This window comes from Salvia miltiorrhiza, chromosome 3 (assembly GCF_028751815.1).
Source record: "Salvia miltiorrhiza cultivar Shanhuang (shh) chromosome 3, IMPLAD_Smil_shh, whole genome shotgun sequence".
NCBI lineage: Eukaryota > Viridiplantae > Streptophyta > Magnoliopsida > Lamiales > Lamiaceae > Salvia > Salvia miltiorrhiza.
Window position 1 is genome coordinate 13,837,395 of NC_080389.1, and position 67,496 is coordinate 13,904,890.

Genomic DNA, 67,496 nt, shown 5'->3' on the forward strand with positions numbered 1-67,496 from the left:
TAGTAGTAGCTAGATAATTCCTCCATTATCTAGAATTCTCTCAACTATTACATTCTCTAGAACTCTCTATACACTCTAGATTTCTCTAAATCTAGCTATTTCTTCTTAATTCTAACTTATTCTCAATCATTCTAGAATGCTCTTCTTTTTCTATCTCATTCTCAACTATTCTAGAATACTCTTTAGAAAATATCTATACAAATCATGTTTATATTCCAACAATTCAATCACTCAATTTGTTACCTCTAAGAATAGAGGGGAACAAAAGAAATGGAATGGCTTATCAATGATTCATTTCCGTTGTTAAATCGAACTTTCAATAAAAGTAATATTTATTATTACAATTTCACCATTTTATTTGATTCTATTCCATTTCCATTCTTCTACTCGAACCAAAAGAGCACTTAACACTACAAAAAAGCGCCGATTTACCGGCAGGATTTACCGGCGGCAGTTTCGCCGCCGGCGATCACCGGCGGCTTTCCGACGGCGGTGCTGCCGACCCGTATTTTTTGAATATATGGCGTTGATACCGGCGGCAACGTCACCGCCGGTGATCACCGGCGGCATAGCGGCCGGTAAATATTCAGGCCGCCGGGAATTTTATTTTTTAATATTTAGCAATTAGCGGCGGCATCTGCCGCCGGTGATTAGCGGCGGTAAGTTGCCGCCGGTAAAAAGAGTGCGGGTCGGGCTTTAGCGGCGGTAATGGGCCACCGCTAATTTTAAAGCCCAAAATCGGGTGCCCTAACCCTCTCTCCTCCAGAACAGATCCCCCCCCTCGCGCCTCCAGCCCCCCTGCCCCCCCCCCCCCCTGCCCTGCTGCTGCCGCCGCCTGTCGCCGTCGCCGTCGCCGGTCGCCGCCGTCGCCTCTGTCAAGGTAAGCCCCTCCTTTCCTTCTCTCTCTCCGTCTCTCTCTCTCTCTCACCCTCTCATCCTCTCTTCATCTTTCTCCTCCTAATTGCAGGCCAATCCTGCCGTCTCACCGCTCCTGCCACCGCACGGTTCCGCCGTCAACTCCTACGGTACACTTTCGTTTTTAATAGACTTTTATTTATTTGTTTATTTATTTATTATTTATTTGTTTGATTAAAATTAACATAATTCTAATTACTTTATAGGATGTTTAAAGTATGATTAATTGAAATTAATTTGGTAATTAGATACTTTATAGGATGTTTAAAGTATGATTAATTGAAATTAATTTGGTAATTAGATTAATTATGAATTGATTTAACTATAGTTACTTTATAGGATGTTTAAAGTATGATTAATTGAAATTAATTTGTTAATTAGATTAATTGAAATTAATTTGTTAATTAGATTAATTTTAAATTGATTTTCTGTTTTGGATGAAATGATATGTTATCTTAATCAATTTCTGTGATATGAGTGTTATTTTGATCACTGTATACAGGTTGTGTCTATACTTATTTGAATCAATTTGAAATAGGTACCATGTCTCATCGTAGAGGATTGTTGGGGTTTGGTAGTCGGTCTTCTGGGCCTGAGGCACAGTCCTCCTCAGGCTCTGGGCCGTATATTTCCGCTACTCCAGAGTCTGGTTCCTCTCCACAGAGCGCTGCTGCATCTGGGTCTAGAAGGCCCAAAGGCAAATCAGTGGCGCAGATTAGGGCTGAGTGTGTTAGGCGCGACGGGAGGATCCTCTTTCAGAGGAATACTGTTGGGTGAGTATTTTTATTTAAATCATTATTTGTCTATATCAAGTAATTCTTTAAATTATTTTGATATATTGGTACAGTAAGTTGATCGAGCCCCCGGGGATCTCCACCTGCTGCACGAACTCGTTTAAGAGGATTCCGAACCCAGGCGGGTACACGTGGAAGTTAACTCCGCCAACGGTGCAGGAGTTGTATTTTGAGGAATTCAAGGTAAATGAATTTCTACTATATATAAATTTAGCATTATATATTGTTAAAATGTTATATTAATTTCACCAATATATTCAACAGAAAGAGTTTACTTGGAACCCTGAGGATGAGGCTGATGTGAAAAAAATGTGGTTAGAAAAGGCCCGCAAAAGGTACAGTGACAACATGAGCGAGTATAAGAGACTGCTCAAGCAGAAGACCGAGGCAGGGGAGATGATGGAGACACCGCTGGGCATGTCCGACACCTTTTGGACGGGACTCAAGGCATACTGGGATCAAGATGAGGTTAAGGCCGTTTCTAGGCGCGCACGTGAGAACCGATACTCTGAGCCAGATGGAGTTGGTACAGGGATCAGTCGGCACGTTGGAGGGTCTCAGTCGAGTCGTATTCTGCAGCAGAGTCTGGTTAGTAATTATCGATTAAGTATATTTATCTAATAAATATAAATATTAATATATATATATATATATTACCTTATTTTTCTTATATAAATGCATGAACAGCTCGTGGATGGTGAAGTCCCCCCAACTGCATCTAACTACAGCACTTTCCTCCGCCTACACATGTACGCAGATGGAACTTTTGTGTCAGAAAAGGATGCCAACCTTGATGTAAATGTTTAAGTTTGAACAAATATTAGTAATACATAGTAAAATGTATTTATTTTATAATAATTGTGTATTGTTATGTATGAATTAGGCGGAGATTCATCGTGTTGCTGCTGAGACAGGACGAGAGGACCGACTCGATGAGGTCTACTTGGAGCTCGTACGTCCCGGTAGGTCACGACTGTACGGCACTGGAAGTGCTGGTGTGAGCCAGTTCAGTAGGGGGTCTACCAACAGTACATGCTCTTCCCAGATGTCTCAGCGGATGTATGAGACTCGGATCTCCACACTGGAGGAGCGTCTCCAAAAGGCTGAGGAGGATAGGGCGGCCCAAGAAGCAGCACGTGAGGCCCTTGAGCAGCGGATGAGTCAGTTCGAGGAGATACTGAGGCGGTCGGGTCAGCTACCTTGAGCATCACTTCTATGTATCTATATCATGTTGAACTTTTTTTTTATGTTATGTTTCTGAACAAACACAATTACACTTGAACTTTGTTTAACATTTGTGTTTTGTTGAACAATTTAATTGTTTTATGTTTTCAAATCGTTCTATTTATTGTGAGTGAATTCAAGGTATGCAAATGAATTCAAAATACATTATAATTACAAAATGAAAATACTTATATTCTATAACGTAGATTGATAAAAAAAAATTAATAACATATTGATTAATAAATAGATATATTGTTTCGACATAAAAATAAAGACATATATGCAAATGAATTCAAAAATACATTAAAACTATCAAATTAAAATACTTATGATTAATAAACTATATTGATAAAAAAAATTAAAAAAAAATTAAAAAAAATTAAAAAAAATTTAAAAAATAAATTAAAAAATAAATATTTATTTGCCATAAAAATACGGGCGGCACGAGACTGGTCCGTAATTAACATTACTTGGATATAATCTCCTCATATTGAAATGTTATGAATATATGATATATATTGTATATTGAAATAGCCTTTAAATGATTTAATAGGCAATAGATATATCAATTATACGAGTGTTCTCTACTGGGGACAATTCAAAAGGAACTTCAAGGTTAAGCGTGCTTGACTTAGAGCACAACTAAGATGGGTGACCCACTGGGAAGTTCGCCTAAGGTTTGAAATATTGTATAAATACGAAAATATTAGTGGAGATAAATAAAATAAATAAAATAAATAAAATAAATAAAATAAATAATTTAAATAAATAAATAATTTAAATAATTAATTCATTACCGGCGGCAATATTGGCGGCGGCAACGGGCCGCCGGTAATCCCCAAACATCGACGACCATCGGTGTAGTGGTCACTACAAAAAAAGCGTTGATTACCGACGGCTAAATGCCGTCGGTAACAAAAGACGGCCGCCGGTAAATAGTGTTACCGGCGGCGATAACGGCGGCAAGCTCCCGCCGCTAAAAGGTTCGTCGGCAACGACAATAACGGCGGCGAACATTCGCCGTCGGCAGTTAACGGCGGCATCGCCGCCGGAATTGTCGCCGTTAAACGGCGGAGCCTAGCTGGAGAATTAGCGGCGGCATACACCGCCGCTAGTTACCGAGGGCTATTTTGCCGTCGGTAGAGAGCCACCGGAGTCCGGCTGACCTTGCCGGAAAACTAGCGACGGCGATTACCGCCGCTAAATAGCGGCGGCGAAACGCCGTCGGTAACAAGCTACCGCCGGCCGGTGGGTCATGCCGGAGGATGGCCGTGTATTTACCGAGGGCAAATTGCCGTCGGTAACTACCGACGGCGTTTTGCCCACGGTAATGTTTTTTATTTTATTTATTTATTTTATTTTATTTTATTTTATTTATTTATTTATTTATTTATTTATTTTATTGTATATTGTATATCCACAATTTATTTCCGTATTTATACGGTATTGCATACTTTAGACGAACTTCCCAGTCGGCGACCCGACTTCCCAGCGGGTCACCCATCTTGCTTGTGCTCTGTGTCAAGCACGCTTAACTTTGAAATTCTTTTCGAGTGATCACCAGTACAGAACACTCGTATTATTGATATATCTACATCTATTAATTCATTTAAATGCTATATACTCACTCATATAATTATAATCTTTGAATATGTGGAGATAATACCTGAAATATGTTGTTAATTAGTGAGCGAGTTCGTTTCGGTCCTTATTTTTATCGTCGGTAAAATATTTAATTAATATTTAATAATTAATTAATTATTATTTTTTTTTAACATTAATACACCAAAAGTGTTTTAATTTGGTTATTATAATGTGATTTGAATTTATTTGTTTATGTTAAATGCAATCATCATCATCATTGCCATAAATATATAAAACATATATAGTTTTAATAATTAAAGCACTTGAAATATATAGTTCAATAAAACATAAATTTGAAAAGAAAGTGCAAATGTAATTTTGTTTGAAAACATAAATATATAGTTTTAATAATTCTAAGCATCATCATCATCATCATCGGCATCAGGCCCTGGAGGTGGCTGAGCATTATACATCCTCATAAACGCCTCCATTTGAGCTATGCGGTCCTCCATCTATTGGCGTTGTGCTTGCTCTGCCGCCATGCGGTCCTCCATCTGTTGGCATTGTGCTTGCTCTGCCGCCAATCGCTCCTCCAGCGTGGAGATCCGTGTCTCATAAAGCTGCTGAGACACCGCAGAACTGCCCGTGCTGCGGATAGACCCCCTACTAGCCTGACTCTGCCCGGCACTCCCGACGCCGTAGATCCGTGACCTATCAATTTGCACCACCTCCAAATACACCTCGTCTAGCCGCTCCTGTCATCCTGTGGCAGCGGCCAGTCGATGAACCTCGGCCTAATACATACATAACAATGCATAATTGTTAGAAAATAAATACATTCACTAAATATTTGAATAAACTTAAACACTTACGTCAATTCTAGCATCTCTCTCCGACGTATAACTTCCGTCGGCGTACGTGTGGAGGCGGAGGAAGGTGGCATAGTTCGGTGCATCCTGGGAAGTACCAGGATCCAAGCTCTGTAGATGCATTTATATAAGATAAATAAGTTATATTAGTCAATATATTAGCTCTGTAGATACCATATACTGCTGCAGGATACGAGTCGATTGGGACCCGCCCACGTGCCTACTGATCCCTGTACCCTCCCCATCGGGCTCGGACATCCGGTTGGCACGTGCTCGATTTGAAACAGCCTCAACCTCGGGCTGATGCCAGTAATCCCGGAGTCCAGTCCAAAAATCGGGAGTCATCCAGACGGGCCTAGACATCTCTCTCCCTTGGCGGATACACTGCTTGAGATCTGTCTTGTAGTCGCTCATCATGTCGGAGTACCTTTTGCGGGCTTTTGTCTCCCACATTTTCCTCACGTCACGCTCATCATCGGGCTGCCACATAAACTCTTTCTGTTGAAAGAAAGAGAATTAATTTAATATCAAATATTTTAACAATTTAATATGATATATTTATATGTATTATAAATTTAATTGTACCTGTAATTCATCAAAAAATTTATCCTTCATCGCCGGGGGCGTCAACTTCCATGTGTACCCGCCTGGGTTTTCAAACATCTTAAATGTGCTCGTGCAAGCTTTGGACAGGCCAGTGGGCTCCAACAAAACACTGTGTACAAGTAATTTTGTCACTTAATCATGGTGTACGAGAAACAGTAATTTTAACTAAAATACTTACCCAGTCGTAGGATGCCTCTGAAATACCGTCCTCCCATCAGGTGTCTTAACCTCTCTCTCTCTGATAGCGGCAGCTATAGGGCCCCTAGGCCTTCTAGCCCGTGAACTACTAGAAGCCTGGGGAGTCTCGGGAGTCCCAGAAATATGCGTCCCAGACCCATCAGATGTATCTGCTGTAGCTTCTGGCGCATTAACGCCAGATTGGCTCCCAAATCCCAAGAAACCTCGAGAGGTAGACATGATGCCTGTTGCATACAATTAAATTAACAAATATATAGCGAAACATAACATTAACAGTAACTAACAAACATAACAAATTTGCAATCAAATTCAACGTCATCTGTGCATTTACATTTATTCATAAGCATCACTACTATCATCATCACTATCGTTAGATGTCAACGGGGAATCATCGTCTTCTGCTTCATCGTCATCTTCAATCTCAACGACTCCACCGAGGGGATGAAGGAGAAGTGGTTGTTCAATGCCTACACTTGTGTGAGTAGGCATAATAGTAACCACTTCTTCTTGAAATGGTTGATCTAATGTTGATGTAGATGCTGCAGTAGACACTTCAACCTTTGATCTTGCGTTGACTTTGCATGCTGACCACCAATTTTTCTTTGATTGGTTCGTACTGGGATAGGGACAGTAAAACACTTGAACTACTTGACTCGCCAAAACAAAGGGATCATACTTCTTATATCTTCGTGTGTGGTTCAGTGAAACTAACTTGAAGTCTGTATCAATAGAAGTTCCCTGAGCCGACAAGTCAAACCATTCACAGTTGAACAAGACTGTCTGCTTAATTGGATACCCCGGATACTCCAGCACGCAAACCTCTTGCAGACGCCCATAAAAGTCTAGCACATCTCTATCACTACCATAGACCGAGCCTTTTATGCAAACGCCACTGTTCACAGTCGCACTCTCTCTATCATGATCAGTTGTGTGAAACCTGTAGCCATTCACGAAATAGCCGGAGTATGTTTCAATCTCCCTTAATGGTCCAGCTGCAAGCGACCTAATATAAGGGTTCAACTCGTCGTTACAAGGACGACAAACCTGTTTCACACAAATATCATTTAAGTTTGCTAGTGAGAATAGTGAGAAAGACTTTTCAAAATTAGATCAAATCGATCGAGAATCTCATCATCAATTTTAGAGTAAGTAAATGTATATTTAACATAAATTTATCGTCTCTTACGTAATGGTTAAACCACACAATAAACTCGTTGTGAAACGCGACTTCAAACTCTGCATCAGTCATGTAAGGATTTGCATATCGTTTTTCCTCCTTGAAGATCCTTGGATACAAAGAATCAAACAAATATGTTAACACCTATATATGATGAACACTTCTTATACGTAAATTGAACGAGAATACTCACTTGCTATATGTCTCTGCAACCTCTGCACAATTGCTCAAAATATACATGTGTGCAGCAAGCCATTCGCGCTCATCCATGTATCTCTTCGTCCCTCGGCCAAGTGAACGCCCAATAGGTTTGAATATGGCGAGACAAAGAGGATCATCATTTTCAGCAACGGGCATCTCAATATTGCGAGGCAAAGTTGTCCACTTTGTAGATATTTGATCTTCAAAGTAAAACGAAGAGAAGGTTGACATTTCTGCAAGTAAGTATGCATTGGCGATGGACGCCTCAACCTTGGCTTTGTTTTTTATATGATTTTTTAATGTCCTCAAATATCTTTCAAAAGGATACATCCACCGATATTGCACTGGACCAGCCAATCGTGCCTCATCTGCCAAATGAACTGGTAGGTGCTCCATTGAATCAAATAAACTAGGAGGGAAGATACGCTCAAGTTTGCAAAGAGTAACAGCTATCTTCTCACTCAGTATTCTCATGTCATATATGGCCACGTTGCGGGATGTTAATTCTCTGAAGAAAAAACTTAACTCTGTAATTCCCTCCCAAACATTCTTAGGAAGAAGTTCTTTAAATGCAACAGGCAAAAGGATTTGCATGAACACGTGACAGTCGTGACTTTTCATGTTGTGCATCTTCAGGGCGTTCATGTCAACGCATCTACTAATATTTGACACGTACCCATCGGGAAACTTAAGACTCTTGATCCATTGAAGTAAGATCTTCTTCTCTTCCCCGTCAAGCGTATAACATGCTTTCGGATACCCTCGAGTTCCATCCACTTTCTTCAACTCTTTCCGCTTGCAGAAGGTGTTCAATTCTTCTCTAGATTTTTCTGTATCTTTTGTCTTCCCCTTCACATTCAGGACAATATTAAACACGTTATCAAACACATTTTTCTCAATGTGCATGACATCCAGATTATGTCGAATCAAAAGATGTCTCCAATAAGGTAGATCCCAAAATATGCTTTTCTTTTTCCACCCTACATCTTGATATTTGGCGAGTTGAGCGTTCCTGCCATCGAAGTCTTCGGTAACCTTCACGAAGCCTAACCCGTCGATTTGATTCAAGATTTGTATTCCTGATCTTTGTTCTGGTGGACCAACATTGCATGTCTTATTCCTCAAGAATGAAGTTTTGTTTCTCCTAAACACATGGTTAGGAGGTAAGAACTTCCGATGATTATCAAACCACGATTGTTTTCCACTCATCGGCAAAGTGAATGCTTCTGTATTCTCCATGCAATGTGGACATGCCAATTTCCCAGCTGTACCCCACCCAGACAACATAGCGTACGCTGGAAAATCACTGATAGTCCATATCAGAGCTGCTCGCATCTGGAAATTTTGCTTCAACGATATGTCGTAAGTGTTCACACCAACCTCCCACAGAGATTTTAACTCGTGTATCAATGGCTGTAAGAATACGTCCAACTTCATCTTTGGGTTTGATGGGCCATGCACGAGGACTGTGAGGAACATGAATTGTTCTTTCATGCACAACCACGGAGGCAGGTTATACGGCGTGACAATAACTGGCCAAGAAGAATATTGACGCCCTGATTGTGCAAATGGGGCAAAACCATCTGTAGAGAGGCCCAATCTCACATTTCAGATCTCATCGGTGAATCCAGGAAAGACTGAATTCAAATGTTTCCATGCCGGAGAGTCGGCCGGGTGGCGCATTATCCCATCGTCTGTGGAGGTCGCATGCCACCGCATATGTTCAGCAGTTGCAGGAGATGCAAACAATCTCTGCAATCGGGGCGTTAAGGGAAAATAGTGCATCTGTTTGGCGGGCACTTGTTTCTTTCTGCGACTCCCATATGCACGCAAGCTGTCCTTATATCGTGATTGGTCACAGAACATACAACTATGTAGCTCACTAGTTTCCCCCCAATACAACATGCAGTTATTAACACAGCAATCGATCTTCTCTACTGGCAAACCCAAACCACGTAGATTTCTTTTCGTACTATAGAAGTCTTCTGGACAGTTGTTACCCTCTGGTAAAGCAGCTTTCATCATCGAAGACATCTGATTGTAAGTCCTCTCTGACATGTGGCTTTCAGTCTTTATGCTCATGAATTGAGCCATCCAACTTAATTGTGTGTACGTGTCACATCCTGCGTACAATGGAGTATCCGCTGCATCCAACATGTTATAAATCTGTTGAGCGTCATTATTGGGCGGCTGCTCCAGATTTGGAGGATCTTGATAATTACTAGGTCCAGCATGGTCATGCACCATCCTTTCGTAGTTATTGTATAATCCATCATCCTCATTCATTATAGCATGTTCTCTCGGCATAGACAGCGGTGCTTCCCCGTGACAAACCCAAACTTTGTAATTCAGCACAAATCCACGCCTACTAACATGTTCTCTGACCGTAGGTACATCTAAATACGCTTGATTCTTGCACTTCTTACACGGGCACCTAATGTTACCTTGTCCATCTGTGTACGCCGTTTGATTGAACGCCCACTCAAGGAAAAACTCAAGCCCCGTTTCAAATGCGGTACGATCATTGTATCTCGCGTACATCCACGTACGATTATCACTCATTCTTGCAAATTCTAATTGAAAAAAACAAATAAAATATAATAAATTACTTGAAATCTAACAAAATTTCGACAGCATAACCCCACTATCCTAACTACCAAGTGCTCGACTCTACCAACAACTATAGTGACCATAGTGGTCCTAATTTACTAAGCCTATACTAGGTCTACCCGGCCCCCCAATGTCGAAGCAATAATACAATACAAATAAAAGCAATAAAAATCATGGTAATTAAATTAAAAACAATCATTTGTAGGGAGAAGATCCTTAAGAAATAATCAATTTCTATCCCAAAGGGAGAAGATCCTTAAGAAATTGATTAAATCTATCCCACAATATATATATATATATATATATATATATATATATATATATATATAATAATATAACATTTCATAAACACATAGCACATAACATTTAATTTAACAAAATTATCCAACATATATAAATTATTCTAACAAACAATTCTTAAACTAATTGATTAAAATTAATATAATTTAAAATTAATCATGCTTCATAATTTAAAATTAAACTAACATATATTAAATAGATTAATATAATTTAAAATTAATCATGCTTCATATAATTTAGTTATAAACAAAATCAATTATAAATTAATTAACTATATATAACAAATAAATCTATTTAATTAATATATAATTAAATACATAAATAAATTCATAATTAAATAAATAAATAAATAAGAGAGCGTACGGTGGTGGTTTCCGGTGGGTGTCGTGAAGAAGGCGGTGAAACGAGGTCGTCGAACTACAATAAATAATATAAGTGAAAATTATATAATTATATATATATAATTAAAATTAATGATATATATATATATATATATATAGATCTAGAGAGAGAGAGAGAGATACCTGCTAGGGCGGCGGCGGTCGGCGGCGGCGGCGAAGCAGCAGCAGGCAGGGGAGGGGGGGGTGGAATTTCGTGTGTGTGTGCGGCGCAGAAACTGAAAAAAGAAGGAACCCGCTGCCCTATATTTAAACGGTTACCGACGGCAAATGCCGCCGCTAGCTTGCCGCCGTTAATTCTATAAAATAAATTATTTAATGCGTATTTTAATATTAACGGCGGCGTCGCCGCCGCTAGCTAACGGCGGGGAATTTGCCGTCGGTAGATGGCCGGTAAATTCGAAAGTTCGGGTCGCCTGGACTGCCGCCGCCGTGCCGCCGTTAGCTACCGACGGCAATATTGCCGTCGGTAGTTTTCGCCGGTAAAAACGCGTTTTTTTGTAGTGGGTGGTTATCACCGGCGGCAATGCTACCGCCGCTGCTTACCGGCGGCATATAGCCGCCGCTGATTACCGGCGGCAATGACCGCCGGTAAATGTTCGGGAGACCACCTGAGCTTGCCGAGAAGCTCCACCGGCGGTTGGGCCGCCGCAAATCTCCGGCGGCTGAGCTTCGCCGCCGGGATTCACATCTCCGACGAGATGAATACCGGCGGTAGATTGCCGCCGGTAATGCCGCCGGTAATTGAATCGCCGGCGGCCGTCCCTTTTTTACCGGCGGGAAATGCCGCCGGTAATCACTTATTTTTTTGTAGTGTAATCATTATCACCTAACATTTTATGCTGAAAAAAAGTAGATATTTGTTATGGGGCGAAGGGATTAATAGTTCAGGTCAATTTATTCGAGAAGTTTACAAGGGAATAATCACTCGGTAAATTTGAATATAATTTGTCCAGGGATTTTCCTGTCGGTAATAGAAAATTATTGATTTATATTTCAATTTAATTAAAATAAAATTATAATTAAAATTTATCGAGAGAAATCTAGAGAATTATAATCACTTGATATGTACTCGGTAAATTGGTCAATTGATTCCAATTTCTTAATTAATCATTCAATAAGAAAATAAATAACTTAAATTTAGAGAATTAATAAAAACATGAATGGTAAAATTTAGGCGATAAAACATTTTTTTTTAATTATCACATCAAATTTAGGATTAAAGTGGTATGTATTGTGTTTTGCTATTATATAATTAATTAATCAATTAATTGATAGATTCTAGATATTTCTATTGTAACACAAAAATAATCCGAAACATTAATGAGGAAAAAATAAACATAGCTGTCACATGGGCCACGATAAGAAAATTTAAAGTTGAATTGAGGATTTTTTTTTTTGGTCTTTGAGGTCAATTAGGAACCTATGAATTCTTCCAACTAGAATATATAAATAGGGCTGGAAAAATATACCGAAAACTTGGTATACTGGTCATACCGTACTGTAAAATACCGAATTTAAGGTATACCGGTTTTTTTGGTAAGGTATGATACCGTACCGAAGATTTACGGTAAGGTAAAGGTATGAATTTTCCAGATACCGGTGTATACCGATACCGCGGTATATACCGAAAAAATCAATAAATACCGTATTAAAGGTATATATCGAAACACGGTATGATACCATATTACTGGTATACCGAATATTACTGTATATACCGGTGATGCGGTATCATACCTTAATATTCGGTATATACCGGTAATAAGGTACAATACCTTATTCTGATATACCGCAGTTGTCCGTATATATTGGTATACCGAAAATCGCGGTATATATCGTATCAAAATCTATAATTTTAAAATATATATATATTTATGTTTATATTTTTAAAAATATTTATAAATTTTATAAAATGATGTATATAATCTATATTATGTCAATATATACAATTGTACATGAATTTATAAATATCATCAAATGATACAAAAACAAATAAAATATAAGTATAAGTCATAAAATAAAATAAAATTGTTTATTTTGATATTATAGTATAGTTATAATATATAACTAAAATTATTGTTTTACGATAGATTATACATCTAACTTATAATAGTTACATATATAATAGCATAGTTATAATATTAGTATTATATTATAAATAGTATTACGTCTAACATATAAAAGTTATACTATATTAAATTATATAACTTACATACTATATTATATTTTATTCACTTTTATATCATTTGATGATATTTATATTCTCATACTTGTATGCATTCATTTAATATTACAGTAAATTATATAGATGTTATAAGTTACATATAATTTATAATTTAATATAATTGAATTATTTATATTGATATTGTAACACAATTATAATATAATATTTGAATTTGCTTTTGTTGAAGTTTAATTGATGAGACTTGAGATGTATACAATGTTAATTTTGTTATTTTGTATAGTATATGAATAATTTTCTTAAACAAATTACATCTAACTTACAACATTAATACAACTTATTATATAATATATGAATATGTAAGTACGAGATTATAGATATAATCAAATAATATAAGTATCTTATAATTATATGATAGTGTTGTTTATATATATAATAACATAGTTTTATTATCATAATCATGTGACGTGAGTTACATAGTTATATTGTATAGTATATATAATTATGATTATTTTTCTAAACTAAATTATATCCAACTTTTATATATATATATATATATATATATATATATATAATAACATAGTTTTATTATCATAATCATGTGACGTGAGTTACATAGTTATATTGTATAAGTATATATAATTATGATTATTTTTCTAAACTAAATTACATCCAACTTATAACATAAATATAATTTATTATATAATTTATGAATATATAAGTATGAGACTATAAATATGATAAAATTATATACTTCTATGAGTTATACAATTTGATATAACTATATGATAGTATTGTTTATATTAATATAATAACATAGTTATATTATAACAATGATTATTTTTCTTTATAGTTATATTGTATAGTATATAACAATGATTATTTTTCTTGAATAAATTATCTAATTATTATATTCTTTATATTAATATCATAAGTCTAATTATTTTATTTGATAAGTATATATATTACTATTATTAAAAAAAACCTTAAATTACATTATACCGCCTATTAGTCTATTACTCATTTACACGAAACACGCGGCGGCGCTGCATCCTCCAACATTCCGGCGTCCTTCAACACGTAGATGTGTGAATTCTTCCTCGAGGCGACAGTGGCGAAAATCAGCGAAGCAAATTAAAAAGCCTTGATTGTAGAGTAAGTATTTATTCACTTTTCTTGTAAATTACTTATTGCTGAGCATGTCTTTGACTCTTTAGACCAACTTTCTTTATTAATGTGAATCAACTATCATTATTTATCTATTAATGATGATTGTCTGTCGAATTTTGCATTATTTTCAAGATTGATGAACCTATCAAATCAATAAATAAAGATATATATATCGTGATGGTGAAAGATGGAATTTGTAATTTATTAAATTTAAATATGTTATTGTATGTGGAATTTATAAGCACTAAATAAATAATCTAAATTGTCATATTGTCTTTGGAATTTGTAATTTATTAAATATAGGACTTTTTTTTAATTTGGATGGATTTTTACTGCATTGTTGAATTTATTCGATTTCGGTAATACCGATTATTTTGATATACCGTTAAAGTGCGGTATACCGTGAAAATACGGTATACCGAAATTCGGTAAGATATACCGAAATAAAGGTTCAGTAAAGGTTTTGTATATTCTTCATACCGTACTTAAGGTATACCGAACTAAGGTATACCGTAGATAAAGGTAAGGTAAATGTATGAATTTTCTCCATACCGGAGGTAAAGATAAGGTATAAAGGTATGGTCGATTTAATAAGGTATACCGTACCGTCGCACCCCTATATATAAATAATAGACACTCACCAAAACCCTATTGACAGATCTGTAAACCACCGCCGCTGCTGCTGCAGATGGATCGGGAAAACGCTCCTCCTCCGAGCTCGAAACTCCGCCATCTTCCCGAAGAATTAATCGAAGAAATACTGTCAAGACTTGCGGTGAAATCACTGCTGAGATTCAGGTGTGTTTCGAAATCATGGCGTTGTTTAATGAGTAGCGAGAGATTCATCAGAACCCAACTCGAGAAATCAAGCAATGACCCAACTGCTGCCCATTGGAAAGTTATGGTCAACTGTGAGTCAAAAAATTCAGTATTTGGATTGAAGCAATGCTCTGTGCGCTCCTACTTGGATGACCCCGACGTCGATCCTTTCCCTATCAACGGTCCAACCAATCATCATCTGACGACAGATGCTTATGTCGTCGGCAACTGCGACGGGCTGATTTGCATTCTCAAGAAACCAGGGAGCCTTTTCTTGTGGAACCCAGCCACTAGAATCTCCATCGAATTACCCAAATTAGACCTTGAAATTAAAAAATATGGGTTCGGCCGCGACGAACAATGTGGTGCATACAAGGTGTTTGTTGTTGGGTCGAGGTATGAAGAGGAAGAGGAAGAGGAAGAGGAAGAGGAAGAGTATGAGTATGAGTATGAGTATGAGTATGAGGATGAGGATGAGGATGAGGATGATGATGAAGAAGAAGAAGAAGAAGAAGAAGAAGAAGAAGAAGAAGATGAGTTTGAGTATGAGTATGAAGAAGAAGAAGAAGAAGAAGAAGAAGAAGAAGAAGAAGATGAGTTTGAGTTTGAGTATGAGTATGAAGAAGAAGAGGAAGAGGAAGAGGAAGAGGAAGAGGAAGAGGAAGAGGAAGATGATGATGATGATGATGATGATGATGATGATGATGATGAAGAAGAAGAAGAAGAAGAAGAAGAAGAAGAAGAAGAGGAAGAATATTGATGAAGTGTTGGCTGCTCAAGAATATTGAAAACAAGATAAGGATGTTTTGGCCGCAGAAGAATATTGAAAGTTTAGTATCGCCAGATCCTCACAAGAACCTTTGAGCACCTTTTGTGAGATGTTTCAGTACTTTTACGATTTCTTCTTATTGATATGTCTTTATTATTATGAATTAGTCATCCTTCCACATCAACTGCTTAGAGAAGCTACAGATCAGATCTTATGTATTTATTTTAGTTGGTCTTTATACGATTTTTTTAGTTTATCTAGCTAGAGGAGTGATTCTTATACAAACAACACTTAACTATAAAATGCGTTCATAAAAAAATTATGATCTCACTACAGAAAAAAACAAATCAAAACAATAGAATCGTTGCCATCCACAACACAGACAAAAAAAAAAATACAATCCATTAGCGTCAGAAAATTTTGTAGTTTCAAATCTAAAATCATGATTTGTTAAAAGATTTAACGACGAAAATATTTATTTCTGTCGTTAGCTTTAGTCACCGACGAACGACAAAAAGTTATGTCCCAAAACCCTGGTTGTCATTTGGTTGTGATAGTGCCAACGAGAGAATAATTTGGTTGTGTTAGGGCTTGATATCTTACTTCCGTTGTAGTTCCGTCGCTATATGTGTTTTTCAAGAAGAAGAAAAGATAATTTTAAAAGAACTATATTAACATCAATAATACCAACACTACAAAATATCAAATAATTCAATCTTCCTCAAAATCCAATAATAGTTTAATATTCCTCGAAATCTAACAACATCTAATTATTTAAGAAATCCATCACTAATGTAGAGACAATGCTGGCGGTCCAATCATCTCCTTGGGAAGCATCTGGCTCATCATCTACGACATCTCCTGCCACATCATCAACAAGAGCCACCTCAATAGGAACATCTCTTTCTCCTTTGATCTCCTCACTGGTCAAACTTATTCGAGCAATTTTTGAGATATCTGAAAATCAAATAAGGATATTCAGTAATGAACAGATCATGATTCTTGATCAAGAAACAAAAGTTTCCTTTTCACAATGGAAGGAGATATCGAAATGCCACATTGAATCTAGGATTAAGGTGATGTCACTAATGTGTGCCCATTGGTGCTAAATCAATAAACCAGTAATATATGAATTATTCATATAGTAAAACATAAATAGGAGTGATGAAATTTATTGGTGCTAAATCAATAAGCCACATTTTCATAATTGGGGACTGAATTATTTAGGGGCGCTAATATAGTAAAACATAAATAGGAGTAATGAAATCCATGACAGCCAAATTGTTAGCGATGGACACGAGTCCGTAGTTGATAAATCATTTTATTTAAGAGGTGATCTTGTGTACACCCAGGTGTATACACCCGGGTCAAGTTTTCGCATTTTTAAACAATAGCATAGGTGGCGCAATTGGTCTGAACCTGCGCCTCACAGTTGAAGGTCGCGGGTTCGATTCTTGTTGCAGCCGTTATTTTTTGTTCTTTCAAGCTAATTTACCTTTTCTTTGGTTGTTTTTTTTTCTTCTCTTTTTTGTTCTTTTCCGTTCTTTTCCTTATTTCTCCGGTGAAATTTTTCATTTTCTGTTTTTTTTGCATTTTCTTCTTGTTTTGTTTTCGTTTTTTTTCATCTTTTTTTTTAATTGTCTTTTCGATTTAAATTTTTTCTTTTTTTGATAAATCACACTATTTCTATTATTAAATTACACATTTACTATATTTAAATGACACTATTTTTATTAGTAAATAACACTTAATAACTAACATTATATACATTAATAAATGATATCACATAATATTTAAATGACACTAGCATATTATATAAATAACACTATATAGTTCTATAAATGACACTATATGAAAATGACACTAACACCGTCATGTTATATAAATAATACTATCGTATTCTACAAATAACACTATATAGGAATGACACTAACACTATTATAAAGAACATTTTTATATTCTACAAATGACAATAACATTATATGCAAATGACACTAACACATCATGTTATATGAATCATACTATCATATTCTACAAATGACACTATATAGTTCTACAAATGGCACTATCATGTTAAAAAAATAACACTATTATGTTCTACAAATGACACTATATGGAAATGGCACTAACGCCATTATAAATAACACTTTTATGTTTTACAAATGACACTAACACTATATTGAAATGACACTAACATTATCATGTTATATAAATAATATTATCGTGTTCTACAAATAACACTATATAAAAAAGGACACTAACATTATTATAAAGAACACTTTTCTATTCTACAAATGACACTACTCCGATATTCAAATGACACTACAAGATTTCAAAAGACACTATGATATTTCGAATGATACTACAAGAATTCAAATGACACTACAAGATTTCGAAATGAAACTTTAAAATTTCAAATGACACTACTCCTATATACAAATGACACTATAACATTTCAAATAACACTACTCCGATATACAAATGACACTTTAACATTTCGAATGACACTACAATATTTTAAATGACACTTTAATATCTCAAATGACACTTTAGTATTTCAAATGACACTACTCCGACATACAAATGACACTACAAGATTTGGAACGACACTATAACATTTCGAATGATACTATGATGTTTCAAATGACACTATGAGATTTTGAATGACACTATAATATTTGAAATGACACTATAACATTTTGAAAGATACTTTAACATTTCGAATGACACTTTAAGATTTCGAATGAAACTTTAACATTTGAAATGACACTTTAACATTTCAAAATGATACTTTAAGATTTTGAAATAACACTATGAGATTTCGAATGACATTACATGATTTCGAATGACACTATAACATTTTGAAAGACACTTTAAGATTTCGCATGAAACTTTAACATTTGAAATGACACTTTAAGATTTTGAAATAACACTATTAGATTTCGATGAGTTTGCAAATCGTATAGTGCTATCTGTGGAACATAATAGTATTAGTATCATTTTCATATAGTGTTAATGTTATTTGTAAAATATAAATTTTTTTTTTATAATAATATTAGTATCATTTCTATATAGTGTTTTTTATAGAACAATATAGTGTTATTTGTAGAACATGACAATTTTAATGTCATTTCCATATAATGTTAGCGTCATTTATAAAACATAAAAGTGTTCTTTATAATAATGATAGTGTTATTTTCCTACAGTATTATTTGTGGAACAATATATTAGTAGTGTTATTAGTAGAACAATATAGTGTTATTTGTGGAACATGATAGTTTGTGTCATTTTTATATAGTATTAGTGTCATTTGTAAAATAGAAAAGTGTTATTTATAAATAGTTTTAGTGTTATTTCCATATAATGTTATTTATAGAATAGTATAGTGTTATTTGTGGAACATGACAGTGAATAGATTTCAACAAACAATCCGGAGTCTAAGGTCGGAAATATTAACTTAATATTTTGGTGTTTTTCAACCTTTTTTTTTTAAAGAAATGGTTAGGGCATCTTCCAATCACCCACCAGCAAATATATCCAACTTTGTCTAAAATCCCAATTTCGCAACCTCGGTCATGACTAGCTGAATCACATAGCTTCTCTTTCTCTTAGAAATCACATCAACAGTAGTGAGGGAGAGAGAATGGCGATATGGGTGCTTCTCCTCTCATTTGCAACATTGACGGAATTATCCATGAATGCGGCATTGACGCCTGGCCCAGCGCTCTGTAGCATCCATCTTCAGCAATCAAGGCAGAGGCCCAGCGCTCTGTAGCATCCAAAGGCAACAAACTCTACAAAGAAGAGTTCTTCACCCAAATCCTCGATCATTTCAACTACAATCCACAGAGCTACCACACATTCCAGCAACGCTATCTCATCAATAGCAAACACCGGGGCGGCACAACTGACAACTCCCCGATCTTCGTCTACACCGGCAACGAAGGCGACATCAAATGGTTCGCTCAGAACACCGGCGCCATCTCAGACTCCCGCCGAGAGCCTCTCCCTCACGAAATGGCAAGATCCATGAATCCAGATTTTTGATATCGCTGCAACACACTCTCCTTGCAATCCATCAACCGAGACCTCCTTCCCCTTTTTCCCCAATTTGATTTCAACGGCGGCCTAGGCTGACTTCAGAAACGCCTCTCTAATGGAATCCGGCGGCAGTGCGCAGTCCTCGAGGAAAGCGTCTCCCAGCCGCGGCGGCATGATCTTGCCGATGACAGTGGAGAATCGGAGGGGCTGGGGGCAGCGGAGGGGGAGTGAGAGCGAGAACGAAGAGAAAGTAAATAGGGTTTCAATATTTTTTAATTTAAGAGGATTTGGACTTTTGGAGCAGATATGATGCGGTTTCATATTTTAATTTTCTTTTTAATATAAACGGGTCAGGGGATTTGGGCAGGGTATAACCCGGGTGTACGGTACACCCGGGTGTACACAAGATTTTGCCTTTATTTAAAGGGTAAATATCATATTAAACCTTGAACTATATCCGTTTTATCAAAAATACCCTGAAACTTTTGAAATGCTCTCTAAACCCTCAAACTATCAGGGTTTTATCAAATATATCCCGTATCTATTTTCCGGCCACCAGAAATGTGACGTGGCTTGCCGGATGCCACAGTATAATTTAAATTCTATTTTTTTTAATCCATGTCATTTTCTTATTCTCTTTTCTTTAATCCATGTCATTCTTTTATTCTGAAAATTAAAATACATGATTGTCTCACGGTTTTCTTTTATTCTCTTTTACCAAATTCACGCACACACCCAGTACGGAGCTCATCTTCTTCCCTTCTCTCGGTTCTGCCGCCGCCGCCTGAGGCCAGCGAATGCTCGATCGGCGCGAACCGGCGCCGTCCGCCTCCACGCCGACGTCTCTCTGCTTGAGCCAACGCCCCTTCTTCTTCTCCATCGCTGAAACACACCCACACACATCCCTCGTCTCTCTCGCTCTCGATCGTTGTCGCGCCGCACTACCACGCCTGGAACCACCGTCACCCCCACGTCGCCGCTTCTGAAGCAACGCCGCCGCCCGGAGCCACGTCATATTTCTGGTGAGCCACGTCATATTTCTGGTGGTCGGAAAAGAGATGCGGGATATATTTGATAAAACTCTGATACTTTAAGGGTTTAGAGAGCATTTTGAAAGTTTCAGGGTATTTTTGATAAAACGGGTATAATTCAAGGTTTAATATGATATTTACCCTTATTTAAATTATGAAATGTGAGTTCTAAATTTACACTTAATATGGGAATTCGGGAATCTATCTGTTATATAAATTGAAGAACCTATTTATTTTAAATGCATTTCAAAGTTATTCTTTTATTTACGTATTTTTCATGCTGAAGTTCAATAAAGATCAATGCGGAAATGATAACTTAATTGAAATTATTTTTTATAACCAAAAATTAAATTGGAGAACCTATTTATTTAAATTACATTATTTATTTTATATGACCAAATTCAATTGCATAACTTATTTATTTCAAAACATCTACAATTTTATTTAGATTTGCAAATATTGAAATTTAATTACAATTCTTTTAGATTTTAAATTATGAAGTTTAATGGAGTATAAATTTAATATGAAAAGATATTTAAATTATAAAAAAATGTAGGAAACTATTTATTTGAAATACATATTATAAGTATTTTTTTTATCTAGATTTACCCATGATTAAATTAAATTTAATAGAATATTAATGTGGGAAAGATAAATGAGCTAATGTATGCATGAAGAATGAACCTTTTATTTAGATTATAAATTGATAAAATTTAGTATAAATTCTATGTGGGATAGATGAAGAAAAAAAATATAAAAATACCATATAGAGTAGAATTGATAATGAAGCAAATACTAAATCGTGATAGTGCAACATAGGATAGAAAATAGTGGAGAGCTCTCCAATGTGTAGCTCTTTATATAATAGATAGATCATGAGTCCCTCAGACTTCACAAAATTTGTGATTCGATTTCAAAGGAGACAGTTCCCTCTGATCAGTCTTTATTTTGCAATGACAATAAACAAAATTGTGAGGTAATTTTGAATATCATTTTTAATTTTATTTTTTATGTCATGCTATAGAGATTTAATAAACTTCTTATGATTATTATTGATATAAATTATTATTAAATATTTAAAAATATTGTTTATTTTTATGATTTTTTTTGCAAGTAAAATAGCTAGGTGGAATAAAAAGGGTGGATGGAAGTCCTTTTTAAGAAACTTTTATATTTTAGGTTTACATGTATGTAAAACTTTTTTATTATAATAGTTTGACATGACATATTAACATTGTCTTTAGTGAATAATCTCCGTACTTTATAAATATATTATGAAATAATTTCTATGTCTTTATTTTTTATATAAATTATAACATCAAATGATACCCAAAAACATAAAACCTAGCTACCTTAATTATGGAATTATAACTAGTCCCAATAATGAATTATTAATAAAAAAAATTGAGACCAGTTATTAACGGATGAGATCCTTTGTCCCACTATTTAGTGTGTACCACCGTGTACCACTTTTAATTTATCTATTTTATAATTATTTTTATAAAAATAAAAAATATTATTATATTATGAACTCTAATTAATATTTAGAGTTCGAGGGTTTTTTAGGACAGTAACTTAGATTGATTTGGAAATTAGGACAATAACTTTCGAACTTGTAAAAATAGGACACTAATTTTTTTTTAGAGTAAAATAGGACACTAATTAATAAGTATTGCATCCGCAGGACATTTTTTAGCCAATTATGGGCTGAGAAATGTCCTATTTTTACGACGCTTATTAATTAGTGTCCTATTTTACTCTAAAAAAATAATTAGTGTCCTATTTTTACAATTCCGAAAGTTATTGTCCTAATTTTCAAATTAATCTAAGTTAATGTCCTAAAAAATCCCCTGACTCTAATATTTATCACTAAAAATTAAAATTTAAAAAAAATTATATACCCTAATTTTGAATTAATGAACCCAAATAATTAATTATTAATTCAAATGAATATAAAAAAATAATTATAAACCCTGATTAGATGAGTGAACCCTTGTTATCTTTTTATTATATTAAAGCATAATAAATTAAAGGGTTAATTCTCTCTAAATCCTTAAACTATAGTCATTTTTCATTTTTACCCTCAATCTTTGAACTTCCCATAAAAAACCACCAACTATTGATTTATCCTAATATTCCCATGACGGAATTTCCGGCCAAATTCGAGCACACGTGGAATCGGAATTAAGTGACGTGGACACGCCAAATTTCTTGCTTGTTATTCTTCAATTTGTCACCGTTCTACCACGTCCACCACCTTCTTCTCAAAGTCCGATCGCCGCCGCTCATCTCCTCCAAAAAACCGGCAGACTACCACCTTCATCCCTGTCTGTTACAGATTGCCCCGACGACCGCTCTCCTCAAAGGCTCCGTGGTCCCAAGATCCGACCTGAGAACCCTTCTCTCTGATCCACGTTTTCAGAGTTGCAGCTAGGGTTTTTCCCCCTCTTCGCGCCGCCTAGGGTTTGCGCCGTAAATAGCAGCACCGCCCTGACCTGCCTCCTCCGGTGAGCCTCTGTCTCCCAGTCACGTCGCCTAACGCCCCGAGCCTCTTCAAATTTGGTATTTGAGTGGAAGAGAGAGGGATGAGGGGGGGGGGGGGCGAAGTGGGTTTTCAAACGTGGGTTTTCAATCGGCGCCGGGAATCGAGTGGAGGAGAGAGGGAGAGGGAGGGGGAAGGGGGAGGAAGTGGTGGCGGTGGGGGATAGGGGAAGGGGGAGAGTCGACGGAGGTCCCAGAAAATGTCGGTCCTCAAGCCGGCGTCGCCTGAGCTCGCTCGCCGCCTCTGAAATTCCGGCGGAGTCGACGCCGCTCTTCAGCTTGTGCCGTCTCCTGGAAACCGCCGTCCCAAGAATCTGGGCGGTTGTGGCGGTGAGAGAAAGGGGGGGAGCCAGACGGGGGGAGAGGGGGATGGGGGAAGAGAGAAAGAGAGTGACGTGGGAGGGGGAGGGTGGGTGTGATTTGCTATGTATAGGGTGATTTGGCTTGAATAACGCCACATAGGAAAATTCCGACTTCGGATTTGGCCGGAAAACCCGTCATGGGAAAATTAGGAAAAATTGAAAGTTGGGGGTTTTTTGTGGGAAGTTCAAAGATTGATGGAAAAAATGGAAAATGACTATAAATTAAGGATTTAGAGCGAATTAACCCTAAATTAAAATTGAAGAAAATATTATTAAAAATTATAACAAATTAAGAGTGGTACACACTAAATTGTGGGACATGATCCCATCCGAATTATTAATTAAAAGTTAAATACTGAAAAAATGTTATTATAAACATTATATATTGAATATTAGTAAACGCTAATTAGTAATTAACAAACAAACGGAATCCAGAAATATATTATTTCAGCCCATCATCTGATCTCTCTATTCCTGAAACCCTCGAAATAAATACAAAAACCTAACACCCTCGCCACTTCAAATACAAAAACCTAAAACCCTAAAAAATATATCGAAGCTTGGGTATGGAGATCGGAAAAAGTAGACGAAAATCTCTCCATCTTCCCGGAGAAACCATTGAAGAAATACTATCCAGACTTGCGGTGAATTCAGTTTTGAAGTTCAGGTGCGTTTCGAAATCATGGGGCTCTTTAATTGATAGCGAACGTTTCATCAAAACCCATCATCAAAATTCAATTAAAAACCCATCTTTCCCCCAACAAAGGCTCATTTTAAAGAACTACTTTTTTGAACATTTTGATGATTGGCCTCCGCAATGTTGTTCTCTGCTGTCGGTTATGAGTGAGCCAGCAAATACTATCTCTTTATCTCCTTTAGCTGTTCCAACGAATACTACATTGATGCGATTTTTAATATTGGGGTGCTATAACGGGCTTCTCTGCATTCTCGAGCAACCAAGTGGAATTTACTCGTGGAACCCATCCACTGGATTCTCCAGGAATCTGCCAGAGCAACCATGTAGAATTCACCTGTGGAATCCATCCACTGGAATCTCCAAGAAATTGCCAGAAATTTCTAATGTCTGCTATGTTCATAATTTTGGATTCGGTTGGGTTGAATCGAGTGGTGAGTACAAGGTGTTTGTGAGTGTGGCTAATCTTGATAATTACGAGAGGAAGTGGGTTGGTAAAGTTTATAGTTCAAAGACAAAATCATGGAAAACAATAGAGCGCTGCGAGGAATATGAATATACATATCCTTGCAAAGAGGGGGTGTTTGCAGGTGGGAAGCTTTACTGGACGAATAATAATGGATATAAAGAAGATATTATTTTCTTGGACTTGAAGAGTGAGGTGTTTGGAAGGATTAAGCTTCCCTTTGATCACGAGTTTTGCGTGGAAGAGCCCTGGTTTGTGGGTGTGCTTGGTGGTTGCCTTTGCGCGCTAGATTATTTTGGAACAGACGTCGTTCAAGTTTGGGTTATGAAGGAGTCTTGGGAGAAAGTGGTGACTCTTTCTCATCTTCTTGAGCTTCTTCAACCACCACCATTGGTGGTGGGTCTAAAGGGAGAGGTTTTGGTAAATTGTGGATTCATTTTGTTGGTTTTTGATCGTCAGGATAATGTGTTCCGTTGTCCCGAGGTTTGTCGTCGTTACAGTTCAACTCTTGTCTATGTTGAAAGTTTAGTCTCGCCAGAAGATTTATGAAAGATGAAAATAAAGTCTTAGAACATGATGATGAGTGGTTTCGTAGCTTTTTTTGATGATGTGTATTGTTTCTTAAGAATTGAAGCTCTTTTCTTTCTCTCTCTATATATAGTCTATAGAACTTGTGTTCACATCATGAACTAAATAATTCAATGTCTCTATACAAATAAAACATTGTGGTTATTCTCTTATCTGATGTGATTATTTCTCGATCTAGCTCGAAATGCCATATCAATTAACGAGGAGTTTCATGGTTTTATTGAAGACCAAACTGAGTTTTATTTCATATTAAGTTGATTTAATTTCTAGATAGAACTTTTCAGGTTTCCTATACAATATGCAGATTGTTGAGAACACTGATTACATATGCAGATTTCGATGAGTATTCTTATAAAATAAATAACATGATTTTTGCTAAAAGACATAATTTAAATCAATCGCTTCTTGTATTGATATCTCAATTTAGATTACTGAATTGGCTTAAACTAATAATCGTAATTTGTATGATCATAACTGGTCTACATTAGTAGACTTAACTAAATGTTTAAAAAGGGTGGGTCATTACATGATCTTCATTAGCTATTAATTGTTGGGTGATGGTATTACAGCCCCTTTTTAAAATAATAGTAATAATAATTAAATAGAAATTTACTATTTTGCTCGATATTCTATAGCTCACAAATTAAAATAAATTGTACGTAAATTAACAATTTAATTTAAATAAAGCTGAAAGAATAAATACGTATAGCTCCTATCGTAATCTAAGAATATTTATAGCCCCTATCATAATCTGATTAAGAAACATGTTTATACATTTATAAACTCTAAAAAGAACTGTATAGTCCCCAACTCAAAAATTTAAGAACCACGTGAAATTTCGGTTGATTTTCCTAATTTTCTTTTAGTTTAATACTTTTTTAGAGTTCTATGATGCAAATATTGGACGAAAATAATTTTTGTGATCTCAATCAAGTTCCCTCTCAATTTAAACTTTTTTAAAGTTTAATACTTTTTTAGAGTTCTAAGATTTTCCTAATTTTATGCTTCATTATGAACTTCAAATTTCCCTCTCAATTTGGCTGTCATCTCATTAACAATTTGGAATAAAAATTTGTTGGATGTAAGAGTGGTACACACTAAATTGTGGGACAGAGGATCCCATCTAATTATTAATTAAAAGTTAAATATTGAAAAAATCTATTATATAATAGGATTAAGCCTTAACCTATGTGGCATATCTAAAATCTCACCATTTCAAAATTTACCATATATAATCTTCATCATTTATTAATTAATTAACTATTATATTCTATATAAAGATTCATTAATCATAATAAATATAATTAATAATAAATGTATATATATAATAATATTAACATTACATATAATCTAAATTAATAAATTTTATTATTTATTTTTTCTAGATAAAAATTAGATTTACATGTTTGATAAGAAAAAAAATTATAATCTATATACGATAAATTATTTTAATTGAATGTTAGTGATTAGATGTATATTTGTTATTAATTTTATATTTCTCAATAGCGTACATATTATATATATATATATATATGTTGCAATATATTATATTATATGAATATAATATATATATATAATATTTATATTCTTAATTTTTAATAAAATTAATTTTAAATTAAGTTTGAATTGAGACATGCACGTATATGTAAATTATAAACGGGTCCGGTCATTGATTTACATGTTTGCATAATAAGGCACAAATTCTATAAACTGATTACTTTAAAACAAAATCTTATTTTATGTCTATCAAAATAATTAAAATTTTATTTTTATTTTTTATAAAATAAATCCATACATTTTATTTATATAGAGAAGAAAAATATATTTTTCATTTCTGCAAATTTTATTTGTTTCTGTTCGTCCATTACTACAATAATAATAATAATAATAATAGATAAATTATGAAATTAGTAATGCATAAATGAAGAATTTAAATAAAGAACAATAGAGGATATGATGTTAAAATATATTAGAAATCTTTAATCATGTATCAAATTTATAATAATCTCAATCGAGTGAAGAATTCATATAAATCACCTCATTTCACATTGAGTATTTTTATAAGATTTCACCAAAATAAAACTTATACAAGAATAAGCTCTTGCTCTCCAAATTAAAAATTTACATTTAATTGGCAGAATGATTGAGACTAATACAATTTGAATTGTTTCGTCAATTTAATTTGACAAAATTTATTTAATTAAATACATGGTCTAATTAATTTAATTTGAAAAAATAAATTAGTTTGATTAAGTAAATTATTTCTTCAATTTAATTTGATTATAAAATAATATATTTTGTATAAAATTTTAAAAATAAAATTTGGATTCAACATAGATTTTTTATGAAAATTTATCAATTAAATTACTAAATAAATTAATACAATTTGAATCTCGTGTCAACTTTCTTAAGCTACACATGATATGATTTTCAAAACTTAGTTATGGTCTTTCAAACTTCAAACAAGATAATGTTCACGAGTCAATTTTATTCTTTCAATTTTCAGACGGAATGATGCTCGAAACTCAAGATTTGAAGATAATTAATGTTCACGAGTCCATTTTATTCTTTCAAATTTCAAACGAAATGATGCTCGAAATTCAATTATGATATTTCAAGCTCCAAATGAAATAATGCACAAAAAATTGCCAAGATTTTTCAAGCTGCATACAAGAGTATGTTTAGAAGTTAGTTCTGATCTTACAAGCTAAAGATGATAATGATCTTTAAAGCTACACACAAGATAATTCTTGTAACTTAATTGTGGTCATTCAAAGTTCAAATGAGATGATACTCACAAGTTAAATTTATTTTTTTAAACTCCAAACGAGATGATTCTTGGAACCCAATTATAATATTTAGAACTAATAATGCATAAAAGTTTGTCAAGATTTTTTCAAGTTCCATACAAAATGATGTTTACAAGTTAGTTATGATGTTAGAAGCTCCAAATCATACAATCTCACAAGTCAACTTTGATTTTTAAAGCTCCAGATAGTGATGTTAAAAAAACTTGACGCATAAAAGTTCATTTTTTGTATTTTAAGGTCTAGACGAGATGATACTCAAAAGTCTGATGTTCAAACGTTAGTTGTCGTCTTCCGAAATTATGATTATGATATGATCCTACAAGGTTCACACGAGATGATGCTCAAATGAAATAAAATTTTCAATATCGATACATTTTTCAAAATATTATTAAATAAAAATCTACATAAAAAGAATATTTATTATTCTAATAAAAGGTTAATATTTAATTAAGGAATATGATTCAAATTAATATAATTTCAACTATATTATTTTAAATTAAATAAATTTAAGCGAAAAGAGAATGGGGAGTGTGGCTGAAAGTTCCGGATTGACGGGGAACCATACTCTCCGGCAATAAGTGGATAAGATCAGAGGAGTCAGTGGCAAACCCTACTGATATAGGCGGCGGACTCTAGGGTTTCTGATGCTAGGGTTTCTCCTGATCCAAAACGGAAGGCTCCGAAAAATCAGGGGGCTATTATTATCAGTAAAGAGAAAATATATTCCCAAGATATGGTACCTCAAACCAAGGAACGGATGGTTTTGCGGGAGATCAGCAACGAACCTTTCCTTGGAGATTCCATGACTATTGATGATTCTCCTACGTGTCTTCTTGACGAGCGAAAACGTAGGCGTGGTGGTGTGGATAATGATCTTGTTCCTTCTTCTACGTTGGTTACTTTTCCTGCTGGATTTCCCAAGGATGGTTCCGACGTCTCTACTACTCAAACGGCGGGCTCCGGATTCGGAGTCGGCCGGGCCCAATGAATACGTTAAGTTGGAACTGCAGGGGATTGGGCCAACCTCTTGCAGTTCCGATCATCAATGAACTCACGCGAGTTCATAGGCCAAACTTTATCTTCCTTTGTGAGACTATTTCTACTCGGTCTCGCATGGAAGAAATTCGCTCTCGTTTGAACTTTGAAGGTTGTTTTGTTGTTGACTGTGTTGGTCGAAGTGGTGGTTTATGTATGTTATGGAAGACTTCGGCCTCTTGTCGTTTACTTGGTTACTCAAACAATCATATTGATATGTTAATTACTGATCCTAGAGGCGAATGGCGCCTCACTGGTTTTTATGGGTTTCCTGAGAGACATCGTAGGCGGGAGTCGTGGAACCTGTTACGTCGGCTTGCTGGCCTTCACTCCTACCCTTGGATAATTATTGGGGATTTTAATGACTTGCTTGATCCTGGAGATAAGCGAGGACGAGTGCCTCATCCCCAATGGCTTTATACTGGTTTTCGTTCGACGGTGCTGGATTGTGGCCTCTCAGATGTTCCTTTGTTGGGTTATCAGTTCACTTGGACTCGTGGTTTGGGTACGGCGAACTTTGTGGAGGAACGGTTGGATAGAGGTTTGGCTACCGCTAACTGGAAAGCTCTTTTTCCTGGAGCCTCTTTAACGCCGCTCACTGTCCCTATGTCGGATCACGTTCCTATTCTTTTAAAGTGCATAAATGAGGTAAACTTGTTGCCTAGTAGAAGATTTCGTTTTGAGAACAGTCGGTGTTTGGAGTCTGATCTACCTACGGTGGTTAAGAATTGTTGGACTAATCTTAACGGGATCAACATTTTGGATAGGCTCACGGCTGTATCAGACTCTCTCTCTATTTGGGCTCGTCATATCCGCAAGAAGAAGGGTTTCGATAAGACTCGAATTCAATCTCTTATTGCGTCTCTTCAAGGTAGATCTGATGCGAGATCTGTTAGTCGTCTAAAAGCTGCTCGAGCTGAGCTCGCACAATCGTTTCTCCAAGAGGAGGCCTATTGGAAACAACGTGCTAAGCAGCATTGGTTAAAAGATGGCGACATGAACACCAAATTTTTCCATGTTATGGCTTCGGCTAGGCGCAAGAAGAATTCTATTTTGAAGTTGCAAAAGGATGATGGGGCATGGACTAGCAATTTGGATGAAGTCAAGGAGGTTGCCCGGAATTATTTTTGTAATCTTTTTGATATGCCGCAAGGACAGCAAGATTTCCACAAAGTCCTTGATAGACTACGCCCTTGTATTGACAATGAGAAAAATTCTGAACTTACGAAAGCCTTCACTATTGAGGAATTTCATACGGCGTTGTTTCAAATGCATCCGGACAAGTCTCCTGGTCCGGATGGTTTTAATCCCAAGTTCTACCAGAATTTTTGGAACGTTTTGGGTAAAGATATCTTCAACAGTTGCTCTACTTGGCTCCGTGAGGGCGCTTTCCCGACAGGTTTGAACCATACTTTGATTGCTCTAATCCCTAAAGTTGATTCTCCTGCCAGCATGAAAGAACTTCGCCCCATTGCGTTGTGTAATGTTTTATATAAGATAGTTTCTAAGGTGCTTTGTAATCGTTTGAAGGCGGCTTTGCCAGATATCATTGACCGGGCTCAGTCGGCTTTCGTGGAGGGGAGGTTTATTCAAGATAATATTCTTATTGCCTTCGAAACTATTCACACTATGAAACGCAAGACAAGGGGAAAATTTGGATCTTTTGCTTTTAAGATTGATATAAGTAAAGCATACGACAGAGTGAACTGGGGTTATCTCGATGCTGTGTTGAGGCGTTTGGGTTTCTGTAACAAATGGCGTGACTGGATTCGTATGTGTGTCCAAACGGTGACCTATGACGTGCTCGTCAATAATGCTGCGGTGGGTCCTATTATGCCAAGAAGAGGTCTTCGGCAAAGAGATCCGCTTTCTCCTTATTTATTCATTCTCTGCGCCGAAGGACTTTCTGCTATGGTTAAGCATGAAACTGACAGAGGTTCGATGCATGGAGTTAAGTTGGGTCGAGGGGGTCCAGAGATTTCCCACCTTATGTTTGCAGATGATTGTCTGTTCTTTTGTCGTGCAACGAGACAAGAATGTGAGGTGCTTAAACATGTTCTTCGAGATTATGAGGAAGCCTCGGGGCAAGCTATCAATTTATCGAAGTCAGGGATTTTCTTTAGTACTAATGTGAGCAGTGAGACTCGGGCAGATATCTCCTCTTTTATGAACGTTTCCCTTCCACTCAATACCGGAAGATACCTTGGCCTTCCCTCGCTTGTGGGGCGGAAAAAAAAGGAAATTTTTAACTATCTTCGGGATAGATTGTGGCAGCGCATACAAAGCTGGAATGGTAAGAAACTTTCGAAGGCGGGAAAGGAAATACTGATTAAAGGCGTTGCACAGGCACTCCCATCTTTTTGTATGGGCATCTTTTCTCTTCCTGTTGGTTTAACCGATGAGATGGAACGTATGTTAAATGCGTTCTGGTGGGGAAACAAGGGGGCTGATACTAGAAGTATACATTGGTTAAAATGGGAGAGATTATGTGTTGATAAGAGTTTAGGAGGTTTGGGGTTTCGGAGTTTACAATTGTTGAATACAGCGATGTTGGGAAAGATTGGCTGGCGGTTGATTGAAGACCCGGATGCTCTTATGTGTCAAGTTCTGAAATCGAAATATTTTCCGAATGGTGATTTCCTATCGGCAAAAGTGGGTCATTGTCCGAGTTTCACTTGGCGAAGTATTTGTTCGGCCCAAGAATTGATTAGGAAAGGAACCAGGTGGAGGATTGGTAATGGCTCGGGGGTGCGGTTTTACAAAGACCCTTGGCTGAGGACGAAAGATTCTTTCAAGGTGTCGTCTACTCTTTGTCCTCCTGGTCTCGAAGATATCACGGTCCAAGAAGTGTTGTCTCCTTAAACTAACTTTTGGGATATTGATTTGCTTCATGAACTGGTGCCGGAGAATGAGGTCAGGGAGATTATTAGCGTGCCGCTGTTGCCTTCTGCTGGCCCGGATAAGCTTATTTGGCATCATTCTAATAATGGTCGTTATTCGGTGAAGTCCGCTTACAATCTTGCTAGTTCCCTCACTTTGGATACTATGCATAATGTGGATGGTTCTTGGAAGAGGTTATGGAAAATTGACGTACCACCGAAAGTGAAGATTTTTTTGTGGCGAGCGGCAAGAAACAATCTCCCTTCTAAGGAGAGACTTTTAGCTCGGGGCGTTGCGGTTGGAGGCGAATGTCCAACATGTAAACAAGGGTATGAGAATTTATGGCATACCTTCTTTGCTTGTCCTTTTGCAGAGGACTGTTGGAGAAGTAGTAATTTGCATGATGACATCCTTAAAGTTATGGATAGTAGTGATTCTTTTGTGAGTGCGCTTTTCCTGATTATCTGTAGCTCTAATGGTGCCTTTAAAATTAGAGCTTGCATGTTGCTGTGGAATATTTGGAAGGAAAGAAATGGGGTGGTTTGGAGGAACAAAACGCCGATTGCCATAAATTCTGTGATGGCTGCTGCTTCAGCCTGGGATGATTGGAAGCAGATCCGTGAGACCTCAACTCGTTCCAGCAGTAGTTCGATTCCTAAGACTCTTTGTGTTGGGTGGCATTCAATTCCTATTGGTCATATCAGATGCAATGTAGACGCAGCCTTTTTCAAAGAGGAGAACACTATGGGTATAGGGGTGGTCATCAGGAATCATGACGGCAATTTTATCAGAGGCAAATCTATGAAGTTACCGGGATGCCGCAGCGTGGAAGAAGGTGAGCTGATTGGTATCAAAGAAGCGTTGTCGTGGATCAAACATCTGGGTTTTGTGAGAGGTGTAGTGGAATCGGACAGCAAAAGAGCATGTGATGCTCTTGTTTCGGCCGAGAGGAATTTTCTGGAGCTGGGTTTCATCGCCGAAGTTTGTCGCGCAGAGCTCTTCTATGCCGGATGTTCGTGTGCTTTGGATCAAACGGGAGCAAAATATTGTTGCTCATAGTTTAGCTCAAGCGTCGAGAGATATTATTTCACATCATGTTTGGGATGAACCTCTAATGTCTGTGGTGGGTCATCTTCATATTCCATGTTCTTGTGATCAATAAATTTATCTCTCTTTTCCCTCAAAAAAAAAAATTAAATAAATTTAAAAATAATTTATATAATAAGTTAAAATAATTTCTGGTCGAATTTCGACGGGTTGCGCACTAGTATTATTATAAACATATGATTCAGCCCATCATCTGATCTCTCGATTCCTGAAACCCTCGAAATAAAACCAAAAACATAAAACCCTAAAAAATATATCGAAGCTTGGGTATGGAGATCGGAAAAACTAGTCGAAATTCTCTTCATCTTCCTGAAGAAACCATTGAAGAAATACTATCCAGACTTGCGGTGAATTCAGTTTTGAAGTTCAGGTGCGTTTCGAAATCATGGGGCTCTTTAATTGATAGCAAACGTTTCATCAAAATTCAATTAAAAACCCATCTTTCCCCCAACAAACCGTCATTTTAAAGAACTATGTATTTGATAAGTTTGATGATTGGCCTGTGCAATGTTCTCTGCTGTCGGTTTTGAGTTAACCAGCAAATACTATCTCTTTATCTCCTTTAGCTGATCCAACGAATATTACATTGATGCGATTTCTAATTTTGGGGTGCTATAATGGGCTGCTCTGCATTCTCGAGCAGCCAAGTGGAATTTACTCGTGGTGGAATTCATCCATTGAATCTAATTGGTAGATTGTTGATTGTTGAGAGCACTGACTAGGTATGCACATTTCGATGAGTTCTCTTAAAATAAATCAATAACATGATTTTTGCTAAACGACATAATTTAAATCAATTGCTTCTAGTACCGATATCTGTATTCAGATCATTGAATTGGCTTAAACTGATAATCGTAATCTGTATGATCATAACTGGTCTACATTTAAAAAGGGTGGGTCATTCATCTTCATTAGCTATTAGTCATCGGGTGATTCTATTTATAGCCCTCATTTTACTTCTTAGAGTCCCCTTTTTAAAATAATAATAATAACTGAATAGAAAATTTACTATTTTACTCTTCTATAGCTTCAAATTAAATTAAATTTTAAACTAACAATTTAATTTAAATAAATGTGAAAGAATAAATACGTATAACCCCCATCGTAATCTAAAAATATTTATAGCAACTATCATATTCTGATGGAAGAAGTAGCAATAGCCCTCTATCATACAACCCCTAACACGTTTACTTCTCTATCTTTTGATTTTAGGTTGTTAGCCCCTCAACATATTATAAAGAATGCAAAATGTCCCCTGCTCTTAACGGACATTCAAAACCGTTAAGTATTTTTCATTTTTTTTAATTTCTTACTTATATTTCTTACTATAAGCATATAATATTTTATTTGAATTTAAATTTAAATGTTTGTAAATTTTTTAAATAAAATCATTTTTGAACACACACACACACATTTTCACTGCATTCTTAATTAATACAAGGTTATCTTTGTCTATCGAATTATTTCTACTTCCATATATCGTGTATGCTTTTGGGTTTTTAATTAATACAAGGTTATCTTTGTTATATTTTATTTTTATATACTATATATTAATTGGCACGATTTATTTTTTTTGTTTATAATACTCCCTCCGTCTCACAAAAATATGAACGTTTTTCTATTTTGGGGTGTCTCACAAAAATATGAACATTTCTATTTTTGGACACTACTCCACCACAACCCCTTTACTTTTCATCTCTACATTTTATAAAGTGGGACGACCCCTTCTCCACTCACAATACACTTTTATTTAACATTTCTTAAAACCCGTGCCACTTACAAATGTCATGTTTTTGTGAGACGGAGGGAGTATATATGTATATTAAATCTCATCTAACTTTAATTGTTACAAGAATGCAGTGAAAGTGTGTGTGTATTCAAAAATGATTTTATTTAAAAAAATATAACAAATATTTAAATTTAAATTCAAAAAAACATTATATGCTTATAGTAAGAAATTAAAAAAAATGAAAAATACTTAACGGTATTAAGTGTCCGTTAAGAGTAGGGGGCATTTTGCACTCTTTATGACATGTTGAGGGGCTAACAGCCCAAAATCAAAAGATAGGGAGGTAAACGTGTTAGGGGGTTGTATGATAGGGGGCTATTTGCTACTTTTCCATATTGTGATAAAGAAAAATGTTTATACATATAAGAACCACGTGAAATATCGGTTGATTTCCCTAATTTTTTTCTTGTAGCTTAAAACTTTTTTTAGAGTTCTATGATGCAAATATTGGATGAAAATTCTGAAATCAGAGATAACATATTACAGGTATGCATAATTTTTTAAAATAGGTCCATTACGAATCCGGTAGATGTATTCTTGAAAGGGTGATTATCAGAGACGGATGCAGAGCCCGGGCACCCTCGGCGGTCGCCCGGTCAGATTTTTTATTTTTTTTACCTATATATATATATATTGATGAATTAGTTATATATATATATATTATATATAAATATGTAATTTTTAAATTGGGAACTCTATTCACTCCCCCCAATCCAAGTACCATATGATATGGCCCAACTCTCAAATACACGGCCCACTCACTCCACCCCACGGTCCCACCACTTTCATTTGACTTTCCTTTAATTAAATCTATCAATACTAAAAATTAGCACTATTCACAATTCACACTACAGAAGAAAGAAACGAAAAGTTCATCTGAAAAGTAAAAAGGAGAAGAAGCAAAAAATTGAAAGGCGCGAGACAGCGAAAGCATAATTCTGGGTTTTCATTAATCATTCTTCTTCACAAAATCCAACATTGAATTTGAGATTATCCATCATCATCTTTCATTTTATTGGTAAGTTTTTAACTATTTATCTTATTCTCTACTTCTCTTTTTACCATTGATTATTACTTTAAATTTTCGATTTACAGTTGGTTCTTTAGTTAGTATTTTGATTGTATTATACTGTAATATTTTATATTTGTTGTAATAATAATAGAATTGAAGAATAACTTGAGTAACTTTTGCATTTCTTTAGTTATTAAGAATTTAGGATAAGGATTCATTCGTTTGCTTATGTATTATGTTTCTGAATTTTGATTGAATTAATGTTATTGTTATAGATTTCTAATGGATAAGAGAAAGAGAGGAATTGAATCGTACTTCCAAAAACAAAGTGCCCGAATAGATGTTGGTGGTTCCCGTTCATCTAATCCCGAGGTTCCAGTTCCAACTGTAGATGCAATTGAAAAAAGTCCACAACAAGCAGAAGTCCCTTGTCCAGAACTTCCCCCGCTTAAAATCACAAAGATTGGCAATGAATCTGATGATATTCATGTAGAACGTGATCCAGGTAAACGAAAAATGATTTGGGAATATCCTGTGAATAAAAGAGATGAAATTCGTCGAGAATATTTGATGCACGGTCCTTATCAAGTTATGGTGCCCAGCTCTCAAAGGCCGATTGATAAGTGTAGTAGAAGGTTTTTGCTTTCTTGGTATGATCTATTTCGGGATTGGTTGGAATATTCACCTTCAGAAAATGCCGTATTTTGCTTTCCTTGTTTTCTTTTTGCCAAGATAGATTCAAAGTATGGAGGCAATGCTTTTGTTGTTGGTGGGTTTCGAACTTGGAAAAGAGTTAACAATGGGAAAAAATGTGCTTTTCTAATCCATGTAGGAAGTGCTCCCAATTCTGCACATAAAGTAGCTGTCAAAAGTTGTCTTGATTTGATGAACTCATTGCAGCACATTGGCAGAGTTGTTGACAAACAAACATCCGAGTTAGTTAGAAAGAATAGATTACGAGTAAGAGCTTCAATTGATGTTGCTAAATTATGTGCTCTTCTAGGTATTGCATTCAGGGGACGTGATGAGAGTCCTGACTCTCGTAATCGTGGAAATTTTTTAGAGATTTTAAAGTACACAGCTTCTTATAATGAAGAGGTAGCTTCAGTGGTATTAGAAAATGCTCCTAAAAATGCTTCATATACTTCTCATTCAATTCAGAAAGAGATCTTATCTGTCTATGCCAGCAAAATTCAGAAGTTCATTCGAGCTGAGATTGGTGATGAAAAGTTCTGCATCATAGTAGATGAATCTCGAGATGAATCCAAAAGAGAACAGATGGCTATTATTTTGAGATTTGTGGATAAGGATGGGTTTGTTCGTGAAAGATTTTTCGACATAGTTCATGTGGAAGACACCAAGGCAGCAACTCTGAAAAACAAAATAAGTGAAGTTCTTTCTTATCATAATCTCAGCATTCAAAGCATTCGAGGACAAGGATACGATGGTGCTAGTAACATGAGAGGAGAATGGAATGGTTTGCAGGCTCTATTTTTGAATGAGTGCCCGTATGCATATTACATTCATTGTTTCGCTCATCGACTACAGCTGATATTAGTTGCTACATCTCAAAAAGTTATTCCTATTGAGCACTTTTTTTCCCAGCTTCTTATTATTATTAATGTAGTTGATTCTTCTGCGAAGCGCCATGATCAACTGCAAATTGCGCAGGCTATTCGAATTGAAGAGTTGACTTCAACCAATCAGCTTGAAACTGGCAGAGGAAAAAATCAGATTGGAAGTTTACAACGTCCAGGTGATACACGATGGAGCTCTCATTTGAACTCTATGCACAGCTTACTTAAGATGTTTGATTCTGTTCTTGTGGTACTTGGTGAGATCATAAATGATAAAAGTGCTGCTTCTAGGGCTGCAGCTGATAAAGCTTATGATGTGATGATGTCCTTTGAATTTGTATTTGTCTTGCATTTTCTTATTGATTTGTTGGGAAGAGCAAATGATCTTTGTAGAATGTTGCAGTGCATATCCCAAGATATTGTTAATGCAATCGATGCAGTATCGAATACAAAAGAGATCATCCAAAAATTCCGAGAAAACGGTTGGAGTGGGTTACTAGAAAAGGTGAAGAGGTTTTGTGAGCAGCGAGATATTGAAATTCCTGACATGAATGGTGTGCGTCGATCAAGTAGAGGTCGTGCTCCGAACAATCCTGTCACGTGGGAGCACCATTATCGAGTCGACATCTTCTATGGAACAATAGATTGCATATTGCAAGAATTGGGATTTAGATTCAATGAAGATGCAATTGAGTTGTTAAAGTTGAGTTCATCTTTGGATCCACGACGTGGGTATGAATTGTTTAGTATTGATGATATTTGCAAGCTAGTTGAGAAGTACTATCCGGCTGATTTTTCAAGTCAAGATAAGCTACATCTTAAGTATCAACTCGAACTTTATGAGCTTGACATTCGAAAAAGTGCACATTTTCAACATGTTGAGACACTTCCTGAATTATGTCAACTATTATCAAAGACAGGTAAGTCAGCCATTTACTATCTTGTTGACAGGTTGATTAGACTTATTTTGACTCTTCCGGTTTCAACGGCAACATCAGAACGTGCATTCTCCGCCATGAAAATTGTGAAGACAAGGTTGCGAAATAAAATGGAAGATGACTTCTTGTCTAGTTCTCTGATAATGTTTATCGAGAGAGAAATTGCTCAGAGCTTTGATGTTGACTCAATTATAGATGAGTTTGATCTCATGAAAACTCGTAGATCGCAACTTAAAATTGGTTGCAAGTGAATCTGTAGTTTTATTATTAATTTTGTATAGTTATATAGCTTTTAAGATACTTTTATAAATGAAGTTATATATCTTTTTATATTTGATTGTGTAATTTCAAATAATTATTTCAAGACTCTCTATTTTCTTTACTAAAAATTCATTAGAATCATCCGATGAAATCTCGCCCGGTCCTAATTAAATTCCTAGATCCGTCCCTGGTGATTATATACATAGCCCATATTTTACTCAATATAGCCTTTAATTTTTTGAAAAAATAAAATATTAATATATGACTATTTTATCCTTATACCCTCAAAATTAAAACTTTAAAAGCTAAATTCTAAGAGCAAAAAAATACGCTAGAATTCAAGAATTTATAGCCCCAAATTAATAATTATAATCTGCAATTAAAAGTAATTATATAAAATACTATATTTTATATAGTACTATATTTTAATTTATCTATTTTATAATTATTTTTATAAAAATAAAAAATATTATTATATTATAAACTCTAATTAATATTTATCACTAAAAATTAAAATTTTAAAAAAATTATATACCCTAATTTTGAATTAATGAACCCAAATAATTAATTATTAATTCAAATGAATATAAAAAAATAATTATAAACCCTGATTAGATGAGTGAACCCTTGTTATCTTTTTATTATATTAAAGCATAATAAATTAAAGAGTTAATTCTCTCTAAATCCTTAAACTATAGTCATTTTCCATTTTTTCCCTCAATCTTTGAACTTCCCATAAAAAACCACCAACTATTGATTTTTTCTAATATTCCCATGACGGAATTTCTGGCCAAATTCGAGCACACGTGGAATCGAAATTAAATGACGTGGACACGCCAAATTTCTTGCTTGTTATTCTTCAATTTGTCGCCGTTCTACCACGTCCACCACCTTCTTCTCAAAGTACGATCGCCGCCGCTCATTTCCTCCAAAAAATCGGCAGACTACCGCCTTCATCCCTGTCTGTTACAGATTTCCCTGACGACCGCTCTCCTCAAAGGCTCCGTGCTCCCAAGATCCGACCTGAGAACCCTTCTCTCTGATCCACGTTTTCAGAGTTGCAGCTAGGGTTTTTTCCCCTCTTCGCGCCGCCTAGGGTTTGGGCCGTAAATAGCAGCGCTGCCCTGACCTGCCTCCTCTGGTGAGCCTCTGTCTCCCAGTCACGCCGCCTAACGCCCCGAGCCTCTTCAAATTTGGTATCTGAGTGGAGGAGAGAGGGATGAGGGGGGGCGAAGTGGGTTTTCAAACGTGGGTTTTCAATCGGCGCCGGGAATCGAGTGGAGGAGAGAGGGAGAGGGAGGGGGGAGGAAGTGGCGGCGGTGGGGGATGGGGGAAGGGGGAGAGTCGACGGAAGTCCCAGAAAATGTCGGTCCTCAAGCCGGCGCCGCCTGAGCTCGCTCGCCGCCTCTGAAATTCCGGCGGAGTCGACGCCGCTCTTCAGCTTGTGCCGTCTCCTGGAAACCGTCGTCCCGAGAATCTGGGCTGTTGTGGCTGTGAGAGAGGGGGGAGCCAGACGGGGGGAGAGGGGGAAGGGGGATGGGGGAAGAGAGAAAGAGAGTGACGTGGGAGGGGGAGCTAGAGTGACGTGTGAGGGAGAGGGTGGGTGTGATTTGCTACGTATAGGGTGACTTGGCATGCATAAGGCCACATAGGAAAATTCCGACTTCGGATTTGGCCGGAAAACCGGTCATGGGAAAATTAGGAAAAATTGAAAGTTGGGGATTTTTTGTGGGAAGTTCAAAGATTGAGGGAAAAAATAGAAAATGACTATAGTTTAAGGATTTAGAGCGAATTAATCCTAAATTAAAATTGAAGATAACATTATTAAAAATTATAACAAATTAAGAGTGGTACACACTAAATTGTGGGACAGAGGATCCCATCCGAATTATTAATTAAAAGTTAAATACTGGAAAAAGGTTATTATAAACATTATAAATTGAATATTAGTAAACGCTAATTAGTAATTAACAAACAAACGGAATCCAGAAATATATTATTTCAGCCCATCATCTGATCTCTCTATTCCTGAAACCCTCGAAATAAATACAAAAACCTAACACCCTCGCCACTTCAAATACAAAAACCTAAAACCCTAAAAAATATATCGAAGCTTGGGTATGGAGATCGGAAAAAGTAGACGAAAATCTCTCCATCTTCCCGAAGAAACCATTGAAGAAATACTATCCAGACTTGCGGTGAATTCAGTTTTGAAGTTCAGGTGCGTTTCGAAATCATGGGGCTCTTTAATTGATAGCGAACGTTTCATCAAAACCCATCATCAAAATTCAATTAAAAACCCATCTTTCCCCCAACAAAGGCTCATTTTAAAGAACTATTTTTTTGAACATTTTGATGATTGGCCTCCGCAATGTTGTTCTCTGCTGTCGGTTATGAGTGAGCCAGCAAATACTATCTCTTTATCTCCTTTAGCTGTTCCAACGAATACTACATTGATGCGATTTTTAATATTGGGGTGCTATAACGGGCTTCTCTGCATTCTCGAGCAACCAAGTGGAATTTACTCGTGGAACCCATCCACTGGATTCTCCAGGAATCTGCCAGAGCAACCATGTAGAATTCACCTGTGGAATCCATCCACTGGAATCTCCAAGAAATTGCCAGAAATTTCTAATGTCTGCTATGTTCATAATTTTGGATTCGGTTGGGTTGAATCGAGTGGTGAGTACAAGGTGTTTGTGAGTGTGGCTAATCTTGATAATTACGAGAGGAAGTGGGTTGGTAAAGTTTATAGTTCAAAGACAAAATCATGGAAAACAATAGAGCGCTGCGAGGAATATGCATATACATATCCTTGCAAAGAAGGGATGTTTGCAGGTGGGAAGCTCTACTGGACGAATAATAATGGATATAAAGAAGATATTATTTTCTTGGACTTGAAGAGTGAGGTGTTTGGAAGGATTAAGCTTCCCTTTGATCACGAGTTTTGCGTGGAAGAGCCCTGGTTTGTGGGTGTGCTTGGTGGTTGCCTTTGCGCGCTAGATTATGTTGGAACAGACGTCGTTCAAGTTTGGGTTATGAAGAAGTCTTGGGAGAAAGTGGTGACTCTTTCTCATCTTCTTGAGCTTCTTCAACCACCACCATTGGTGGTGGGTCTAAAGGGAGAGATTTTGGTAAATTGTGGATTCATTTTGTTGGTTTTTGATCGTCAGGATAATGTGTTCCGTTGTCCCGAGGTTTGTCGTCGTTACAGTTCAACTCTTGTCTATGTTGAAAGTTTAGTCTCGCCAGAAGATTTATGAAAGATGAAAATAAAGTCTTAGAACATGATGATGAGTGGTTTCGTAGCTTTTTTTGATGATGTGTATTGTTTCTTAAGAATTGAAGCTCTTTTCTTTCTCTCTCTATATATAGTCTATAGAACTTGTGTTCACATCATGAACTGAATAATTCAATGTCTCTATACAAATAAAACATTGTGTTTATTCTCATATCTGATGTGATTATTTCTCGATCTAGCTCGAAATGCCATATCAATTAACGAGGAGTTTCATGGTTTTATTGAAGACCAAACTGAGTTTAATTTCATATTAAGTTGATTTAATTTCTGGATAGAACTTTTCAGGTTTCCTATACAATATGCAGATTGTTGAGAACACTGACTACATATGCAGATTTCGATGAGTATTCTTATAAAATAAATAACATGATATTTGCTAAAAGACATAATTTAAATCAATGGCTTCTTGTATTGATATCTCAATTTAGATTACTGAATTGGCTTAAACTAATAATCGTAATCTGTATGATCATAACTGGTCTACATTAGTAGACTTAACTAAATGTTTAAAAAGGATGGGTCATTACATGATCTTCATTAGCTATTAATTGTTGGTTGATGGTATTACAACCCCTTTTTAAAATAATAGTAATAATAATTAAATAGAAATTTACTATTTTGCCCGATATTCTATAGCTCACAAATTAAAATAAATTGTAAATTAACAATTTAATTTAAATAAAGCTGAAAGAATAAATACGTATAGCTCCTATCGTAATCTAAGAATATTTATAGCCCCTATCATAATCTGATTAAGAAACACGTTTATACATTTATAAACTCTAAAAAGAACTGTATAGTCCCCAACTCAAAAATTTAAGAACCACGTGAAATTTCGGTTGATTTTCCTAATTTTCTTTTAGTTTAATACTTTTTTAGAGTTCTATGATGCAAATATTGGACGAAAATAATTTTTGTGATCTCAATCAAGTTCCCTCTCAATTTAAACTTTTTTAAAGTTTAATACTTTTTTAGAGTTCTAAGATTTTCCTGATTTTATGCTTCATTATGAACTTCAAATTTCCCTCTCAATTTGGCTGTCATCTCATTAACAATTTGGAATAAAAATTTGTTGGATGTAAGAGTGGTACACACTAAATTGTGGGACAGATGATCCCATCTAATTATTAATTAAAAGTTAAATATTGAAAAAATGTTATTATAAACATTATAAATTGAATATTAGTAAACGCTAATTAGTCATTAACAAACAAAAGGATTCCAGAAATATATGATTCAGCCCATCATCTGATCTCTCGATTCCTGAAACCCTCGAAATAAAACCAAAAACCTAAAACCCTAAAAAATATATCGAAGCTTGGGTATGGAGATCGGAAAAACTAGTCAAAATTCTCTTTATCTTCCTGAAGAAACCATTGAAGAAATACTATCCAGACTTGCGGTGAATTCAGTTTTGAAGTTCAGGTGCGTTTCGAAATCATGGGGCTCTTTAATTGATAGCAAACGTTTCATCAAAACCCATCATCAAAATTCAATTAAAAACCCATCTTTCCCCCAACAAACCGTCATTTTAAAGAACTATGTGTTTGATAAGTTTGATGATTGGCCTGTGCAATGTTCTCTGCTGTCGGTTTTGAGTTAACCAGTAAATACTACTCCCTCCGTCCGCCAAAAGTATTCCACTTTGACCGGACACGGAGTTTAATAAAATGTGTGATGATGTTGATGTAGTGGAGAAATGGTCCCACCACTTTATGAGATGTGTGGTTGAGATTGAATTTGGGGTGGGTTTTTTGTAAATAAAGAGTGTTTGTAAGGATAAAATATAAAGGTGGATGGTGGGACCATGGCTTAAAAAGGAAAGTGAAATACTTTTTGCGGACGCCAAATATAGTAATTGTGGAATACTTTTGGCGGACGGAGGGAGTATCTCTTTATCTCCTTTAGCTGATCCAACGAATATTACATTGATGCGATTTCTAATTTTGGGGTGCTATAATGGGATGCTCTGCATTCTCGAGCAGCCAAGTGGAATTTACTCGTGGTGGAATCCATCCATTGAATCTAATTGGTAGATTGTTGATTGTTGAGAGCACTGACTAGGTATGCACATTTCGATGAGTTCTCTTAAAATAAATTAATAACATGATTTTTGCTAAAAGACATAATTTAAATCAATTGCTTCTTCTGATAAAAAAAAAAAATCAAAAAAATCAATTGCTTCTAGTACCGATATCTGAATACAGATCATTGAATTGGCTTAAACTGATAATCGTAATCTGTATGATCATAACTGGTCTACATTTAAAAAGGGTGGGTCATTCATCTTCATTAGCTATTAGTCATTGGGTGATTCTATTTATAGCCCTCATTTTACTCATTAGAGTCCCCTTTTTAAAATAATAATAATAACTAAATAGAAAATTTACTATTTTACTCTTCTATAGCTTCAAATTAAATTAAATTTTAAATTAACAATTTAATTTAAATAAATGTGAAAGAATAAATACGTATAGCCCCCATCGTAATCTAAAAATATTTATTGCAACTATCATATTCTGATGGAAAAAGTAGCAAATAACCCTCTATCATACAACCCCCTAACACGTTTACTTCTCTATCTTTTGATTTTAGGTTGTTAGCCCCTCAACATATTATAAAGAATGCAAAATGTCCCCTGCTCTTAACGGACATTTAAAACCGTTAAGTATTTTTCATTTTTTTTTATTTCTTACTAATATTTCTTACTATAAGCATATAATATTTTTTTGAATTTAAATTTAAATGTTTGTAAATTTTTTTAAATAAAATCATTTTTGAACACACACACACATTTTCACTGCATTCTTAATTAATACAAGGTTATCTTTGTCTATCGAATTATTTCTACTTCCATATATCGTGTATGCTTTTGGGTTTTTAATTAATACAAGGTTATCTTTGTTATGTTTTATTTTTATATACTATATATTAATTGGTACGATTTATTTTTTTGTTTATAATATTCCCTCCGTCTTACAAAAATATGAACGTTTTTCCATTTTGGGGTGTCTCACAAAAATATGAGCATTTCTATTTTTGGACACTACCCCACCACAACCCCTTTACTTTTCATCTCTACATTTTATAAAGTGGGACCCCTTCTCTACTCACAATACACTTTTATTTAACATTTCTTAAAACCCGTGCCACTTACAAATGTCATGTTTTTGTGAGACGGAGGGAGTATATATGAATATTAAAGCTCATCTAACTTTAATTGTTACAAGAACGCAGTGAAAGTGTGTGTGTGTATTCAAAAATGATTTTATTTAAAAAAATATTACAAATATTTAAATTTAAATTCAAAAAAACATTATATGCTTATTGTTGGATTTGTATACTGAAAGCAAGAACGTTTTATGCTTGTATACAATGATTCCTGTGTTCACTGTTTTATCTCCTATCTGATTGTGTTCATGATTGCATATGTATGTTCTTTATCTCTACATAAGTAGATTATATGGTGTGTTGTAGATCACAGAAGACCGTATAATTGGAATAACCTTAAGAGATATAAAATAATCACAGCCGAAATAACTCTAGGACAAGTTATTGGTTTAGGCTGCGGTATAGATGGAAGTAGTTTGTCTTGACTACTTATCTATACTGGTACGTCATTACGTATTGATAGGACCACAGTGAGATACATTCTTCTATCTGACTTAAATGAAGAATCAAGATCTCGGTAACTTATAAGATCTTAATACTAATAAGATTTCAGATATATATGTTGATTCGTGTATCACTTTGATTTACTATGAGTGAGAGTTATATAGTAACTTGAGTACTCTGTATCTTGGGTGATAACGGTTAATATATGATATTTGATTATCTATATTAGTACTCGTATCCGGTATAGGATAATGACATCCCCTTAAGGAGCTCAATAATGTTTATTGCGCTAAACCCTGCAGGTTGATTAAGTTCAGGCGCAATAATAAGGTTTGAGTGGTACTGCTTAAGGATTACAAAGAGATTAATTAATTTAAGCTGTCAGAGCTCTAATTAATTAGTGGATGTCGGATATTTTAAATACGGGGATTTAATAAGTCTAAATACAAGCCCCGACTCAACACCGGCAATAAAGGGGTAAGTCAATATTGGTTCTCTAGTGGAATGAACTGATATTTATAAATTAATTATGGTCTGGGCTGACCATAGATAAATTAATTTATTTGAGGCCCATCTTTATTCCTTGTATCTGGTCCCTGGACTGGCCCAAAGTCTCATAGTCCAAGAAGGGCTAGAAATCGCCCAACACTTAAAACTGGCGCCCCATCTTCTGTATTTTATTATAAAATACAGCTGTCAGCTCTCAGGGAAACATACTGATAAAAATTAGGGTTTTGAGAGCTGTAGGAGGCGCAGGAAACGTGTAGGAGATTTCTAGCTTGGGACTTTCATAGCTCGTTGTCCATCCAACGGTGAAAGCTGAGCGGGATACAGTTCAGAAGATCAGAATTGGAGTCTTTCGATACGATCATCAACGACCTCTGCATCCACTTCTCAAGTAAGTAATTCCTAACACCTATGTGCAGCTGTTAAATTCATAGGAGCATGTTTAAGATTAATCGTTGTATGATAAATTAATAATAATCCAAGAAACGATCATCGGGCAAACAAAACGTTAATTCAATTTAATATTCCATCAATTGGTATCAGAGCCCAGGATTAATTTCTTGGCTCTATTATTAATTTATGTACGATTAATAATGTGCGTTATTTTTACTGTTATTGTTCTTCGTGGTCTGTTGATTCGTGGGATACGTCGTTTGACGTTGTAATCGTTTGAAAAATCCGTGGTTAGATTAGGATTTCAAATTGTATTTGTTTTTCTGTTGTAAATCTGTAAAACTGAGAAACGAGATGAGAACGACGATGAATCAACGACGGATGAACGATGTAAGGAGGAGGCGTGCCGGGTGTGAAGCGGGCAACGTTGCCGGCGCCGAGGGCAGCGCGCGCACGAGCGCTTGTGCGCAGTGCACCGTGCACGCTGCTGCTGCACGTGTTGCTACGGGCTGTGGCTGGGCGAGACGGCGAGGAGGCAGCCGGCAGGGGCGGTGCGCGCCCGGGGCCGCGCCTGCGCTGCTGTCGCCGTGCGCTGGAGCTGCTGGAGGTGCCGCCGCTGCTGCTGGAGGCGCTGGAGGGCTGCTGCTGCTACCGGACGCCGCTGGAGGGCTGCCGACCGGGCTGCTGCCGAGCGATGGGGCAGCTGCCATGGAAGGCGGCGCCGGCAGCTAGGGTTTCCAAACCCTAGCTGCGTATCTCAAACCCTAGGGGGCCCAAACCCTAATTCCAACGACGGGCCTAAAGTGTTCGGGCCAAGTTTATGTTTTTGGGCTTTGTTTTCTATTTTTTTTTTAAATAGAATAGATGTTGGGATTCCACGAATGGGTCACGAAGAATTTTAATTCTTTTATTCTGTTCTTTGCATGCCGTGGTGTTAATCCCTTATGCTCTTTACCTGCTTTTCTTTGTCTCTGCTTGTTAATATGTTTTATTAACTGCGATTAGACAAGCATGATTGTAGGTTTATCGTTTTCTTAAGCATGTTTTAGAATTATGCGAGCATGTTTTACATGTTGCGTTCTAGAAAAGCATGATTAGGATTATGGGCTTGAGCATGAACAAACCTTTTGAAATTAAAAAGACTAAGCAGTTTTAATAATTTTAAGCAATTAAAATTATTTCTAGACCTCCGCATGCGGTCTCTAGACAAAGTGATTAGCAATGTGAGTAAACATCCACACAGCGTGGCTTACTTCATATTTGTTTCTCATAAGTTTGTCAGAAGATGTTTCTATTAAAAATATTTAAATCCATTAAAGTAGTGGGAGTTATGCAGTAAACGTCCACACAGCGTGGCTTACTTGTATGATTTTCACAAGTACTTTGGAGAATGGAATTTAAATAAGATAACCAAGAGAATTAAATTGAAAGCGACATGGTCCTAGTGAGTATGTCAATTTCGAGAATTTAATTTTTAAGGTTAAATTGTGGTCAATGCTTAGATATCACCAAAAAGCTCTACAACGAGAACAGCACCAGCTTTGATCTTTCCGCATGGGTTTGCATTAGTCAGCAATGTCAGAGTTTTCAATCAGTTTGGAATGATGTTCTCATGCAGCTACAGCATCAAAACACGAAGGATGGGCCAAAAATAAGGGACGATGTTACAAGTTTGAGCGAGTGGGAGTTGAAGGAGCGACTATGCAAGATACAAAAAGAGAAGCGATGCCTCATTGTTTTTGACGATCTTTGGGAAACTTCTTATTGGGATGGCTTCAAGCATCCCTTCTATGTCCAAGATTTGCAGAGAAAAATCTTGATCACCACGCGCCAACGGGAAGTCGCGGAGATTGGATGCCCTGTCAAACTTGGGTTTCTAAAAGAGGAAGATGCTTTGGAATTACTCAAGAAGAAAGCATTTCCCCACACCAACATTCCAGGTTAGTTGAATTTGACTTCTAGTCTACAAATTATATTCTAGATTTACCTGTTGGTTAGTTTCTATTCTTGCATCATCGATTCCAAATCAGATGAGAGGATCTGATTAAGTTATAAAGTTACTATACAATTAAACGTCGTTTGTTTTTTCAATGCAGAGTTTGCATTGGAAGATAATTTTAAGAAAATTGGGTAAGAAATGGTGCAAAAATGTGGGTATTTGCCGTTGGCAATTTCTTTACTTAGTGGGGTCTTGAGAATGAAAAATTCGATGAAGGAGTGGGAGTTAGTAAATGAGGATATCAAAGAATTCATATATAGAGGTGAAAGTGAGATTGATGGAGTGTTAAATTTAAGCTATGAAAGTCTACCCTATTATTTGAAGTCTTGCTTTCTCTATATGGGTATATTTCAAGAGGATGAAGATATAGATGTTGACGATCTATATCCGATGTGGATAGCACAAGGCATGATTTCATATGAGAATATTGGAGACAAGGACAAAACGTTATATGAAATCGCGGAGCTCTACTTGGGTGAGTTGGCCTCCAGGTCCATCGTCCAAGTCGAAATTTACGATGGTGTCACACCTAGAAGAAAATATGAGACATGCAAACTTCATGATGTAGTAAGAGAACTATGTTTGAAATTGGGGAGAAGTGAGGATTTTGGAACGCAGAGTTTGGAGTATCAAAGTGGGAAAGTTTCCTCGCATAGGAAAATACGGCATTTGGCTATACATTTCAGGAAGGAAGTTCAAGTAGAACCTGACGAGCTTACACTCACTTGGGGAGAAGATAGTAACGAACATTTAAGGTCTCTTCAAATGTTCAGTCACATAAATTCGGGTGTTGTTGAGTTTCCCCCGCAAGGTATCGTTGATTTTCATAAATTCAAATTGCTGAGAGATCTAGTTATGGTGGGATTCAAATTTGAAGGAAGAAAGTTATCGAAAGGAATCGCTAGTCTTGTTCACCTTAAACGTTTGTATTTAAAAAGATGTGATTTTGATAAGCTACCATCGTCCATAAGGAATTTGGTATACATGGATACCCTTGATTTAACTTATTCGATGAATATTGAAGTCCCAAATGTTTTTAAGGAGATGCTACGTTTAAAACACTTGTTTCTTCCGAATTATGATGAGGAAAGTATTGGAAGTTATCGATTGACATTGGACGAGGGAGTGATTGAGTTGGAGACCCTGTGTCATTTGGATAGTAGAGTGCATGACTTAAAATGTATGAACAGAATGAAGAATCTGCGAACTTTCTCAACAAAAATATACGACAACGAAAGCTTGTCAGCCATCATTGACGGCATTGCTCTCATGGAAAAGTTACTGGTTTGTTTTGTTGAAATAAAAAAGGGTTGCGAGTTAGGAACAAATGAGGGAATGTTAACGCTGAAGAAGGTAATCAAATGTCGCAATCTTCGTGAGTTGTGGATTGAAGTTAAGTTAGGGAAGGCGCTGGCAGAGTGCGGGAGTGACTTCATCAGTTCAAAACTTATAACTTTGGTCCTGTCAGAATGTGAGATTGAGGATGATCCAATGGGGATACTGGGGAAGCTTCCTTGCTTGATATATTTGTATTTATGGAGGAAATCATTTGTGGGGAAGGAGATGACGTGTCCATCAAACAGTTTTCCTTGTCTCAAGGAGCTTGTGCTATCTCAATTACCAAAGTTGAGGGAGTGGAGAGTGGAGGCAGGAGCCATGCCCCTTCTCTATGAATTGAAGATCTATGATTGTTCTAGTCTGAAGATGCTTCCAGATGGTTTGAGTGGCATTTCTACTCTTCGGAAACTGAAGATTACTCGAATGGTGGAAATGGGGAAGAGGGCATTGGCATCAGGAGAGGATTTCCACAAAGTCAGCCATGCCCCTTCAATTATCATCCAAAACTATTGGTGATGACTAACTAATCTAGTCTCCACCCGGGTAATGCTTGCACCAATCTCATTCTCAATTCCCAATTTTGTTGCTTCAATTTTAGTTTTTCTCTAAAAGATAGGTATCTCGATAAGGTTTTAACTATAAAGCTTGACGCATTCTAAACTTGTATCGTCTTGGTTTTTGTTGCAGGGTACTTTTCTCCCCTCCTTCGAGCTACAGTCTTGTTGTTCCATGTCCCAATTAGTGTTTCTCTTTAATTATTTGCATTCTTTTCTCTGCAACCTTGTCTCACTTTAATCGTGGTGGCCATATATATTCCATTCCTTGTATTGTTAATCTGGAGAATTTATTCTAGACTTGCTTAGTTCCACATGGAGTTATTTTGGTAAGATTCGGCCCATGAGCCTTTGCTTGTAATTTCTGCAGATTTAAGCTTTATTTATGTTCTTGTATTGTGATTTTTGTTGCTTGGTTGTTTAGAATCCAATAAATTGAAACTGTGTTGCTTAATATAACTATACGAATATACTGTACAAATACACGAGTGTTCTCATCTGGAGATGCTTCCAGATGGATTGAGCGGCATTTCTACTCTTCGGAAACTGAAAATCTATTGAATGGCGGAATTGGGAAAGAGGGTATCAGCATCGGGAGAGGATTTCCACAAAGTCAGCCATGTCCCTTTAATTATCATCCAAAACTATTGATGATGACTAACTAATCTAGTCTCCACCCGGGTAATGCTTGCACCAATCTCATTCTCAATTCCCAATTCTTTAATAAAGCTCGATAAGGTTTTAATAAAGCTCGACCCATTCTAAAGCTTGCATCATCTTTCTCTTGGTTGCAGGGTACTTTCCTCCCCCCTTGGAGCTACAGTCTTGTTTCGTTTCTCTTTAATTATTTGCACTCTTTTCTCTGCAACCTTGTTTCGCTTTAATCACTTATTTTGAAATAAATGTGTATATATTTCTTTTGTGCGCAGCTCCAAGCCTGGCATCATAGTGGCGCCCATATTTCATTGCATGTATTATTAATTAATCTGTTTGATTTTTGATGATTCTGCACAATTTGCTTAGTTGGACTCTTTTCCGGTCAACATATAAGGAATTGTATTCAAATTCCTGTTGTGTTTGAATTCAATTAATTGTTTGTAATTAATGTTTCAAAATTTTCAACTCAATCTATTAATTTTAGACAGGAAAAAAAACAAGGGAAAGGGTCAGCTAAGTTCTCCAATGTATCAATCTTCTCAACTAGCACATCTCCTCTGCTTACGATTTTTCGTATGATGTGATACTTTCTTTCTATGTGTTTGGTCGCCTTGTGGCTCCTGGGCTCCTTAGAATTTGCCACTGCACCCAAGTTATCACAATAAATTATGATACTCTTAGGCAAATTAGGCACCATTCCTAGATCCAAGAGGTAGTTCCGGAACCATACAGACTCCTTAGCAGCTTCAGAAGCAGCTACATATTCGGCTTCCATGGTGGAGTCTGCAATACATTTATGCTTTGCACTCCGCCATGATACTGCTCCACCTCCCAAGGTAAACACATAGCCAAAGGTAGATCTCTTCTCATCCCGGTCAGCCTAAAAATCCGAATCGGTATAACCCAAAGGAGTTAGACTGTCTGATTGGTAAACTAGCCTATAATCTCGAGTCCTTTTCAGGTACTTGAGAATATGTTTTACCGCAGTCCAGTGTCCTGGTCCAGGGTTCGACTGATATCTAGTGTCATAGCTAGCTCTAGACATATATTTCTTAAAACGTAATGTCATAACGTAGCAACAGGTGACAGGAAACTACCATCTTATGATGTTTAGTTCATATCATAGGCTAAATTATTTGTATTAATAACATTAATCAACTCTTATTGGCTTTAAAGCGCCTTAATTAATTACTCACAACAATTCATTATGCCAGCTAATGATGAATCACCTTATCATTTTTTATACCATATTATTCAGCTTTGGCCGCCGGAGTGGTTGAATGAGTGAAATAATGAGGGAGAATTATTGAATGAAGAAGAAGAAGACAAGGTAGAAACCAAAAACAAGTGGAGTTAATTAAGATAATTAATGTGCTTTCTCATAAGCCAAACTACTTTCACAGTTTTCCCCACCAACGAAAGTCAAACCTCTCCCTTTTTCCTCACACAACTCTCCAAGAACTAATTTCTCTGTTCCAAAATCAAAATTCTTTGCAATCTCCATTGAAGAATTTGTATTCACAACAACGATTTCCATATCCTTATTCCTCTCTATATACTCACACCAATACTAAATCAGTTTGACCAAAGAAATTCGAGTTTGGAATTGTTGCGATGGCAGAAGCTGTTGTGTCGACTGCTCTGGAAACCTTGCGCGATTTGATGCAACATGGACAGAATTATTAATTGGACATGTAATAGTATAGAGAGAGTTGTTCAAAATTCCAGAACAAATAGTCATGTTATTTTTCATGATAGAGACACCTCTATCAAAAGTAATAGAATATCCATCCAAAAACAATTTTGAAACAGAAATTATGTTCCGCCGAAACTCCGGCACATATAAAATATCTCTCAAAACTAAAATATCATCACCAAAACATAAAGATAAATCTCCAATAGCAACAGCTGCGACCTTCGACGCATTGCCCATGGAGATGGTGATCTCGTCACTTTCCAGCTGCCTTGTTGGCTTGAAGCCCTGCAAGGTGTAACAAACATGGTCAGTTGCCCCCGTATCCACTACCCAAGAATGAGTAGAAAACGAAGCTAAACATGTCTCAGTTACTAGAACTTGTGACGTACCTTGTCCCTTTGCCTTGAGCATCGGACAATCTTTCTTCCTATGCCCAGTCTTGCCACATTTGAAGCACTTTTCCTTTGCCGTCGGCTTCTTCACGCCGCTGGTAGGGCCGTCCACTTTGGCTTTGCCACTCCCACTAGCTTCGTTGTCATTCTTGCCCTTTGGACCTTTCCACTTCTTTTTCCCGCCTTTTGACGAAGAAGCAGATCCCTTGGCAGTAACAAGAACCTCTTTCCTACTGCCCATGACTCCCTCCGCCGTAACTAGAGCATTCAACAACACATTAAGAGTATAGTTGGCCTTGCTCATAACGACATTGAGACGGAAGTTCTCATAGGATTTGGGGAGAGTGTTGAGGATGATATCGACTTTGGCTTCGCCTTCGATACCTCCTCCTAGCAGATCAAGCCTGTCAAACAAATTTATCATATGCATGACATGATCGTGCACAGAACTGGCCTCGCTCATCTTACATGCTAAGATTTCTCTCATTATGTTAAAGCGGACAGATCTTTCGGACTCCCCATAAAGCTCAGAGAGATTTAACATGATGCCAGCCGCGTCAGTCATGACCTGATGCTGGAGTTGCAAAGTTTCCAGAGCAGTCGACACAAGGATATGTAATATATTGAAGTATGGAGCAGAATAATTAAAACAAAAGATGCTTTTCTGTCTGTCATTTTGATTGAATCTTGGCAAAGAAATGGTGTTTTTTTTGGATAGTTAACTTTTATATAATTGAACATATGCGATGCGTCGTTTTACACTAAAAATATCCTACAAACAACCTGTATGCCCTTACTGCGTAGACAGTAGCAAGCAAAATCATCTTCCAAGGGATCAGTGAGATTTCTAAACAGCAAAGCAACAAAAGTGACAATTCAAGAAAAGAAATAAAGTTTAAAATCTCGTGTAAAAATTACAAATAAATTAAAGAATCGGGGGCAAACCTCATTAATTAAAACAATGTAAAGAAATCTCTAGTAGAAAAAAGATTCCTTATCAAAACTCTAAATCTTAAACTCATAATATTATCATATACTATCAATTATCCATAAATATAATAAGAGATGTCATAATAAAAGTCAAAGACAAAAGAGTATCTTAATTCACACGAATACATTATTGTAAGTCCTGAATTCATCATTAATGTAAAACGACATTAAAATACCTTGAAAGAAGTACCGTAGTATCAATTTTTTTGATAATTTTGATGAACACAAAGGCTTCAAACTAAACATATAATGAACACAAAGTCATGCCTCGTGATATCATGAACATTGCTATTCAAGAACCTCTCAGGTTTAGAATGCGTCGAGCTTTATAGTTAAAACCTTATCGAGATACCTATCTTTTAGAGAAAAAGTACAATTGAAGCAACAGAATTGGGAATTGAGAATGAGATTGGTGCAAGCATTACCCGGGTGGAGACTAGACTAGTTAAAATAATCGTCATGGATGATAATTGAAGGGACATGGCTGACTTTGTGGAAATCCTCTCCTGATGCCGATACCCTCTTCCCCATTTCCGCCATTCCATTAATCTCCAGTTTCCGAAGAGTAGAAATCCCACTCAAACCATCTGGAAGGATCTTCAGACTGGAACAATCATAGATCCTCAATTCATAGAGAAGGTCCACTCCCTCAACTTTGGTAATTGATAAAGCTCAAGCAACTTGAGGCGAGGAAAACTGTCTGATGGACACGTCATCTCCTCCCCCACAAATGATTTCGTCCATAAATGCAACTCTATCAAGCAAGGAAGCTTCCCAGTATCCCCATTGGATCATCCTCAATCTCACATTCTGACAGGAACAAAGTTATAAGTTTTGAACTGATGAAGTCACTCCCGCACTCTGCCAGCGCCTTCCCTAACTTAACTTGAATCCACAAGAAATCAAGATTGGGACATGTGATTTCCTTCTTCAGCATTAACTGTTATCGACGGGTGTAGAAATGCGGACAGAGTAACGACGTAAATGTGAAAACCGAGGCAAGAGTTAGACTCTTTCTCCGTAAGACAAAATTGCCCCGCACAGTACACACGGTTCGATGGCAAATGTCCCCAAGATACAACGGTTTGAATGAGTACGAGACCTTGTACTAGGAACTCGGACTTCCGGCGAACTACAGAATACTCGGGACTTGAGTATGAACTAGAAGACAGAATGAATGAATTAATTATCTGAATTTTTGGTGTGTCTAATCTCATTCTGCAGGGCTGTATTTATAGGAGAAGGAAGGGTGCGATCAAGAGGTGTCTGCCAGGAGGTGGCTGTTCGAACCAGCCAATGGTCCGAACCATCGCACTGGTTCGGTCAAAGGGGTGCGAGCCAACCGCCCCCCACCTAACCAGTCTGATCCAACCGCCGCCACGTCAGCAACCTCATCCACCCAGATTCCTTATCCGCCACGCGGTGCCACGTCACCGAGCCACATGTTTCCACGTCACTGCCACGTCACACGAGCCACCGTTTCATTTGTCAAAACTAAAGGCTCCTCGCGACGACGCGAACGAGCGAAGTGCAAAGTGCGCCTACAAAGCGCCCATTGCGACAGGCACGTGCTCGGCCTCGGCCTCGGACTCGGAAGGTGCTTCGCACCTTCCTCGTAGGAATTGAGTTTTAGCCTTAAAAGGCTAAGTCAAAAACCCACTTGGGTGCACCATAGGTCCACCATAGAGAAGCACACTTGATTGTTCCTTTATGGTGGAGAGCACTTTATAAATAGCTTCCAACTTCCTTATTTTTCCAATGTGGGATGACCCTCCACATCCCTCCACATTTCCATTTTCAATGGCTACCTTTTGGCATTTAATTACTCATTCAATTCTTAATAGATTTGAACAAGTAAATATACCAAATTAATCTACTCAAAATGTAGATTCCAAATATGCCATTTAATTCCATTAATTACAATGTAATTATGGACTAATTAAGCCATTTATTCCAACAATCCCCCACATGAATGATGATTAATGCAAATGCAAAAATCTAAGTCCCGACGATCCATTATTGCATTAGGATAGGTAGTTGTTAGCCTTGAACCTTCCTTAGTGTAATGCCATCGGATTTACTCGTTGCTCGGTGAACATGATGTCTTGAACCGGTCAACTTTTGTGTAAACCTAGTCAACAACATACACACAATAATGGATCTAATATCTTTCGTTCTCACGTTGTGTCCATTTCGGCCTTGGACCATCTCTTGGATTTATAAGTGTTTTTTTTTTTTATAATTGAAGCGGCCCCACTTCATCACTTATATAGGTGATCTCCTATAAGGAGTATCATGCCATACTCCACCTAATAAGGCTATAGGAATCATTAAAAGCTTTGAAGGCTTACCCTTTACTACAAACTGCAGGCTTTGCACTTGAGCAGCTATAGGAATGGATTTTTAAAGTTTCAAGTGCTCAACTTGAACTTTCATAATTTAGTTGTCTCATTGAACCATGTTCTTGGGATCTCCATTCATCATGGTTGAGTTACCACTATGATAGTTCTTTAGTGTGTGGATTTTAATCCCATTCCCCTTACTGCGTTATATAATTGATCACGGTTAATACCTTTAGTAAACGGATCCGCAATATTGTCCTTTGACTTTACATAGTCAATGCACATTATTCCTGTAGTGATCAATTGTCTAACGGTATTATGTCTTCGACGAATATGTCGTGACTTACCGTTATACAAACTATTCTTTGCCCTCCCTATAGCAGCCATGCTGTCACAATGTATCATAACCGGAGGCAAAGGTTTTTCCCAACAGGGAATATCTTCTAAGAAGTTTCTTAACCATTCGGCTTCTTCACCGGCTTTGTCTAAAGCAATAAATTCTGATTCCATTGTAGATCGGGCTATACATGTTTGCTTAGAAGATTTCCAGGATATTGCTCCTCCACCAATGGTAAATACGAACCCACTTGTGGATTTAGAGTCTTTAGTGTCGGATATCCAATTGGCATCACAATATCCTTCCAAAACTGCGGGATATCTCGAATAGTGTATACTATGAGAGATTGTGTGTTTTAAGTATCTCAACACTCTTGTCAACGCGGTCCAATGATCCTTCCCGGGATTACTTGTAAACCGACTTAATTTACTAATCGAATATGCTATATCTGGCCTTGTACAATTTGACAAGTACATTAGGCTTCCAATAACTCTAGCATATTCTGATTGTGATACGGGTTCTCCTCGATTTTTGGCTAAGTGTATACTTAGATCAACGGGCGTTTTAGCCGGAGGCAGATCAAAAGCTTTGAATTTCTTAAGTACATTCTCAACATAGTGAGATTGTGATAAGACTATTCCCTCGGGTGTTCTAAGGATTTTAATTCCTAGAATCACGTCAGCTAATCCCATATCTTTCATGTCAAAGTTCCTCTTTAACATCTCCTTGGTTTCTACGATGATTTTGTTATTGCTACCCATAATTAACATATCATCAACGTAGAGACAAACAATGATAAAATTGTCGGATGTTCCTTTGATGTATACACATTTATCACATTCATTGATTTTGAATCCGTTTGCCATCATTGTTTGGTCAAATTTCTCATGCCACTATTTGAGAGCTTGTTTGAGTCCATACAAAGACTTTACAAGTTTACAAACTTTCTTTTCTTGGCCAGGAATCACGAACCCTTCGGGTTGTTCCATATATATCTCATCTTCTAAATCTCCATTTAGAAATGCTGTTTTTACATCCATTTGGTGAATCTCAAGATTATATAATGCGGCTATAGCAAGTAGCATTCTAATGGACGTAATTCGAGTGACTGGAGAGTATGTATCAAAGTAATCATACCCTTCTTTTTGTTTGTAGCCTTTAACTACTAAACGTGCTTTGTATTTATCAATAGATCCATCGGCTTTGTACTTCTTCTTAAGAATCCACTTGCAACCCAATGGTTTATTTCCCGGGGGAAGATTAACAATGTGCCAAGTGTGATTGTTTAAGATTGACTCGATTTCACTATTGATAGCTTCACGCCATAGATCGGCATCAGGACCAGACAATGCTTCTTTGATTGTCTTTGGTTCGTCTTCTAAAGTATAAACTACGAAATCCGGACCAAAGGTTTTCGCAGTTTTTGTTCGCTTTCCGCGTCTTGGTTGCGGTGTTGGTTCACGTGTTGGTCCATTATTCTTAAGCGAAATTTCATCATAAGTTCTCTTTTTCAAACTTATATTGTTCTTCTCTTTCTTGGGGAATATATTTTCAAAAAATATGGCATTTCTTGATTCTATAATCATTCCCTCATTCATATCGGGTACTTCCGATTTGTGTACCAAGAATCGGTACGCACTACTATTGTTTCCATATCCAATGAAGATGCAATCAACAGTTTTTGGTCCTATTTTTATTTGTTTGGGTTTAGGTACTTCAACTTTTGCTAAGCACCCCCACACTTTTGTATATTTATAGGACGGCTTCCTTCCTTTCCATAATTCATATGGAGTTTTTTCTTGTTTCTTTTGGGGTAATTTATTCAAAATTTTATTAGCCGAAAGAATAGCTTCCCCCCACATGTTATGTGATAGGCCTGAGCTTATCAACATAGCATTCATCATTTCTTTCAATGTTCTATTCTTACGTTCTGCAACACCATTTGATTGTGGAGAATAAGGTGCAGTCGTTTGATGAATAATGCCATTTTCACGACAAAATTCTTCAAACGGTGCAACATACTCACCTCCTCGATCACTTCAAATCATTTTAATCTTGGTGTTAAGTTGATTTTCAACTTCATTCTTGTATGTTTTGAAAGCTTCGAATGCTTCGTCTTTGCTTTTCAAAAGATACACATAGCAAAATCTTGTGCAATCATCTATAAAAGTTATAAAGTAATTCGTTCCACCTCTTGTTTGCACAAGTTTTAAATCACATAGATCGGTGTGAATCAATTCAAGAGGTTTCGTTGATCTTTCCACTGAACGAAAAAGGAGATTTTGCCATTTTTGCTTCAAAACAAATTTCACATTTTTGGTGTTGATTGAAGGACATCTTTGGCAATAAGTCTAAATTTACTAAACGACGTAGTGTGTTTAGATTTGCATGTCCTAATCTATCATGCCATAAATTAGGAGACTCAACCAAGTAAGTAACCTTTTTCTTTATTTCATTATCACGTACAAGTACAGGGATAGCATTAAGCTTGAAAAGGCCATTATCTAGGTAGCCTTTTCCTATATAGCGACCATTCTTGGTCATTACAACTTTGCCTGCTTCAAATACTAGTCTAAATCCGGCGTTGCACAGAGCGGATCCTGAGATCAAGTTCTTGCGAATGTCGGGAACATGCAACACCTTTTGTAGGGTTATCTTGAGTTCCGACGTCATCTTGAGCACAATGGTTCCAACTCCGACGATAGAGGATGCGGCAGAATTGCCCATATACAGTTTTCTATCGCCGGAGAGAGCTTCATACGAGGAGAACATCGTTTTGTCGGCGCAGATATGCCGGGTAGCACCGGTGTCGATTCACCATCCTCTTGGACTGCCGACCATATTGACCTCGTCTACGATGGCACATAAGTCAAGTTCGCCTAAGTCGAGGGGCACAGTCTTTGTCTCCGTCACGTGGGCTTGATGGTGACCATTGTGCTTGTCTTTCTTCGGTTTGCGACAATCTTTTGCCATGTGACCGGGTTTGCCGCAGTTGAAGCAATCTCCTTTGATCCTCTTTTGACCTTTTGAGTCTGGATTTTTGCCTTTGAACTTGCGTTTTTTCTTGTTGCTAGACTCGGCTAGATTTGCTTTTGCCTCCATGGAAGTTTTGTTTGTCTTGTTTTCGGAGATTCTATTGTCCTCTTCGATTCTCAAGCGAACGATCAAGTCTTCAAGTCCCATCTCCTTGCGTTTGTGCTTGAGATAGTTCTTGAAGTCCTTCCAATGTGGTGGTAATTTCTCTATCACCGCGGCCACCTGAAAAGATTCAGACAATTCCATACCTTCGGCAAGAATGTCGTGCAAGATCAGTTGAAATTCTTGCACTTGCTCCACAACGGTTTTGCTATCAACCATTTTGAAGTCTAGAAAACGACCGACTATAAATTTCTTTAAGCCGGCATCTTCTGCCTTGTACTTCGTCTCCAAGGAGTCCCATAGTTCCTTGGACGTCTTGGCGCTAGAGTAGACATTATAGAGAGTGTTGTCTAGCCCATTCAGTATATAGTTACGACAAAGAAAATCACTATGATGCCATGCATCATATGCGATCCGCAATTGTGAATCAGTCTCGTCTTCCCCCACAGTTGGAGGAGATTCATTCACAAACTGAGCCATATTTAAAGTAGTAAGATAAAACAGCATCTTGGACTGCCAACGTTTAAACTCAGAACCTGCGAATTTTTCCGGCTTTTCGGCAGCAGCAGGTGCTGGAGCATGTGGAACGTTGGTCGGAACTGGTGGAGCATTGTTGTTGGGTGGAACATTGTTGTTGGGTGGTGTCGTCATCTTCTACACGAATTTTGTCTTACGATTGTTATCGACGGGTGTAGAAATGCGGACAGAGTAACGACGTAAATGTGAAAACCGAGGCAAGAGTTAGACTCTTTCTCCGTAAGACAAAATTGCCCCGCACAGTACACACGGTTCGATGGCAAATGTCCCCAAGATACAACGGTTTGAATGAGTACGAGACCTTGTACTAGGAACTCGGACTTCCGGCGAACTACAGAATACTCGGGACTTGAGTATGAACTAGAAGACAGAATGAATGAATTAATTATCTGAATTTTTGGTGTGTCTAATCTCATTCTGCAGGGCTGTATTTATAGGAGAAGGAAGGGTGCGATCAAGAGGTGTCTGCCAGGAGGTGGCTGTTCGAACCAGCCAATGGTCCGAACCATCGCACTGGTTCGGTCAAAGGGGTGCGAGCCAACCGCCCCCCACCTAACCAGTCTGATCCAACCGCCGCCACGTCAGCAACCTCATCCACCCAGATTCCTTATCCGCCACGCGGTGCCACGTCACCGAGCCACATGTTTCCACGTCACTGCCACGTCACACGAGCCACCGTTTCATTTGTCAAAACTAAAGGCTCCTCGCGACGACGCGAACGAGCGAAGTGCAAAGTGCGCCTACAAAGCGCCCATTGCGACAAGCACGTGCTCGGCCTCGGCCTCGGACTCGGAAGGTGCTTCGCACCTTCCTCGTAGGAATTGAGTTTTAGCCTTAAAAGGCTAAGTCAAAAACCCACTTGGGTGCACCATAGGTCCACCATAGAGAAGCACACTTGATTGTTCCTTTATGGTGGAGAGCACTTTATAAATAGCTTCCAACTTCCTTATTTTTCCAATGTGGGATGACCCTCCACATCCCTCCACATTTCCATTTTCAATGGCTACCTTTTGGCATTTAATTACTCATTCAATTCTTAATAGATTTGAACAAGTAAATATACCAAATTAATCTACTCAAAATGTAGATTCCAAATATGCCATTTAATTCCATTAATTACAATGTAATTATGGACTAATTAAGCCATTTATTCCAACATTAACCCCACAAGAATGATGAAGTGGTGCAATATATGTGTTTTTTTTATTATTATTTATTACTCCCTCCGTCCGCCAAGATTATGTAAAATTGCTTGGGCACGAGATTTAATAAAATTGGTGATGATTTTGATGTAGTGGAGAAATGGTCCCACCACTTTATGAGATGTGTGGTTGAGATTGAATTTTGAGTGGGTTTTTTGTAAATAAAGAGTGTTAGTAAGGATAAAATATTAAAGAGGATGGTGGGACCATTGCCATAAAAGGAAAGTGACATAATCTTGGCGGACGCCAAATATAGTAATTTTTACATAATCTTGGCGGACGGAGGGAGTATTATTTTAATATCTGTGGCTAGTCATGATATTTCAAGAAAAAATTTGCTCTTTAACACCGTTGATATTGAGCACATATCAACGGTGTAACACCAAGACCAAACATGCCCCATCCTTAATTAGTAATGAACTCTAGATACTATACCTTTGATGAGGTATATTTATTGTTTGACTTTTTAGCTTAGAGATGGATATTTGGGGATTAAACTACAGCTCTCAATAACACACAAGTCACTTGATATTAAAATGGATCATCAATATTCTAGACATTGTCTTCCTCGTCTATATTTAATTTCTCGATATCTTCATATTATGGGATTTCGTAACATAAATTGAAGTGGTGGTAATTTGTGGGCCGAATTTATGTTTGTTGGATCTCTTAATTAAGGAATGGGCCCATTTTAGAGGGAGTGGAAGAGAGAGAATGAAATTGGGCTGGACTCATCTTTGCAATTGGGCTGATAAATGAAAGTATGAATAATTCTATTTATAGAACCTATTTTATTCAGTATAGTTAGAGGTATATTTGGGGCGTTTTCGTTAATCTTTTGGACCTTAAATCCGATAATATGTCATTATTATTCTGAGATTAGTACAATATAATATTTATTTATTTTATAATAAATATTATTAAATTAGTTAAATTAATAGGGAATCACAGATGATATCGGGCATATATGGACAGAGAATTTCATCATATTTTTTTGGCATGCATGCATGTCTCTTTTTACAATGCCAAATCTTGATTTTTCAATATGCTTATTTCGTTAACATAATTATGAGTAGTTGAACATAACCTAATAAGTACCTACTGAAAAAACTTTTAATTAAAATTAGTGTTGAGCAGGTAGGCGCCACAAGTCTGCTTCGCTACATTTCCTTCAACAATATCATTAACCTAATCCAATTTTTCTTGCTTAATCAAAACCATCTGCAGTAGAGATACTAGTAGAAGAATTTTGAGCTAAGAATTACGTATACCAATCGGGATTTTATATCCATCTATTCAAAACACACACTATCATTATTATAGCATGTTCATATTAATCAACCCGGTTTTCAATTTATTGGATTCTAAACAACCAAGCAACAAAAAACACAATTCAAGAACTGAAATAAATAAAGCTTAAATCTCCAGAAATTATAAACAAAGGCTCATGGACTGAATCTTACCAAAATAACTCCATATGGAAATAAGCAAGTATAAATTGTCCAGAATCACCAAATTCAACCAGATTAATAAAAATATACACATTTATTTTTTAAAAAGTGATTAAAGCGAAACAAGGGAGGAGAGAAAAGATTGCAAATAATTAAAGAGAAATACTTGGGACATGGAACAACAAGCCCTGCAACAAAAACCAAGACGATACAAGTTTAGAATGAGTCGAGCTTTAAAGTTAAAACCTTATCGAGATACCTATCTTTTAGAGAAAAACTAAAATTGAAGCAACAGAATTGTGAATTGAGAATGAGATTAATTGGTGCAAGCATTACCTGGGTGGAAACTAGACTAGTTAGTCATCAATTGTCTCAGATGATAATTGAAAGGACATGGCTGACTTTGTGGAAATCCTCTCCTGATGTTGATACCCTTTTTCCCAATTCTGGCATATCAATAATTTCTAGTTCCTGAAGAGTGGAAATGAGACTCAATCCATCTGGAAGCATCTCCAGATTAGAACACTCATCTATTTGTAATTGAGAGAGAAGGGGCATGGCTCCTGCCTCCACTCTCCACTCCCTCAACTTTGGTAATAGATATAAACTAAGCCCACGTTGGTTGAGTGTTTTTAGAGGTTGGAAAGGGAATAAAGTAATTGAATCCATTACTTGTTGTTTGGTTTGGATAATGAGATAATCATTACCCTTACTTGAGGGTAACCCAATCACCCAATTTGTTACCCCTCAAAATAGAGGGGAAACAAATGAAAGGGAATCCCTTACTAATGATTCATTTCCATTGTTAAACCAAACACTCAATAAAAGTAATGGTTATTGTTACCATTCCACTCCTTTATTTGATTCCATTCCCTTTCCATTCCTCTACTTGAACCAAACGAGCACTAAGCTTCTTGAGGCGAGGAAAACTGTTTGATGGACACATCATCTCCTCCCCACAAATGATTCATTGTCTAAATACAACTCTATCAAGCAAGGAAGCTTCCCCAGTATCCCCATTGGATCATCCTCAATCTCACATTCTGACAGGACCAAACTTAAAAGTTTTGAACTGATGAAGTCACTCCCGCACTCTGCCAGTGCCAGCGCCTTCCCTAACTTAACTTCAATCCATAAGGAATCAAGATTGGGACATGTGATTACCTTCTTCAGCGTTAACACTCCCTTATTTGTTCCTAACTCGCAACCCTTTCTGATTCCAACCCAACAATGCTGTAACATTTCCATGAGAGCAATGACGTCGATGATGGCTGACAAGCTTTCGTTGTCGTATATTTCTGTAGAGAAAGTTCGCAGATTCTTTATTCTGTTCATACATTTTAAGTCATGCACTCTACTATCCAAACAACACAGGGTCTCCAACTCAATCACTCCCTCGTCCAATGTCAATCGATAACTTCCAATTTTTTCCTCATCATAATTGGGAAGAAACAAGTGCTTTAAACGTACCATCTCCTCAAAAACATTTGGAACTTCGATATTCCTTGAATCATTTAAATCAAGGGTATCCATGTATACCAAATTCCTTATGGACGACGGTAGCGTATCAAATTCACATCTTTCTAAACACAAACGTCTAAGGTGAACAAGACTAGTGATTCCTTTCGATAACTTTCTTCCTTCAAATTTGAATCCCACCATACCTAGATCTCTCAGCAATTTGAATTTCTGAAAATCAACAATACCTTGCGGGGGAAACTCAACAACACCCGAATTTATGTGACTGAACATTTGAAGAGACCTTAAATGTTCACTACTATCTTCTCCCCAAGTGAGTGTAAGCTCGTCAGGTTCCACTTGAACTTCCTTCCTGAAATGTATAGCCAAATGCCGTATTTTCCTATGCGAGGAAGCTTTCCCACTTTGATACTCCAAACTCTGCACACCAAAATCCTCACTTCTCCCCAATTTCAAACATAGTTCTCTTACTACATCATGAAGTTTGCAGCTCCTATATTTTTTTCCACTTGTGACAGCATCGCCATAATTAATTTCAAGTTGGACGATGGACCTGGAGGCCAACTCACCCAAGTAGAGCTCGGCAATTTCCTTCAAAGTTTTGTCCTTGTCTCCAATATTCTCATATGAAATCATGCCTTGTGCTATCCACATCGTATATAGATTCCTAAGATATAATGGAGTGCTAAATTTAAGCTATGAAAGTTTACCCTATCCACATCGTATATAGATTTCTTTGACTAACTCCCGCTCCATCATCGAATTTTTCTTTCTCAAGACCCCACCGAGTAAAGAAATTGGCAACGGCAAATACCCACATTTCTTCACCATTTCTTTCCCAATTTTCTCAACATTTTCTTCCACTAGGAGATGAAGAAGCTGCTTGAGCTCATCTTTCATCCCCACAAAACAGTCTCCGATCTCGAATTCGGGAAAGCTCTTCCTTGCCCTGTTGTTGGCGGACGAGCTTTCCCCTTCATCTGTATTGTTGATGATGCTCTTCTTTATGCCACTTTCTAACATTTCCTTGTTTATTCTTTCAAGTCGTGATTTGATCGGTGAAATCTCCGAGCCTAATTGGTGGATCGACTTGTATTCTTTCAAACTACAACTACATTTGCGGACGAGCTGTCTGAGGCCTCGTCTTCTCCTTGAAGTCACTTGATGAGCTGAGTGTCTTTCAATGGCAGCTTCTGCTCTGTACACAAGATCTTTGATCTCTGAGATCCAATTGAAAATGATTTCATTTTCATGTCGTCTTCTGTCGGCATCTTTGAGAAGACACTTCATCTCTTTGAGCTGGATCTCGTGCTCCTTCACTTCGTCACCCACACCGGATAAAAACCTTGCTTCTTCCACCAACAAATTGCGCAAGGTTTCCAGAGCAGTCGACACAACAGCTTCTGCCATCGCAACAATTCCAAACTCGAATTTCTCTGGTCAAACTGATTTAGTATTGGTGAGAGTATATAGAGAGGAATAAGGATATGGAACTCATTGCTGTGAATACAAATTCTTCAATGGAGATTGCGAAGAATTTGGATTGTGGAACAGAGAAATTAGTTCTTGGAGAGTTGTGTGAGGAAAGAGGGAGAGGTTTGACTTTCATTCGTGGGGAAAGGTGTGAAAGTTGTTTAGCTTATGAGAAAGCACATGATTATCTTAATTCTCCCTCATTATTCCCACTTATTCAACGGCAATATTCATTCTATGTCAGGCCACCAACTCTTCAGACCATTTCTCAACGACGAAAACTCAATAATTGCTTTAAAAAATGATGGTGATTCATCATTAGATGGCATAATTAATGAGATGTTCTAACTTCTAAGTACGGGGCTTTAAGCCAATAATAGTCCATTAATGTTAATTAATTTAGTCCATGATATGAATGCATTGAATTAAACATCATAATGTTGTAGTTTCCTATCACATTTGCTAAGTATACAAGATCACTAATTTGAGTTCACAATATGAGTCTGTTTATAGAATTGAGAAGAACAAAAAATGGAGAACAATACGAGTCAAATTCTCTATTTACTATCACAATAGCAACTTCACATCGTAGGTCTCTCACTATCAATTCTTTCGAGTATCTCAACTATCTCCTGCGTGGATGGTACATAGCTTTATAGAATTCTTGCAAGTTCTAGAAATCTTCACTCTCTCTCTCTCTCTCTCTCAATGAGATGAAGCTGAAGAAAGATCAAGTGGTAGAAACCTAAAACCCCCTAAATCTTAACACAGAGTTCACTAACATAATTTAGTGGCAAATAAAACAGAAACACTTATATACTGTTAGGGTATTTCTCATACCCTTATTGTTAGTCATTGTGTAGACTTATTTTGTGTGTGTCTTCTTGAGTTTCTTATGTCTGTGTTTAAACTGTTGCTACATCAGTTGCTTCCGTTGTTGAGACACACTGCTGCTGTGACTTGCGGGTTTTTGGGATAAAGTTAGATATAAGCTTTATCTTCTTCCTGGATATATTCTTTATGAATATTCTTTTTGGTGCGTGGTTATCAAGTCAGAATATTCTCTTTGAGCCTATCCGTTCAGCTAGGTTTTTCTGGAAGAGTCCTATTCGATGTGGAGTGACATATAGGGTTTGCACCTATATAT

The 67,496-nt window shown here is 36.8% G+C and overlaps 6 protein-coding genes across 7 annotated transcripts; all 6 read left to right on the top strand.

Annotated features, from left to right (window-relative positions):
* Positions 1-1,453: 1,453 nt before the first annotated feature.
* LOC131017572 (uncharacterized) lies at positions 1,454-3,045 on the top strand. The gene is made up of 5 exons (XM_057946376.1): positions 1,454-1,688; positions 1,763-1,892; positions 1,974-2,297; positions 2,397-2,504; positions 2,593-3,045. Exons 1-5 carry the CDS (start codon positions 1,459-1,461, stop codon positions 2,911-2,913), a joined length of 1,113 nt encoding a protein of 370 aa, XP_057802359.1. The 5' UTR covers positions 1,454-1,458; the 3' UTR covers positions 2,914-3,045.
* A 12,009-nt stretch (positions 3,046-15,054) lies between these two features.
* On the top strand, positions 15,055-16,008 carry LOC131018402 (uncharacterized). The gene is made up of 2 exons (XM_057947128.1): positions 15,055-15,506; positions 15,984-16,008. The coding sequence occupies exons 1-2, from the start codon at positions 15,055-15,057 to the stop codon at positions 16,006-16,008; spliced, it is 477 nt and encodes a 158-aa protein (XP_057803111.1).
* Positions 16,009-24,630: 8,622 nt separating this feature from the next.
* Positions 24,631-25,500, top strand: LOC131018403 (F-box/kelch-repeat protein At3g06240-like). The gene has a single exon (XM_057947129.1). It carries the CDS (start codon positions 24,631-24,633, stop codon positions 25,498-25,500), a length of 870 nt encoding a protein of 289 aa, XP_057803112.1.
* A 10,255-nt stretch (positions 25,501-35,755) lies between these two features.
* LOC131018404 (uncharacterized) lies at positions 35,756-38,938 on the top strand. Its single transcript, XM_057947130.1, has 2 exons — positions 35,756-36,178; positions 36,448-38,938. The coding sequence occupies exon 2, from the start codon at positions 36,455-36,457 to the stop codon at positions 38,936-38,938; it is 2,484 nt and encodes an 827-aa protein (XP_057803113.1). The 5' UTR covers positions 35,756-36,178; positions 36,448-36,454.
* Positions 38,939-40,995: 2,057 nt separating this feature from the next.
* On the top strand, positions 40,996-42,367 carry LOC131017568 (F-box/kelch-repeat protein At3g06240-like). Its single transcript, XM_057946369.1, has one exon. It carries the CDS (start codon positions 41,069-41,071, stop codon positions 42,209-42,211), a length of 1,143 nt encoding a protein of 380 aa, XP_057802352.1. The 5' UTR covers positions 40,996-41,068; the 3' UTR covers positions 42,212-42,367.
* A 5,913-nt stretch (positions 42,368-48,280) lies between these two features.
* On the top strand, positions 48,281-51,578 carry LOC131017540 (putative disease resistance protein At1g59780). 2 transcript variants are annotated; one of them, XR_009099647.1, is made up of 4 exons: positions 48,281-48,704; positions 48,861-50,644; positions 51,170-51,336; positions 51,450-51,578. XR_009099647.1 is itself a non-coding variant. In XM_057946327.1 (3 exons), exon 2 carries the CDS (start codon positions 48,902-48,904, stop codon positions 50,615-50,617), a length of 1,716 nt encoding a protein of 571 aa, XP_057802310.1. In that variant the 5' UTR covers positions 48,281-48,704; positions 48,861-48,901; the 3' UTR covers positions 50,618-50,644; positions 51,170-51,578. The 2 variants fall into 2 exon arrangements, 1 of the variants encoding a protein (XP_057802310.1); XM_057946327.1 differs by having other exon boundaries at positions 51,170-51,578.
* Positions 51,579-67,496: the final 15,918 nt, after the last annotated feature.

Excerpts from the sequence above, each read along its gene's own strand:
- LOC131017572 (XM_057946376.1), top strand. The coding sequence starts at position 1,459 with ATGTCTCATCGTAGAGGATTGTTGGGGTTTGGTAGTCGGTCTTCTGGG. Across the intron at positions 1,689-1,762 it reads TTTCAGAGGAATACTGTTGG|TAAGTTGATCGAGCCCCCGG; the intron begins GTGAGTATTTTT and ends ATATTGGTACAG. Across the intron at positions 1,893-1,973 it reads TGTATTTTGAGGAATTCAAG|AAAGAGTTTACTTGGAACCC; the intron begins GTAAATGAATTT and ends TATATTCAACAG.
- LOC131018402 (XM_057947128.1), top strand. The coding sequence starts at position 15,055 with ATGAGTAGCGAGAGATTCATCAGAACCCAACTCGAGAAATCAAGCAAT. Across the intron at positions 15,507-15,983 it reads GAGTATGAGTATGAGTATGA|TCATCCTTCCACATCAACTG; the intron begins GTATGAGGATGA and ends ATTATGAATTAG.
- LOC131018403 (XM_057947129.1), top strand. The coding sequence starts at position 24,631 with ATGAGTGAGCCAGCAAATACTATCTCTTTATCTCCTTTAGCTGTTCCA.
- LOC131018404 (XM_057947130.1), top strand. The coding sequence starts at position 36,455 with ATGGATAAGAGAAAGAGAGGAATTGAATCGTACTTCCAAAAACAAAGT.
- LOC131017568 (XM_057946369.1), top strand. The coding sequence starts at position 41,069 with ATGGAGATCGGAAAAAGTAGACGAAAATCTCTCCATCTTCCCGAAGAA.
- LOC131017540 (XM_057946327.1), top strand. The coding sequence starts at position 48,902 with ATGGTGCAAAAATGTGGGTATTTGCCGTTGGCAATTTCTTTACTTAGT.